This window comes from Gossypium raimondii, chromosome 12, assembly GCF_025698545.1.
Source record: "Gossypium raimondii isolate GPD5lz chromosome 12, ASM2569854v1, whole genome shotgun sequence".
NCBI classification, from domain to species: Eukaryota; Viridiplantae; Streptophyta; class Magnoliopsida; order Malvales; family Malvaceae; genus Gossypium; species Gossypium raimondii.
The window spans coordinates 15,820,396-15,881,343 of record NC_068576.1 but is presented as its reverse complement, the minus strand read 5'-3'; the positions used below and the strand labels follow the sequence as shown (position 1 = coordinate 15,881,343).

At 34.8% G+C, this 60,948-nt stretch overlaps 1 protein-coding gene and 2 long non-coding RNA genes across 3 annotated transcripts; 1 reads left to right on the top strand and 2 right to left on the bottom strand.

Annotated features, from left to right (window-relative positions):
* The first annotated feature begins 1,440 nt into the window (after window positions 1-1,440).
* LOC105763413 (uncharacterized) lies at window positions 1,441-2,428 on the top strand. The gene is made up of 2 exons (XR_001124199.2): window positions 1,441-1,858; window positions 2,111-2,428. It is a non-coding gene; the product is annotated as an uncharacterized LOC105763413 (long non-coding RNA).
* A 2,994-nt stretch (window positions 2,429-5,422) lies between these two features.
* Window positions 5,423-6,787, bottom strand: LOC105763412 (uncharacterized). The gene is made up of 3 exons (XR_001124198.2): window positions 6,498-6,787; window positions 5,923-6,104; window positions 5,423-5,792 (listed from the first exon to the last, which is right to left on the bottom strand). It is a non-coding gene; the product is annotated as an uncharacterized LOC105763412 (long non-coding RNA).
* A 1,916-nt stretch (window positions 6,788-8,703) lies between these two features.
* Window positions 8,704-10,691, bottom strand: LOC105763411 (uncharacterized protein At2g23090). Its single transcript, XM_012581648.2, has 3 exons — window positions 10,494-10,691; window positions 10,320-10,360; window positions 8,704-9,231 (listed from the first exon to the last, which is right to left on the bottom strand). Exons 1-3 carry the CDS (start codon window positions 10,567-10,569, stop codon window positions 9,112-9,114), a joined length of 237 nt encoding a protein of 78 aa, XP_012437102.1. The 5' UTR covers window positions 10,570-10,691; the 3' UTR covers window positions 8,704-9,111.
* Between the last annotated feature and the right edge of the window lie 50,257 nt (window positions 10,692-60,948).

Sequence of the window (60,948 nt, the reverse complement as noted above, 5' to 3'; positions counted from 1 at the left end):
TCGATAAAAAGACAAGAAATAATCAACACGTGGCTTGACTCTCTTATTTTGGTTCCACAACAGAGTTGCCAAGCTGTTGACACTATTTTTTTGATGAAAACAGGGTCGACTTGGGTTTTGAAAAATGAAAATGAAAATGGGAGTCGCCACCAATCTTTTTTGATGAGGTGTGATCGGGTCACCTCGTAAAAGTGGTTGTTTTTAATAAACAATTTAATTTTATTAAAACAACGAGTTTGGTCCATGAAATTCAGAAAAAAAAATAGGTTCGGGAGTCGGTTACGCACGAGGAAGGATTAACACCCTCGATACGCCCAAAATTGGTACCTAGTTGATTACTTAATGTCTTGATGTCGAAAATTAAAAAACTAGGAAGAAATTTTTTTTGAAAAATACGATCCTTGTATTTAATAAAACTTATATAAAACAAGTCACTTGTTAAGACCCTCTCATTCCAAGAAAAGAAAACATCACACCCAATGCGTTAGAGCACGATATTTTACCTCTTCAGAAACGAGTTAATCTAAAAAAATTCACGTAAAAAGATATTAAAAGAGGGTATTCAATGGTTTAAATTATGTGAAAAAGTTGCAACCCAATATGTTAGGGTACAGTTTAAACATTGGATATTGCATTTATGAAAAATACTTGTTTTGAGAAAACAACGTGTCATATCCAATGCATTAGGACACGACGTATTGAATTCCCAATAACGAGCTTTTAGTTATATTTTATAAAAAAGATTTCGATTATTTAAATTCAACGAAGGAAATTGAAACCCAATACGTTAGGGCTCGATTTTCGAAGATTCTAAATATCGAGTATTATTTTCACTTTAAATTTCTGTTTTTTTTTATGAATCCGAGTAAAAATGAATGTAAAATAATAATAATAATGATAATGCAAATAAAATAATAAGCAAATAAGAAAAGATAAATAAATAAAATAACAAATATATAAAAGAAATCAATAATGTATACACAAATAAAGGTAGATAAATAAAAACTAAAATATACACAAATAAAAAGTAGATAAATAAAAACTAAAACACTTAAATAAATAATCATAATAATAATTAGCATGATAATGGTAATAACAATATAAGAAATAATAGTAAGAATAATGGTAACATCATTGAAATCAATTAATTTAATTTAGCAAAAATATAACAAAACAAAAAAGGACTAATTTAAAACTGAAAACAGAATCTTGGGGTCTAAAACGTAAATAAATTAAAAGGAGTGGCCCAGGACTAAAATAGAACACGCTGAAGGCATGAGGAACCGATGGGGAAATACTCCCAACCCCAGTGCACATCGTTTCAGCGCGGACTGAAATGAAATGCGCGGAAAATTGCGTGGTTTAATTTAAGAAAATAAAAGGGACCACATTGCACAACTGCGTGAAAGCAGAAGGACCTGGCGCATAAATACCCCCTCACAGCAGAAACACGCGGATCCTAGGCAGTCCGGGTCGGATCGGGCCGGATGGCTCCGGAACGACGTCGTTTTGGGGCTCTCAGAACCTTCCCAAAATGGCACCGTTTTGGTATCACATAAATAAATAAATAAAACTAAAAAAACACTTTCTCTTCATTTTAAAAAAACAAACAGAGGGCTCTCCCTCCCTCTCTCTACTCTCCCCGGGAGCTACCCAGAATCTGGCGAGAAACCGCCGCCGGCACCGCCGCGGACAGTGACCGGGACACCCAAAAGTCACGTTTTTAAACCCCGATCTCGACTCCCCCAAAAAAACTGTCCTCCGGACTCAAAAGACCAAGAAAGGAAGGGTGTTTCATACTCTTCTCGGTCCGATTCCAACACCAGAGAAGATCTCCGGCGACAGGCTTTCGAAACCGGTGAGTACCTCATTCCCCTCATTTTCCGTTTTTGTATAAAAGAAGAAATCAAACACAAAATAAAAATAAAAATAAAATAAATAACAACATAAGAACAGAGAAAAAGAAAATGGAGTCAACCTTTTTTTTTGCTTTTATTTCAGTTGTTGTTAAAGAAATACAAAGATAGTGTTTTTTTGCTTTTATAACCTATCTATTTCTATTATTTCTATTATTCTTTGCTGCTATTTGCGTGTTTGCTCTGTTTTACAGGTGTCAGAGAAACTGGTGGAGCAGGTGGCCGAAACAATGGCGATGGCAGATGGTAGGTGACGGCGGCGGCGGAAGTCAGGAGGCAGGTGGTGCAGCGCAATAGGGTTAGGGGGATTAGGGTTTTCTGATAGCTTTAGGCTATTGGGCCATTGGGCTGTTCATTGTAATTGGGTTTTGGGCCAGGGTTATTTCGGGCTTTAATTTTTGTATTTGGGCCGAATTGGGTTAATTGGCACTAGGCCCGGGTAAAATTGGGTCTGCACACTTTTCATCTATAATAATAATAATAATAATATGTTAAAAACATATTTTGCTAAACTACCTCTTGTTTCAAATTTTTAATTTTAACTAATTATTATTAATATCAATATATTATAATTTTTTAATTAGGTAAACTACAAAAATAGTTCTTTATATATGGTGCAAATAACATTGAACTCTAATTTATGACGTCTTGGCCACTAACGTTATCGATTTGTAACATTATCATTTTTCTTTTTCTTTTTCTTTCTTTTCTTCTCATTGTTCTCTCGTCTCTCCCACTCTCAAGCTTATTCGAAGATTAGAATTTCTGTTATGGCATATAATTATGGGGTTAAAAAGTAGTTAAACTCTGTGTATTTATGTTTAATTTGTTGAGCTAATTATGTTGGACCAAACAACATGTTTTGGGGGAAGGGTACTTTAAAGAATACGCTGCGTTTTGGGGTGAAGGGTTTAGTTAATGAAACGGGGCATTTTGATGCTCAGCCTTGTAACTGAGCGACAGTTGTAATAATCGTTATTTTCTTTCTTTTTTGTACCCTCGTATATGCTAGAGTTTGTTATGAATATTTTCAATACCATTTTCTCTGCCTTTTTCTCTCTTCTCTCTGTTACTTCTTTTTCCTCCTCCTATTCTTCTATTCTTCTTCTTCTCTTCTTCAGCAGCTCACATTAAGGTATCAAAGCCTTTCTTTCCTCATGGCCAACGATGGAGTAATCACCAGGCTTCAAAAAGAAAAGAGTCAACTGCAACAGGAGTTCACCCAATTGAAATCAGATTTGAACACCAAGATTGATACCAAGTTTCAATCTTTTCATGATACGATGAAAGGGGAGATTCGAACTGAGATTCGCACAGGTCTTCAAACTTTATTTGAGCAGTACATAGGACAAACGACACCAACTAGTGCTGTTTGTACTAGCAAAGCAACTCCGGTGGAAGTGGGCTTGGACAAGGGAAAAGGCATCTTAGGGACTTTGGTACAAGGGTCTTCAAGGGATGTAACCAGTAACCTGTACAGATTGGAGTGCCCGCGCTTTGATGGCACAGATTTTCGTGAATGGTGGTCAAAGCTTGAATAATTATTCTCATCTGAATGTGTCCGAGACGAGGCTAAGGTGAAGTAGTCATGCTCCATCTTGAAGGCAAGGCCTTGGACTGGCACCATTTTTTTGTCTAGAGGCGTGATGGGTTGCAACAACTATCGTGGAAGGTTATGCTCGTGGATTGAGGGACCGATATAGTTTAAACACTCTTCTTGATCCTATGTCTGAGCTCGTTACTCTGAAGCAACAGAGGTCAGTGACTCAATTTCATGATACATTCGTTAGTTTGCTCAACTAAATAGATCTAACTGAAGAACATACGATTAGTGTGTCTGTTAGTAATCTCAAACCAGAAATAAGGCAATACTTGCAGTTGTTTCCACCTTCCACTCTTGTAGGTGGCTTTCGTTTAGCTCGAAGGGTGGAGAGTATTATCTCGGGGCCTATGAAAAGAACGATGTATAACGGGAAAATTAGGGGACCAATCAGACCCTTCTTGACAAATGCTAGACCTATCCAAACGGTCTCCACTTTTAACACCACAAGGGGTCCTAAAGGCCCTGTGAAGTCATTATCCCAAGCAGAAATGGATGATAGAATAAAGAAAGGGCTTTGTTTCTGGTGTGCTTCCAAATACACTCCAGGACACAAATGCCAAAAATCTCAACTGTATCAATTGGTAATTGAAGTTTCCTCTGATAGTGAGGTTGAGCCAAAGAGTCCTGAATTGATGAGTTTCAAGATTGTAAGGAGCAATTGGAGCAAAGAGAGCAGGAACCCGAGGTCACTTCACCTGTACTTTTTCTGCATGCTTTGCATGGCTCTCAAAGACACAACAAGATAAAGCTGTTAGCTCACATCGGGCAAACAAAAGTCATCATTCTTATGGATTCAGAGAGCACACATAATTTCATGGATTCTAAGTTGGTGAAGTGACTGGACTTACCTACTGAGTAAACTGTTGTATTGAGAGTCATGGTGGCTAGTGGAGTTCGGTTGTCTACCTAAGGAGTTTGTAAAAATGTCCAGTGGGGAGCTCAAGGATCGGCATTCACTACTGATTTTTACTTGCTACATCTGAAGGGGTGTGATCTAGTATTGAAAATTCAGTGGCTTTTATCTTTAGGATCCATCATATGGAATCTCTCTTCCCTCACTATGTAATTCGAACATCAGGGCAAAAACCATATCCTACAAGGAATTGTCCCTAGCAGTCTTCAACTTTTTCAGACAATCAAGCAACCAAATGTTTCAAAGTATTAAGCTATGGTCCCCAGCCTATGTTATTATCTTTTAGTCAATAGACAGTGCTCGCCTTGCCAAAGTCTCCTGACCATCTAATGTTACTTAAGTTATTAACTGCTTTTGATGATGTTTTCCTAGTACCATCAGGCTTACCACCTACTAGACTTCAGGACCATCGCATTCCCCTGTTGGATGAATCACGAGTGGTCAAAGTAAGACCATATAGGTACCTCACTATCCAGAAGAATAAGATTGAAAAACTAGTGCAGGAAATGTTGCAAGCGAGAATTATAAGGGATAGAAATAGTCCATTTGCATCACCTATTGTAATGGTAAAGAAAAAATTTGGGGGCTGACGATTGTGCGTGGACTACAGGTAACTCAACAACTTGACCATCAAAGATAAGTTTCCACATTCCTATTATTGAGGAATTGTTGGATGACTTAGCCAAGCTATCTTCTTTTCTAAGTTAAATTTGGGGTTAGGGTATCACCAAATCAGGATGTGGGAAAAAGATGTTCACAATATAGCATTTTGAATTCATGAGGGCCACTATGAATTCTTAGTTATGCCATTTGGCCTAACAAATGCCCCATCCAATTTTCAAGCGTTGATGGATATTGTTTTTAAGCCAGTTCTGAAGAAATTTGTTCTAGTTTTTTTTATGACATCCTCGTTTATTCCAAGGATTGGACCAACCACCTGAGGCACTTAGAAGTAGTTTTACAACTGCTAAAGGATAACAAGCTCTATGCTAAGAAAAATAAATGTAGTTTTGCCATTGCTTAAGTTGAGTATCTAGGCCATGCTATAACAGCAGGGACTGTCAGCATGGACTCGTCGAAGATAGAAGTTCTCTCTTGGCCTATACTTAAGAACATCAAGGAACTTAGAGGCTTCTTGGGGCTATCTGGCTACTACAGGAGGTTCATTAAAGGGTATGGAGCCATGGTTCAACCACTCACTTCACTATTAAAGAAAGACCAACAGTGGCATTGGACAGAATCTGTACAAACAACTTTCAAGCTCTTAAAGACGCTATTTGTATAGCACCAGTACTAGCTCTTCCAGATTTTCGTAAACCCTTCCGTGTGGAGACAGATGCATTTGGTAATGGCATTGGAGCTGTGCTACAATAAAAAGGGAAACCAGTGGCTTTTTTAGTTGGGCTTTAGGAGTTAAACACCAAGACTTGTCCATATATGATAAAGAAATGTTGGTTGTGTTGCTTGCTATTAAGAAGTGGCATTCGTACCTTGTTGGGAGACCCTTTATTATCAAGATAGACCACTAAAGTCTGGAATTCCTCTCTGAGCAACAGGCCATTACCCCATATCAACAGAAGTGGGTGTCCAAAATGCTGGGGTACAACTACTCCATTGTTTATCGAAAGGGATCTCAAAACATCTGGCTAATGCCTTATCTAGAAGGACTCATCTACAAGACGATCAAATTCATCAGTGTTTGGGAGAAGTGTCACTTACATGGTCAGAGCTCTAGGATAAGATTATACAGGCTGGACTGGAAGATGTGAAGATATAGAAGTTGTCTAAAGAATTGCTACAAAATCCCCAATCCCATCCCAAGTGCACATGGGATGGCAGGTTTCTTAAGAGAAAAGGGAAAGTGATGATTGGCCACAACACAGAACTCAATAAGGTAATTTTTGAATTCTTCCACAGTGAGGCCATTGGTGGCCATTCAGTAGTGCATGCTACTAGGCGTCGCATAACTAGCCTATTGTACTAAAAAGGGTTATCGAGAGATATCAAGCAGTAGGTTCAAGAATGCACCACTTGTCAACAGTACAAGAGTGACAATATTGCATACCTTGGATTATTGCAACCCTTGCCAATACCCGACCCTCCCATTCACCTCTCATATTTGCTAGGGTCTTCCACGGTAGCCAAGGTAGTCAGAACACTTCAGCATCGAGAAACCTTAAGGAAGCTCATTAGGTTCCACTTGAAACGAGCTAGAGAGCGAATGAAGCAGTTAGCAGACAAGTAAAGATCCGATCGGTCGTTTTAAGTTGGGGACCTAGTAGACCTAAAACTCCAACCTTACAGACATCATTCACTAAGGAAGATGTGGAATCAGAAACTTTCTCCTAGGTTTTATGGTCCTTATCCTATTGAAGCTAAAATAGGTCAGGTGGCCTACAGATTGAAATTACCTAAAGGAGCAAAAATCCACTCCATATTCCACGTGTCTCAACGAAAGAAACATGTTGGCTCAGTTGTATACTCACCCACATTGCCACCTGTTGGAACAGATGGCTTGATCCTGAAAAAACTAGCACGAATCCTTGACAAAAGAATGGTCAAAAAAGGGAATCATACGGTCATTAAAGTGTTAGTAGAATGGCAGACACCTTTCCTAAGGATTCCAATTGGGAAGTTTGGACAGAATTTCAAACGCAATATCCTGCCTTCGATCCTTGAGGACAAAAATCTGCTTAAGAGAGGCAGTATTGTTATGGCATATAATTATGGGGTTAAAAAGTAATTAAAATCTGTTTATTTCTGTTTAATCTGTTGAGCTAATTATGTTAGACAAAACGACACATTTTAGGGGAGGGGTACTTTAATGAATACGCTGTGTTTTGGGGTGAAGGGTTTAGTTAATGAAACGGGACATTTTGATGCTCAGCCTTGTGACCGAGCGACAGCTGTAATGACCATTATTTTCTTTCTTTTTAGCAACCTCATGTGTGCTGGAGTTTGTTATGAATATTTTCAGTACCATTTTCTCAGCTTCTTTCTCTCTTCTCTCTCTGTTACTTCTTCTTCCTCCTCCTATTCTTCTATTCTTCTTCTTCTCTTCTTCAACAGATTGCATCACTTTCTTTTTAACAAAGACTTAAATTATTTTTAGTCAACCACAAAATTCCATGAAACAGCAAACAATTAAAAGCAAAACATCAAAAAGCCATAAAGTGTTTAATCTTAGCGCTGAGATAGATGAAATAGGAGACAAAAGCAATAATAAAAGACTAAAACAGCAAGCATTTTTAGTGTTTCAAACCTCAGCACTTAAGCCTCATTCAATGCATAAGAAAAGTACACAAATGTTGGGTCAACAGCACCGTCCTTGTAGTAAGCAAACACCAAACATCCGTCATCATGTGTGCTCTCACCGATGAAAATTTGGAGGCCCTTTAGTTTCAAAAGCAAAAACTTAGTTACTCATTCAATGTTCAATGTTCTTCTTGAAGTTCGCTAGCTTCTTCGTATCCAATTTCAATATCAAATTCTTGATTAAAGGTGTCAAAAAATATCAAAGCAATAAAGGGGGTCAAATTCAGATCAGCGACTTGCTCACCGATCTCAATGATCAAGGAGGAGATATTGATGAGGAGAAAAACATGTTTAGTCAATCTAACGACCGGTAAAAGAGAGAGTTCGGTAGTACAAAAGTTGAGTTTTTTATTCAAGGATTTCAGTGGGTTTTTGAAAGAAAAAAAAACCTGGTTAAGGATTTCTGAAGTAGTTGAGGGAGCATTTCAATGTATGTTTGTCAAAGGTAACGACAATGATGACACCAGAACGAGCAGTTGATGATTGTGAATGAAGCTTGAGAGAGGGAGAGTGCTCTAGAGAAGCTAAGTTGAGAGAGTCGAGAGAAAAATGAGAAAGAATACGAAAAAAAATGAAGAAAGGAAGATTAAGATGATGTGGATGACACATCAGCGTTTAAAGGCATAATTTGTGCCACATTAGATTTTCGTAAGTCCATTAATGACAGGTAATGGCCCAGTGATCAAAACATTGTCACGTTAGCTATCAAAACATAATAAACATTAGCTATCAAAACAGAATAAAACGAAGTTCAATGACCAAAACGTTAGTTAAACCATACATAAGTGACTATTTTTAAAGTTTACCCTTTTTAATTTGAAAATTAAAAAGTGCTATTATAGGTGTATTACAACCACCTATCTTGTCGAGGATGACTATATATCAATTCCATACTAATGTACGTATCTCTACCGCAATCATTTCTAGATCCGAATAACATAGATCTGGACTTGATCTCATGCACAAAGAATCTACTGCATTACTTCCACATCATCGCAAAAACCAAAGGTTATTGGATTCCCCATATTACAAATTAATTACTACTTAAGACGGTTAATGTTCAAGAGAATGGAACCAGCAAATGACATACAAACAGAACAACGCTAAAAGAAACAAATTCACAGCAGCATTTTTCCAAGAGACAATGCTAGAATAAACAACAATGTTCACCTTACCATTGAAGCAGGAATGAACCGATCTCCAATTTGTCCATTTGTAAGGGTTTGAGGATCAATTGGTTCCTCACTCTTGGGGCAGGCACAAATAGTCCCTTAGTATCTATAAATCACGGTTGAGGCTTTACATTAACTAATATCCAAACAAATGTCTATATCTAACAGTAGAATTTTCTTGCTCCAACTACATCACTTCTTTAGATGAGGGAAACATGCATACACATCAGATTTTGGATGCTTTGCTTCTGCATGTTCCCGGCACTTCACCTCGGATGTTGTGCACATAAATGCCTGCATGCATACCCTGCACTGCATTTTAGTTGAGTAGATTGTTACAATCTCCAATAATTAAGTGCATCATACAGATGTTAAGTTCAAATGCTAAATCATAGTAATTCCTTGCACTCCATGCATATGTCAAATGGACAGATTCAAACCGACTCCCACTATAGTCTCATCTGCTGAAGGTTTAAAAATCTACAAAAAAAGATACTGAAGAACATCATCACGAACACGCCTAGTGCTTTCATCTATAACCATTTACCACAAAAGAGGTCCTAATCTCCTTGGTAACATATCAATGACACAAGATTCCTCGTAAACTTAATGTCATTGGAAATCACTGCTATCGCACCACTAGTTCTCACACTTGCAAACACTTCATAAATAAGAAACAAGTACCTCAAATTCTAAACCCAACATACTATCCATAAAATGATGGAGAGAAATAGGGAGGACAGAACAAACAACCATAACCACTCCCCCCCCTTTTTCTTTCCCAAAAAATAGTGCTTAGAGAAAAAACAAAATCAAACGCAAGGATTAATGCACTAAATATGTACATGAAAACAAATTAAAGCACTTCAATTAAGAATTGCATTTAAAATTTCACACACCAGCACAGAGACAATTTGTCATTGTAAAATACATGCATGGCAGACCATTCTACAACATGAAGACTAATTCCTTACATGAAATGAGCACTTGAAGCCACTTTCATGGAAGGAAATGTTAGTTTTAAGGGTTAAGGATGGGAAAATTTCAATCCCAATGGTTAAGCTACAATGTGAGGAAGTGATTATGAAACATAACCATTAGATTAGAAAATTATGAATTCTTATCCATTTTTATCATTTTTACAGAGCAAAGCCTTGTTGAAACTAATCAACAAACCAAATTTGAAACAATATCAGATAATTTGAAGCTGCAAAATTACAAAATATCAGAAAGAAAGGCCAATGTATCTTCATGTTTCAGTGGGGAAAAAATAGAAGATAAAGGAATGCAACCCACAAAAGAACTAGCAAACAGCAATAAAAGATGACCAAAAAAGAACAAGAAAAAGAGAAGGAAAATAATCATGTTTATTTAATAAATATATAGACACCAAAATTTACCTGAATCGACATAGCTTTCTTGTTAGATTCGAGCTGGCTTCCTGAAAAATAAAATAAATATAATCAATAGAAGAATATAATTCATATGAATTTAAAAAAAAAAAAAACAACCTACTTTTTACTATTTATTCAAGTTCCTGATACGAAAAAAAAGAAAGAAAAGCAAGGTGAAACCTTTAGCGCCGGCTTTAGCCTTCTCGAGGTTTCTTTCACGCGCCGTCTTGGACTTTTGGGCATTGCCTCCTCCCATTTCTGATCGATTTGGCGTGAATATGAACCCTAATTTTGTGAAGTAGAGAGAGGATTGATTCAAATTTAATTATTTGTTTCAGTGAAATATAAATACGAAAAAGAAAAACAGAAGAAAATTACATAAATAATAATAGGGGAATTTATATAGCAGTGGCTTTTGGCTAAATTTCATTAATACGCTGGTTTTTTTTCTTTTTAATTCTGCTAGATAACTTTGGGCTTTATTAATTTACTACACGATGATTTTATTGAAAAAGGTCGAAATCGTAATATTTATTTTACTCAAGATTGAGTTTTTATGCCAAGTGTTTTATCTGTAGTTTTGGGGTATTCACGTTTGGCATATGCCTGCTTTGACCAAGATCTTTGAAGATGATTCCGTACTATAATTCGGTGGAAGAACTTTAGCACACCCTGGGGGAAATGCACTGGGTGTCGTAGCTAATTGAGTAGCTTTAGAAGCATGTGTACAAGCTCGTAATGAGGGACGTGACCTTGCCTGCGAGGGTAATAAAATCATCCGCGAGGCTAACAAATGGAGTTCTGAACTAGCTGTTTCTTGTGAAGTATGGAAGGCGATTAAATTTGAAATTGACGTAATGAATAAATTAGATAAACTAACTTAATAAATCAAATCTGAATTCGAAGCAATGGATACTTTGTAATCCATTAATTACTGTCGAATTGTTGAATTGCAATTAAACTTGGCCCAATCTTTTACACTCTCCAAGTGTGATTGTTCCCCCCTTCTTCCTTACCATGGCAAGTATTTGTGAAATAAGAATCAACTCTGATGCGAAGAAAAAAAAAGAGGGCATTAAGAGACCTTATTGACTCAACCCTAAACACTTTAAGATCCTTTTTCAGACTTGCTCCCATTTCGAGTCAAGAGATAGATAAATAGACACATCCCATTGCACTGATCGGAGACGTTCGTAATGACTAAGTGGGTCAATTTTAAAATTAATTAGGAAATAGGTCATTTTTAGGAGAGAGAAAGTGAAAGTGCATTTCTGCACAGATGGCAAGAAAGCTCATCCAGCTAGACACGCTTTCCCTCAATGGTAAAATGCAACGAGTTTTTGATCGTTGCCACGCCAAACGGTAAAAAAAAATTTAAAATTCCCCAACGGTTTTTTTACCTATAAATACCTCCAAATTTCATTTTTTTTCATTCACATCATTCTCTCAAACTCTCTTAACTCTCCAAGCTTTTTATTTAATATTTATTTATATTTTCATTTTAAAATATTATTTTTTAATTATATTGTATTTTTTTGTTCGGATCAATTTCTCGAAAATAGATGTCTCTCTAATCCGCTTCGATGACAACCATATTTCTGCCGTCCAATTAGTAATGGTAAGACGAAATTTTAAATTTTGTTTTTTTAATTATGTTAATATTTATTTTTTGATAAGTCTAAATATTTTTTATGTTATAAACAGGCAGACGATAATGTGCTAAAGGCATTCATACATAATAGGGGGAGCTTCCGATACCTGAAATTCGTGGGTACCTGCAAGAGGTTGGATTCTTACATTCGTCTTGCATGCAAGGGGCCTACAAACTTGATCCCATACTAATCAACACGTTGGTGGAAAGATGGAGGCCCGAAACACACACTTTCCACCTTCCATGCAATAAGTGTACAATCATACTCGAGGACATAGCGTTACAGCTCAGTTTGCCGATGAATGGGCTAGTCATCATGGGATCAGCAATGGTTTGGAGGAAAGTGGACTCTACATGGGAAAGTTGGGGAAGGTCTCAAACCGTTTTAAAGATGGTCAAATATCGATCAACTGGTTGGAAACAAATTTCAATAAGCTTCCCGACAACGCAACAGAGGAGGTCATACAACAATATGCCCGAGCATTGATCATGAGGTTAATCGGGGGCATTTTAATGCCCGATAAATCTAGAAATTTGGTGCACATAAGGTGACTTCTACATCTAGCGGACTTCAGTAACTACACAAAACTAAGTTGAGGATCTATCGTGTTGTCCACATTATACCGAGAGCTTTGTCAGGCAATACAACCAGATAAGATGCCGATCAGTGGTTGCCTACTACTACTGTAGTCGTGGGCCAAGTGGCAAATATCGTTTCTACGTCCCAGAGTGGCATACCCATACACGTTCCTGTTGGTGACGAGTAGAGGTGTTCATGGGTTGGGCCTGGCCCAAGCAAAAATTTAGGCCTGCTTCCTAGGCCTGAGCCTGGTCCGGCCCGAAAAATAAGCCTAAAAATTTGCCCAAGCCCGAATCGAATAAAAATACTAAAAATATTAAAATAAATATTTCTGAACATATTGAAAATAAATTTTAAAAAATATGTATACTTAAATAACACTAAGATAAATGCAACTTAACAAGAAAATGTCTCTAAAATAATAACAAATTTAACAATAAAACAAGTGTTATAATAAATACATATTTTGTGCAATAAATGTTTTTCTTTATCATATGTTTTGACTAATATATCGCTTGTATAGGTGGAACCATGGGCTGAGTTACGTGGGATTGCTCGACGAGTTAGAAGACGTTAGGTTGTTGTTAGAGCAATGCTCGAAAACTGAGGTTAATTACTTATCTTTTTCGAACCTATATTAATTACGCAATGATTCGTTCAAAAAAATATGTATGTAACGATATTTACAATTATGTTTTCAGTTTAAATAGGTTTCGTATGTCTACCCCAAGATTATATCTTGCATCTCGCTAGAAGTGTTGGACAATCGAGAGATGTGGGATGCGAATGTGCCGTTGATTTCTACGCGACGGTGGAAATACATGAATTGGACTAGGTTCTACGACAGTTCGGGTATAGACAACGAATTCCACCGCCACCATGAGACATGAAGGAACTGCACAGGGTGGACATGTGGGGGAAAAACGACGAGGACTGGGCGGAGAAGCACATCCAAGCTTGGGATCATAGGATGAAATCCATACCCGTCCCTGAACCATTTTTATCCGCAAACACGGTGACAACTAATGATTACTTGGCATGGTTCAGAGTTGTCGGCAAGTCGTATCTGCTACCATCGATGGCAATGAGTAGGCAAATTCGGTCGAATAAACAATGTTGACCGCCACAGCAACGTAAGAGGAGATGCAGTCGCAAGATGGGTTCATCATCTACTCTGGTAGAAGATGCGCTTCCTATGGCTACGCAATATTCGGGTTAGTTCACTCTACTTATTCTCATTCAATTCAATAACCCTATTTTTTTCACAAGCACCATTGCACTACGGACCACGTCATACGTGGTCGATTCTTCTGTTCTTATAGGTACATATTTTGAGGAACCGACATCCTTTGCATACTACACCCTCATGTAGATATCGATACTGAACCCCATGACAGGACAGACACTGACACATGCATTGCCACTGATGACAATATCGATACAGATGCACATACAATATTTGATGTCGATGTCGATGCCCGGTACATTTCTGACATACCCAAGATTTGGGGCACCTTATGATTACATGCGTATAATGGCCCAAACACCACGCTCATGACTGTTTTACTGGGGTGGCTCATTGTCGTAAACACCAGACATGGGAGTGGCAGATACATGATGATAGGTGAGGAGAGGATGACGTAATAATCACCACAGAGGAAGATGATGTCGTTGTTGATCCCGAAGAAACAATTGCCCAAGAGGCCATGCTAGGTACATATTCAGGCGATGATGACAACGAGAAAGAAGTCTACAGGCCCGCACTTCTGGATACACTTTCGGATGCACCTTCGGTTGTATGTAGAAATCCTCCATGTGACCATCATCCACCGTCTCGCGACACATATTCTCCCTGATGACACGATTGAGTGTATTTTTTGTTATAAATTTTTTGATGTAAATATAGATATGTCATAAATAAAAAAACTTAGGTTATTCATTCAAACAATATATTTGTCTTTATTACTATCTATCATGAGTTATGCGTAAGTTAACAATAAATAACAAATTGAACCAATAGAAATATGCGAAGCACATTAATGAATATGAAATTTGGTAAAAATTAATGTTATTGACTCTAAGGCCCCAACATATCCTTGTACAGAGAACATGTTGGTTTCGTATACCCTGGGTTTCTATAATACTCGCATAATTTCTGTTGATCGTCTCTCTCCCAAATATCCATATTGTTCCTTATCCCAATAAAATTCGGGCTACCTTTTAGGACGCAACGCAAGTCATTGTTTGGCACCAACTCGAATAGCACGCTAGACATCGATGGCCACATACTCTCATCTAGGGTAGGTAGGAATCCAAGACTCCAAACACTGTGAATGCATTGTAGTCGGTAGACGTCGTTGATGTAAGGCGCGTACTCAGTCTTTATGTTCCAACATGCAGTAATTACATTTGCACAAGGAAACCAAAGTGCTTTAAATCTCTCACAATCACAGGTCCCTTTCATTAGGTTCACACAATAGGATGCACCTAACATTTCCTGGTCAGGCCTAGCGTGCTCCGTGACTTAAAAATCGAGGTTCCAGCACGAGTGGCACGCCAAATATATGGTGTTCTCTCTCACTATAATTCACCAAATCTCTTTTATCACGTTATCGTAGAATGTACCACTGCCCACTATCTGTCCAGCATACACTGACTCCCTCTGAGGAAACAAGGCGGTCAGTCGAAAGTATGTGTAACAGCCTAATTTTCAGTGGTGTCAAAAATAGTGATTCGAGATCACTAAATCTGACCAGTGAGTTTTAAAATTTAATAAATTAATAATTATGGGTCAAGTGTGAATTTAGAAAAAAATTTGAATTAGTGAATTTTGTGATTTAAAAAGAATTTAATAGGTAAATTGGTTTAAAACGAGGTATCGAGACCTCAAATTCATAAGCCGAGCCATAAATATTTTTATAAATATTTATGGAGTGTCATTGAGTTAGTATAAAAGTTTCGTTATAAAATTTTAACGTTTGGATGGTCAATTAATTAAAAAGCACTAAATTGAAAATAGTGCAAAATTTGTTAAATTGTGATTAAATAGCTTAATTGACTAATAAGTAGGGATTTAAAAGACAATTAGGCCCAAATTATATGGGCTGGACGGTTGGGCAAGAAAAATCAGCAAGAAGTAAGGAAAAACAAGGGCAAAATTGAAAAATTTACAAATTAAATATATAAAACAAAGACAAAAGTGAAAAATGTAGAGATTTCTTCATAATTTATCATCAAAAACGCCATAGGAGGTCTGAAACAAGTTGGTTTCTCATATTTTTATACCATGCGAGTTAAATTCTTGTTTTTTCTTTGAAATTTTTATGTTTGGTGACTTTTACAACTAGGTCCAACTATTGAATTCATTAGTTTTTGATTCCATGGGTGATTTTGTAAGTTACTATGAATAAGTTCTTGAATTTTATGATGAATTAATATATATTTGAAGTTTTAATTTCATTATATTATGATTTTATTAAGTGATTTTAGCATAAAATGATTTTTAGAACCTAATTGTGAAAGAGTTAGGAATTGGGGTTTTGTCTTGAAATTATGAATATCAAAGGCTGTATAGTAATCTAAAATTATTAGACAAAGTGTTATTTGAGGAGTTTTCAATTAAAGTGTTAATTGAGTAGGGATTTAATTATAAAAATTGTAAATTTTTGGGGTAAAAGTGTAATTTTGAAAATTGAAGGGCATAAATGGTGAAATGAATTAGTATTGAATTAGATGCTAATGAATGGAAAATTTTATATTATAGATCAGGAATCCGAAGATAAACGCGGAAAAGAGAAAGTATCAAACTAGTCTCTGAACTTTTACAACTCCTACAAATTGGCCCAGGTAAGTTCATACGGTTGAACTTTTATGATTAATTGTTAATGTGGGAATGAAATATTGTATCAATTCGTATATTGTTGTTGAATTATGATTATGGTAAAAATGAGAAAAAAAATGAGATTGTTAGTTCAAATTAAGGGATACGCAGGATTGAGTAAATACGTTCGGTAATCAGCGATGAATTGACAAATAAGTCCATGGTGAATCCATGACAAATTGTGAAAAGTAGGTATGGTGTTTCAATGAAGAAAACCATACTGAGTTGTGAAAAGTAGGTATGGTGTTTCAATGAAGAAAACCATACAGAGTTGTGAAAAGTAGGTATGGTATTTCAGTGAAGGAAACCATACTGAGTTATAGCATTGTAAAAGATTCAAGCAAATCGTGGCACCGGGCAAATGATGTACTCAAATTCGTAAGACGATCCTTAATTTGAAAAGTATTTAAAAATGAAATTGAAGCTAAATGTTGGAATATAAGTTGACATTTGATATTGAGTTCGATTGAGTAAATTCATTGTTTGAGATTGTGGTTGGCAGGAAATGTTGAATTTTTATTTGTTTATTAATATTGTTAGTGAAATTTTGGTAAGATTTTATTATGAGCCTATGAACTTAGTAAGCTTTCTGCAAGCTTACTTGTGTGTGTTTATTGTTTCTTGTAGATTGATATATATATGTTTGGAGGATCGGATCTACATCAACGATCACACTATCCAGATTTACTCCGGTAGATTTTGTTAAACAACATTTTGATTTATATGGCATGTATTGGGACTTGGTCGTTTTGTGTGTATTCTAATGATATGGCTAAGGAGTAGCAAGTAAATTTTTGATAATGAATTAACTATTGAATTGGTTATATAAGAACGTGATTTGTGTTGTGTATGCTTAAGTGATAGTTAATACAAAGAAATTATAAAAGAGTAAAATTTTGCAATGGAACAGTTTTTGAACAATGAGATTGATGTGATTTTGAAAAATCACAAAAAATAGTGGAAATTTAATTAGAGAGTGAATAGGATATAGAATTAAATCTTAATGAGTATATTTTCATATGAAAGAAATATAGTAAGCAAAAGAGTTGTATATTTTTAGATATTTGAATTTTAGTGAGAGAGGATCGAATAGCTTTTGAAATCCCTATTCTGACTTTAGAAAATCATTAAAAATTGTAAAAAATTAATTTGGAGTTATAATTTATATGTTTAGATTACTTAGTGAGTCTATTTTCAATAGAAACAAACAAGAATGTTATCCAAATTCTGTACATTGAGATAATTAATATTTAGTGAAGAGGGGTCAGAGTTGTCGAACAGTGAAATAGGGGAAAACTTAAAGAATAAACTGCACTAGTTGGCTAAACCAAAAATTCTGAAAATTTTATGGTAAGAAGATATATGATTAAATTACATTAGTGGCTTTCAAGAAAAAATTACAGATCTAAATTTTGAGTTTCTTAACTCGAGTTATAATTAAATTAGTGACTGTTGCGCAGGTGGATAGTTTTATCATGAATAGTGAAATAAATTGTTTTAATTTGATTAAGTATTCGGAAAATTTTTAATGTTCCCGGTTTAGACCCGAACCATTTTTATTGCATGATTTAGGGTCTTGAGATTCCTTTTTAGGGACATATTGAATAAACGTGAGTGAATTAATTTTAAAAGCAAATTTTTATGGTCCGAACTAGTAAGTTAAGTCAGGTAATGCCTCGTGCTCGACTCCGGCAACGGTCTCGGGTAAGGGGTGTTACAGTATGTCTCTTTGACAACCGATTTTACCGAAAAATGATGCGTCCCTTTTAGTACAGAATTGATGCACTCGACCAAGTTTGACGTCATGTGCCTGTATTGTAAACCCCAGTCGTACGACTACATCTACTATTCGAACGGTATATTTAATATATACATCGTACTGTAGGCATTAATTGTGCTCAAGTTGTTCAACAATTGATAGAATCGATGTTGGACGAGCTCATAGCCATCGATGTTGGACGAGCTCGTAGCCTATCGAAAAATAGCTACAGGTTAGTGCAATAAAATAATCCAGTATAAATATTCGATATATAGTGAATACATAGTTCGAACTACAAATCTCGCTCAGTTGTCGAAAAATATTTTTTGTGGTAGTTGGATCTCACATGTCATATATAGTACCAATCATGAGTGCAATCTCAGAGGGCTCCGTGAGGATCAATCACCGAGAGTATTTCAGGCCTTCTGTCTGATATGACACATATGCTTGGCTGGAGGCAAATGCGGTGGCGCAACCAGTTCAGAAAGAAATCCCAGTCATTTTTCGTTTCTGTGAGAGTTATTGTGAACCTCTAGGTAGAATCTTTCGATTACTGTCTTAAGCAACGACAAGCAACAAATGTTGTTGATACCTTCCATATAGTTAGGTGCCGTCAATTTGAACCATAGGCTTGCAGTGTTGAAATGCCTCTCTGCATTGTTCAAATGTCCAAAGGAACCAGTGGGATACTCTTTTCCTAGGGACCAACTGATTGCTGTACTACGTTAGGCGCGTTTCAAGATCGGTTATGAAACTTGGTACGTATAAATCTAATACCTGACACCATTTTCATAAATAGTTATATAAATCTTCTCACCCGTGATACAACTTCTCCATAGTCTTCTATTTTGCAACCCACACTTTGTAGTACGTTGAAGTGTACTGGTACTGGCTACGTATGTCTGCAATCAACATCGGTATTTGAATCTGAGGACTGACATTCACCATAAATATAAATAATGTTAGAAATCATGTCCGAGTATAGCCTTAGATGGTCCTGACTTGCACCCATCGTAATGCAAGTATAGGGACCAGAATACTTCTTTATCATCCACATCCTGGTTTTCTTCTGGTAAGACGCCATGATTTTCCACTTACACCTCTCGTCCTTCATTGCGCACTTTCTTTTGAATTTCTTGAAACGGGACTTCTTGACGTGGTAGTTCACGTCGTTCTTAAAGCTGTACCACTTTAGTGTAGTAAGAAAAGCATTTTTAACAACCTCCACCCCCTCTTGTTTCTTAACCGGTTCCCGATATGCCACAAGGTAGAAAACTTGTTAGAACTGGTAAGCCTCTTGTTGATAAAATCCGTAAATATGGGGCAAAAAAATTTAGAGCTATAGCCGAAGATGATCCTAAAAGTGCTGAATTTTGGCTACAAAACACAATCAGGGTTCTGGATGAATTATCAAATACACCAGCCGAATGCCTGAAATATGTTGTATCTCTATTAAAAGATTCGGCTTACCAATGGTGGAATACACTGATATCTGTTGTGCCAAAAGAACAGGTTACTTGAGAAATTTTTCAAACTAAGTTCAGAAAGAAATATATTAGCTAGAGGTTTCTTGATCAGAAAAGGAAAGAATTTCTAGAACTTAAATATGTTGGAGAATGTATCCCGACTAAAATTGTCATGTGTAAAAGGTTTGAAGAGGGTCTAAATGAAGACTTAAAATTGTTAGTTGGGATTCTGGAATTAAAATAATTTGTGGTACTGGTTTACCGAGCTCATAAAGCTGAAGAGCTGAGTAAAGAAAAGAGACAAGGTGAGATAGAAACCAGAACTTCTAGTAAAAGATTTACTGAAAAGTCATATCAGTCAGCCTCAAAGAAGTCAAAGAAAGATCATGATCGTTCTGTTACTTCTGCGGGGTATTCTAGGAGAAATAAAAGTACTCGATACTCCAGTCCAAAATCTCAGGATACATCTGTAGCAAGTGCAGGTAGTGTTAAAAACATTAAACCTAAATGCAAGTACTATAATAAATTTCATTTTGGAGAATGCCGCATGAAAAGTGAAGCTTGCTTTAGTTGTGGTTCCTTTGACCACTATCTCAGAGACTGCTTGAAAAAGCTTGAGAAAGATACTGTACAAACTTCAAGGCTGAGCAACCCTGCATTAAGAGGTAGACCACCTTGTAATCCCAGCAATGTGAGTAGTAGCTGGGGTACGATAAAAGATTCAACTGTCAAATCTGAAGCACGAGCACCGGCAAGGACATATGTTATTCGTGCACGAGGATGCCTTTGCACCAGACGTCATTACTGGTACTTGTTCTCTAATTAATATTGATATAATTGCTTTAATTGATCCTGGTTCGACACATTCATACATATGCACGAATTTAGTGAAAAATAAAAATTTGTCTGTCGAGTCCACTGAATTCGTAGTTAAAGTATCAAACCCCCTGGGCCAGTATGTGATGGTGGATAAAATTTGCAAGAATTGTTCGTTAATGATACGAGGTTTCTATTTTTCGGCTGACTTGATTTTATTACCATTTAATGAATTTGATGTGATTTTGGGTATGGACTAGTTTACTCAGCATGATGCCGTGGTAAATTGCAAACAGAAGCCTATTGTGTTGAAATGTTAGAATGGTGAATTGCTCTATATTGAATCTGATAGATTGGATGGTTTGTCTAATGTGATATCAGCTATGACTGCACAAAAATATGTCAGGAAAGGGTGTAATGCTTATCTTGCCTATGTATTGGATGCTAAAGTGTCTGAATCGAAGATTGAATCAGTGTCAATTGTATGTGAATATTTTGATGTATTTCCAAAAGAATTACCTGGGTTACTGCCGGTTAGAGAGGTTGAATTCTCTATAGATCTTGTACCAGGAACGACACCGATATCTATAGCACCCTACAGAATGGCTCCTATAAAGCTAAAAGAGTTGAAAGCACAGTTACAAGAACTGATTGACAGGGGATTTGCTAGACTTAGTTTCTCACCTTGGGGTGCACTAGTTCTATTTTTCAAAAAAACGATGGATCGTTAAGATTATGTATTGATTACCGGCAGCTTAATAAAGTCACAATCAAGAATAAGTATCCATTGCCTCGTATAGATGACTTGTTTGATCAGTTGAAAGGAGCCATTATGTTTTCAAAGATTGATCTCTGTTATGGTTACTATAAGTTACGAGTGAAAGACTTGGATGTGTCGAAGATAGCTTTCAGAACTAGGTACGGACATTATGAATTTCTTGTAAAGCCGTTTGGTTTAACAAATGCACCTGCGGTATTTATGGATCTGATAAACAAAATTTTTAGACCATACTTGGATAGATTTGTGGTGGTATCCATAGATGATATTTTGATATATTCACGAGATGAGAATGAACATGCCGATAATTTGAGAATTGTTCTGCAAACTCTACGTGAGAAACAACTATATGCTAATTTAGCAAGTGTGAATTCTGGCTTTGAGAAGTTGGTTTTCTAGGACATATAGTGTCGGCTGAAGGTATTAGAGTTTATCCGAATAAAATTTTAGCTGTTATTAATTGGAAACCACCTAAAATTGTGTCAGAAGTTTTTTGGGATTAGTTGGTTATTATCGGAGATTTGTACAAGGGTTTTCGATGATAGCTTCTCTGATGACAAAGCTACTACAGAAAGATGTTAAATTTGAATGGTCTGATAAATGTCAGCAGAGTTTTGACAGATTAAAATCCTTGTTGACTGAAACACCAGTTCTGGTTCAGCCTGAATCGGGTAAGGAATTTGTAATATACAGTGATGCATCATTAAATGGTTTAGGCTATGTCTCAATGTAAGAAGGTAAGGTAATATTTTATACTTCCAGACAGCTTAAGCCACATGAAAAGAATTACTCGATACATGATTTAGAATTGGCAGCACTGTATTTGCGCTAAAAATTTGGCGACACTACTTGTTTAGAGAAAAGTGTCATATATTTATTGATCATAAAAGTTTAAAGTATCTGATGTTGCAAAAATATTTGAATCTGAGATAGCACAGGTGGCTTGAATTGTTGAAAGATTATGATTTAATAATTGATTATCATCCTGGAAAAGTAAATGTGGCTGCAGATGCTCTGAGTAGAAAGTCTCTATTTATCTTGTGAGCCATGAACACCCGATTGTCATTGTCCGATGATGATTAAATTTAAGCCGAGTTAAAAGCTAGGCCGACATTTCTACAACAGATCTGTGAAGCCTAAAAATGTGATAATGAGTTACAAGCTAAACGGGTACATTGTGAGTCGACTTCTGATTCAAAACTTAAAATTGGACCTGATGATTGTTGTTGTTCCGAGGCAGAGTCTCTATACCGACAAATTCAGAACTTGTACAGAAGGTTTTACACGAAGCTCATAGTGGTACTATGTCTGTTCATCCGGGGAGTAATAAAATGTACAATGATCTAAAACAGATGTACTAGTGGTCTGGAATAAAACGCGACATTTCTGAATTTGTATCTAAATGTTTGATATGTCAGCAAGTACCAGGTACCTTCGGGATTATTACAGCCAATCACGATACCGAAATGGAAATGAGAAAAAATTACTATAGACTTTGTATTGGGATTGCCCCTATCTCCGAAAAAGAAAGATGTTATTTGGGTAATCGTTGACCGTTTAACAAAGTCTGCACATTTCATTCTGGTACGTACTGATTTCTCCCTAGATAGATTGGTTGAGTTATATGTGGCAGAGATTGTCAGGTTACATAGAGAGTGCCAGTCTCCATTATTTCTGATACAGATCCTCGGTTCACATCCTTATTCTGGAATAAGTTACAAGAAGCTCTGGGTAGGCGGTTGCATTTTAGTACCGCATTTCATCCTCAGATGGATGGACAATTTGAGTGTATAATCCAGATTTTTGAAGATATGATTTGGTGTTATGTATTAGAATTCGAAGGCAGTTGGGAGAAATATCTGCCATTAATTGAATTTGCATATAATAATAGTTTTCATTCAAGTATTAAAACGGCATCGTACGAAGCTCTGTATGGTCGTAAATGTAGAACTCCATTGTATTGGGTTGTGCTTAGTGAGAAAAATATATATGGAATTGATCTGATCCGTGAAACCGAATAAAAAGTGAAAGTGGTCCGAGACAGCTTGAAAGCAGCTTCTGATCGTCAGAAATCGTACACTAATCTTAAACGAAAAGAAATAGAATTTCAAGTTGGAGACAAAGTATTCTTGAAAGTTTCACCTTGGATGAAAATTCTTCAGTTTGGCAGTAAAGAAAAATTGAGTTAACGGTTCATCGGGTTATATGAGATCACTGAAAGAATCGGACCTGTTACGTACCGATTGACATTACCCCCAGAGCTTAACAGAATTTATAATGTTTTTCATGTGTCTATGTTACAATGGTATCGGTTAGATCCTTCACATGTTATCTCTCCAACAGAGGTTGAGATTCAGCCTAACATGACTTACAGTGAGGAACTGATAAAAATCCTGGCACGTAAGACAAAAGAATTGAGAAATAAAAAGATAGCTTTGGTAAAAGTTCTCTGGCAATGACACGAAATAGAAGAGGCTACCTGGGAACCTGAGGATACAATGAGAAAACAATATCCAAACCTCTTTACTAGTAAGATTTTCGATGACGAAAATTCTTAAGGAGGGAAGAGTTTTAACAGCCCGTTTTTAGTGAAATTGAAATAGTAGTTTCGGGACCACAAATCTGAGTTTGAAAGAAAATTTATTTTAATATAATTTTATGGTCTATAGTATAATATAAATATCGTATGGAAATTTCATAAAGAAATTTTACTGATTTTGTGTCTAATCCGATAAAAAGGATCAAATTGCATGAAATGCAAAAGTTGAGTTCTAGTAGCTAAAAGGATCAAATAGCTATGGAATTCAAAATTGGAGGTCCTTATATGGAAAATAGACCATTAAGAGGAGTTAGTAGATAAGTATGATGATTCATCCATGGAAATTTAATTAAAGATAATGATGAAATTGGAAAGTAAAAGATGAAAAGATGATAAATTAATAAAATAAGAAAAATATCATCATTTTCATCATATTTCCTAAAATAAAAATAGGGAAATCCTAGCTAAGAGAAAAGAGTTCAAGCAAACTTTGTTGGCTTAATTAGGTATGTACCATTGCCCGTTTTGAATGATTTTTATGTTTCCGAGATCGTAATAGCTTAATCTAGCTATCTCAGGGATTAATTTGTAAAGTTATCAAAGTACTAGGGTTTTTCCATGGATGAATATGCATGAATTATGAAATTTATGGTAGAAAATGAAAGGTTGTTGATAGATAAACAACTTTTGTAAAGTGAATTTTGATGAAATTATGATTTAGGGACTAAATTGTAAAGATGGAAAGGTCATGGAAAAAGTCTGAATTTTGTGAAATACATGAGCTGTAAATGTTATATGTAAAAACTGGCTAGGCTTGGTGATGCTGAACCTTGGATCTAGACACAAGAGAAACACAAATTAGAAATAAAAACGAGAATAAATAAAATTAGTTAAATAATAATAATAATAATAATAATAATAATAATAATAATAAAAGGATGGATTTGCCCTATGGAACCCTTGGTTAACTTGCAACCAAAAACGCCAATGATTGAGTGGCTCCCTACGAAACCCCTAGAAGAAGAACCTCTAGAAACACCACGGGAAGAAATTTAAATATTTGTAACTCCGAAATACCCTCGAAAGTAACAAACTCCAAACAAAATAGCAAGAAAAGAATCACTCTACTCTCAAAAATTTGCTTCACACAAATTTGGAAGAAAACAAATACTCTCTTTTTTATATCCCCCCAATGTGTAGAAAACAAGCCTATTTATAGGCAAATTACAAGAGTAATTGAATCCTAATAAAACTCTTTAAAATTATCTAAGAAAATAAATAAATAATAACCTAACCAATAAAATTACTTAACTCATAAGTGATGTGTCCCAACCAATGAGAATTAAGTAAATAATAATAATAAGGTACATAAAAGATTAATCCACCAATTTATGGGCTTTCACTATTCCAAGATTGGTCCAGTGAATTGCATTCTCGTATTTGTCAACGTCACGAACATGATGATTTAAATTTGTAGCAACAAAGTCTTGGACAAAAGCATTCATCTTTGATTTTAATTGTCGTGCCTTGCTTTGAGTGATTGGACCACAAGGACAAACAACCCCTTGAGTGTCACCTCTTTGGCTCGTATCATTCTCCCCCTCTTCAAGAAGATTCGTCCTCGAATCTGAACCTACATCAAATTCAAAAGGAGAAAGATCAGAAACATTGAAAGTAGCACTAACACTATACTCACCAGGAAGATCGATGCGATAAGCATTGTCATTTATTTTCTCGAGTACTTAGAATGGTCCATCTCCTCGTGCATCAAGTTTATTCTTTCTCTTAGAAGGAAATCGTTCCTTCCTCATATGCACCCATACCCAATCTCCAGGTTTAAACAAGACTTGCTTTCGCCCTTTATTAGCTTGATATGCATTGGACTCATTCTTTTTCTCAATGGCTTTACAAGCCTTCTCATGGATCTCTTTCACTAAATCAACTTTCCTTTCACCATCTAAATTAGCAACTCATTCAAAGGTAAAGGAAGCAAATCTAAAACAGTAAGTGGATTAAAGCCATATACAATCTCAAAAGGAGTAAAACCTGTGGAAGAATGAACAGAACGATTATAAGCAAACTCAACATAGGGTATCCATTCTTCCCAAGATTTAACATTCTTACCTATTATGGCTCTAAGCAAAGATCCCAAAACTCGATTTACCACATCTGTTTGACCATCAGTTTGAGGGTGGCATGTAGTAGAGTAAAGTAGTTTAGTACCTAACTTACCCCATAACACCTTCCAAAAGTGACTAAGAAATTTTGCATCTCTATCGGAAATGATAGTCCTTGGGATTCCATGTAATCTCACAACTTCACGGAAAAATAGATCGGCAACATGGGTTGCATCATCAGTCTTATAGCATGGAATGAAATGAGCCATTTTAGAAAATCGATCCACAACCACAAAGTTGCTATCTCGTCCATGCTTTGTCCTTGGTAAACCTATTACAAAATCCATTGAAATGTCAGTCCAAGGTGAACTAGGAACAGGAAGAGGAGTATATAGACCATGAGGCATCACAGTGGATTTAGCTTGTTTACAAGTAATGCAAGTAAAGCAAATTTTCTCAACAAGTTTTCGCATGTTAGGCCAATAAAAATACTCATGTAAAACATCATAAGTCTTAGTGACTCCAAAATGACCCATAAGACCACCACTATGAGCCTCTCAAACCAAAAATTCTCGCATTGAACACTTTGGTAAGCATAGTCTATTATTTCGAAAAAGATAGCCATCATGCTTATAAAATTTGTGAAATGCACCATGTTCACATGCATCATAAATGCTTGCAAAATCAGAATCAGTGGCATATAAATATTTGAGATACTCAAAACCTAATAACTTAGTATGCAAAGTACTAAGTAAAGTGTACCTCCTTGATAGAGCATCAGCCACAATATTATCTTTACCTTCTTATACCTTATAACGTAAGGAAAAGATTCAATGAATTCAACCCACCTCGCTTGTCGCTTGTTCAACTTACCTTGTCCCTTTAAGTGCTTAAGTGATTCATGGTCTGTGTGAATCACAAACTCCTTTGGTAAAAGGTAATGTTGCCAAACTTCTAATGCCCCTACCAAGACATACAACTCTTTATCATAGGTTGAATAGTTCAAATGTGCTCCACCAAGTTTCTCACTAAAGTAGGCTAGTGGTTTATTATCTTGCATGAGGATGGCACCTATACCTACAGTAGAAGCATCACATTCAATCTCAAAGGTCTTTTCAAAATTAGGTAAAACAAGAATAGGAGCAGTACACAATTTATCTTTAAGTTCATTAAATGCTAATTCTTGCTTATCTGTCCAATGAAAAGATACATCCTTTTTAATAAGTGCAGTCAAAGGCGAAGCAATTGTGGAAAAGTTACGAACAAACCTGCGGTAGAAACCGGCTAACCCAAGGAAAGACCTTACCTCAGAAACAGTTTTAGGGATAGGCCATTCTTTAATTGCCTTTACCTTCTCCTCATCCACATGGATTCCTGTAGAACTTATCACAAAACCCAAAAAAACAAGCTTATCCATACAAAAGGTGCATTTTTCAAGATGGTAACCACTTTTTAAGTCAATTTTAGAGAAAATGCATGCACCATTAAGCTCATCCAACATATCATCTAATCGAGGAATTGGATATTGATACTTTACCGTAATCTTGTTGACAGCACGACAATCAACACACATTCTCCAAGAACCATCTTTTTTGGGACGAGAAGTACAGGGACCGCACAAGGGCTTAGACTCTCACGAATCAACCCTTTCTCTAAGAGATCTTCAACTTGCCTTTGCAACTCCTTAGTTTCTTCAGGATTGCTTCGATAGACTGGTCTCTTTGGAATACTCGAACCAGGCACAAAGTCAATTTGATGTTCAATCCTTCGTAAAGGAGGTAATCCCTTAGGCATTTCAGAAGGAAATACATCCTCAAAATCTTGCAAAAGATCAACAAAACAACTAGGCAAATGTGTATTAGGGTTAGTCAAAACAAAGTTTTCTCTAAACCTAATAATTACAAATGTTTGTTTTGTACAAAGAGCAAATTTGATATCTCGAAACCTAGCGAATAAATTCACTCTCTCATCTCGTGACTTGTGTGTGCAATCACTTACCAATGTTGGGCCTTTAAGTTGGCTTTTAACACTAAGGGCCTCTTTACTCTCAGCATTTTTTAATGATTTTACCTCACTTCCCTTACCCATCTCACTGGCAAGTTTGAGTTGATCATTGTAGACTTCTTGAGGAGGAAGTGGAGCCAAAGTAAACTTCTTTCCGATGAACACAAAGGTATATTGGTTAAGGAAACCATCATGATTTACTCGTCGATCAAACTACCATGGCCGTCCAAGTAATATGTGCCCAGCTTGCATTGGAACAACATCACACAAAACTTTATCAGAGTATCTACCAATGGAAAATGAAACTAAGCATTGTTTAGATACTTTTACCTCCCCACTATCATTCAGCCATTGCAAGCGGTATGGCCTTGGATGCTTCACACAAGGTAGGCCAAGTTTCTCAACAAGGGAAGAACTTACCACATTGGTGCAACTTCCACTATCGATGATCAATGAACTAGGTTGTCCACCAATCAAACATCTCGTGTGGAAAATGTTATCTCTTTGTTCGCGCCCTTCCTCTTTAAACTGGACATTTAAAGCCCTTCGAGCAACAAGTGCTTTCTCACCATACTCCAAGTATTCTTCATACTCATCATGAGTATGCACATCATCAGCATCTTCCAAAGGAGGCATCTCATCTTCATTATCGGACTCAAAATCAACCTCGCCATCTTCTCGAATCACCAATGACTTTTTATTAGGGCATTCTCGAGCATAGTGACCCCTTCCTTGGCATTTGAAGCAGGTAATATCTTTTGGCTGCTTAATGGCACTAGGAGAAGTAGAAGAAGAAGATGGACCTCTATTAGTAGAAGTAGAACCTTTAAATGAATTAGGCATACCTCTATCTTTGGAGTAAGTTCTAGGCTCATTTGGCTTGAACCGTGCATCTCTCCCATTCCATAATCTATCATCTTGTTTTTGCTAATTTCCTCTCCAAGCAGGATTAGAAACTGAACTAGCACCCCTCGTTGTCCCTTTCTTTCGTAACTTCTTTTCAATGGTGAGTGCGGTTTGAAGCATCTCTTCAACATCCATGTAGTGTTGTAACTCAACTCGATTTGCAATCTCAGGCTTTAGGCCGGCAAGGAATCTAACCATAGTCACATCAGCCTCTTCAACAAGATTAGCTCTAATCTGAATAGTCTCCATCTCTTCATTGTAGTCATCCACAGATCTATCTCCTTGAACAAGATGTTGGAGTCTTTGATGGAGTTCTCGATAATAGTACGGTGGAACAAACCGTTTTCGCAAGATGCACTTCATTTCAACCTAAGTAGTAACAGGTTGCTCTCTATAAAGAATCCTGCTTTTACATAATTGATTCCACCATGTTAGTGCATAATTAATGAACTCAGCGACAGCGTATGTTACCTTTTTCTCATCAGAGTAATTGTAACAAGCAAAGACTGCTTCCATCTTTTCCTCCCAATCAAGGTAAGCATCAGGATCATTCTTCCCTGAAAAAGAAGGAAATTTTGGTTTGGGGGTGTCATTGTTTCGCTCCAATCTTTCTCTAGGTACATACTCAGACTCAAAGTCATCATAAAAAACATGGTCCTCCCTTCATTTAAAAGTTCGATCGCGCGGATTTGATCAGCTTATAAAGGCTTCGTTCAACTTCTTGTAATTATCGGCAATGTATCTCTCTTGAGTTGTAAGTTTTGCATCAAGATACTCCTTTTGCTCTTGTAACATCTGGGTCATGCGATGTTCGAATTGAGTTTGCAACTTTTTTATCTCTTTTTGTAACAACTCGATCAAAGGATCGTTCTCTCTTTTTTGCTCATCCTCTTCATTTTTACTAGTTTGGGATCTAGTGATCGGCATGGTATCTGTGAAAAAAATCACACAAATAGGAACAAGAAAGAAAAAATAATAATAACCTCACTCGTTAGCTCTCAAAAGAATAACTTTCTGAATGATTCAAAACTTGTAAATATGTTTGGAGAGGGTTACTAATCAAGATCAAATAACGGAGGTGCAAACTTCAAAGAAACAATGAAGATCCTAATTGCTTTAAGAGGCCAATAAACTTGACGAGGCAATTTGTAATGGAGGCTCCACGGATGAAAGAATTGTGCGTGCCTTTAATATCTGCTAACACAAGAAGAAACAAAGTGTTAGAAAGCGTAAGAGAAACAAAAAACGTAGACCTGCAACGATCCCTAACTCTAGAGTCAAAGAAAAGCTTTAATAAGAAGAAAACTTAAGAAAACTCTACCCAAATTAAAAAAAAAACAAAAATCGAAAATGTTTGGTGTCTTAAGATTTTCAAAAATTGAAGCTTTAATTATACTTGAGTCAAGAAAAGAAGAAGGAAAAAAAAATTCAATTTTGGGAAAAATAAAAATAAAAATAATAACAATAATAGGAAAAGAAGAAACCTACGTATGAAAGGTAGGCAACTTTTTTTTTGCGCTTTTTGCTTCTTCTTATTTTTTGCGCTTTTTACTTTTTTTCTGTTTTTTTAAAGAATAAGAGGAGAATAAACACAAACTTCAAAAAAAAAAGAATCGACGAAACCGATGAAAAGTGTTTTTGGTATTTTGACTTGTTTCGGATTTGATTTTAGCTTCAAAAATAACACCGAATGGCCTGAAACTGATACCAACTGATGCGGAACCCCGGATCTAGACACAAGAGAAACACAAAATAGAAATAAAAATGAGAATAAATAAAATTAGTTAAATAATAATAATAATAAAAGGATAGATTTGCCCTATGGAACCTTTGGTTAACTTGCAACCAAAAACGCCAATGATTGAGCGGCTCCTTACAAAACCCCTAGAAGAAGAACCTCTAGAAACACCGATGAACGGGAAGAAATTTGAATATTTGTAACTCCAAAATACCCTCGAAAGTAACAAACTCCAAACTAAATAGCAAGAGAAGAATCACTCTACTCTAAAAAATTTGCCTCACACAAATTTGGAAGAAAACAAATACTCTCTTTTTTATATCCCCCTAATGTGTAGAAAACAAGCTTATTTATAGGCAAATTACAAGAGTAATTGAATCCTAATAAAAACTCTTTAAAGAGTAATTGAATCCTAATAAAACTCTTTAAAATTATCTAAGAAAATAAATAAATAATAACCTAACCAATAAAATTACTTAACTCATAAGTGATGTGTCCCAACCAATGAGAATTAAGTAAATGATAATAATAAGATACATAAAAGATTAATCCACCAATTTATGGGCTTTCACTATTCCAAGATTGGTCCAGTGAATTGCATTCCCGTATTTGTCAACGTCACGAACATGATGACTTAAATTTGTAGCAACAAAGTCTTGGACAAAAGCATTCATCTTTGATTTTAATTGTCGTGCCTTGCTTCGAGTGATTGGACCACAAGGAAAAACAACCCCTTGAGTGTCACCTCTTGGCTCGTATCACTTGGAATAAGGATTAAATTGCATGAATTTCATTTTCTGAGCCTAGGGACAAAATCATAATTAATCAAAAGTATAGGAGTAAAATAGTAATGTTGCCTAAGATGTGAATTGAATGGAATTGAATGTGAATTGTATTAAATTGAGTTAAATTTACTTGTATAGATCCGGATAGGCCTAGTTCGAAATTAGATCAAGGAAAACAAAAAGTACCGGATTAGTAACCTACGTACACGAACATTGTCAAGGTAAGTTCATGTAACTAAATTATGTGCAACTATATGTTTGAATTGAATGTTGAATATGTGAATTGTGTAATGGCTATGTATATGAAATTTGATCACATATTCGGAAATATCAGACAAATATTAATTCTCGTTTGAATGAATGAAATTTGATTGGATACAGGGTTCCCGATTGGTTGTGATCTAGTATATGTTGCAGACACACTACAGCTTGAAAGAGCGTCCCGTTATAAGCCCTCTCAAGCTTCCCGTTATATCGTTCTTGTGAGCTTCCCTTTAATGGCTCTTCTGAGCATCCTGATCGGTTGTGATCTTGTATGTGTTGTGGACACACCGCAGCTCTTATGAGTGTCCCGATATATGGCTCTATGTGAGCTTCCTGATTAACGGCTCTCTGGAGCTTCCTGATATGGCTAACTTGAACTTCCCGGTATATGGCTATCTAGAGCTTCCCAATTAATGGCTTTTTAGAGCTACCTGTTATAGGCTTGTATGAGCTTCCTAATTATGGTTCTCATGAGCTTCTTGTTATATGGCCCGGATAAGCTTCCTGTTACATGTCTTACATGAGCTTCCCGTTATATGGCTTGAGAGAGAGCTTCCTGTTTATGTGATCATATGAGCATTCCCGAATATGAATTGACAGATTTGCAGTATTGTACACTTCGTGTGTACTACCATGTATCCATCGAGATTTCAAATAATTCAAAGAGTGAAATTTTGACATGAGAAGTATGAATTCAAAAATGAATCATTACCCGTATACACATGAAATACATGGAAATTGATATGTGATGAGCTCATACATGTTCTTGATATTCATGTGAAATAAATAACTAACATGTTTGGTGAGATTATGTGCTTAGGCTTTTGGCCAAGCTGTTTGGAATGTGTTTGTATGCTTACCTTAAATGTAAATGAATGGTAAGTTAATTTCCCGTTATACGAACTTACTAAGCATTAAATGCTTACAATGTTTTATTTCCTCTGTTTTATAGTACTTGGAAGCTTGTAAAGGTTGGAACTTGGTCGGAGCCATATTACACTATCTTTCAGACTTTTCGGTATATAAGCAAACTAATTTTGATTATAATGGCATGTATAGGCTAAATTTGGCCAATATTGGCATGTAAATGTTTGAATTGTAACTAGCCATTGGAATGGCTTGTGATGTACATGTTTTGTTATATATGTGGTCTTATCATGCTTGAAATGGTTAAATGATAGAAAGCGTATGGACCTATTAATGAATGGTTTGATATGGCATAATTAGTAAAATATGTCTATATGCATATAGGTGTATTTGGTAAGTTTGGATACTTGAACATATTTGATGATATATCATGCATAAGACCTGGTTTTGGTTTGGTTTAAATGTCTTAAATTGGTTGGTGAATGTGTTAAAGTGTTGATGTAGGTGTAAGACAAGTTGGGTGAGAAATGTGGCCTTAAAAATGACATATTTTCGTCCATACGGGCAGAGACACGGGCGTGTGTCTCAACCGTGTGTGACATATGGCCATGCGCACGGGTGTGTGGTTTGGTCGTGTGTCCCTTGCATTTTTAAAATTTTAAAACAGAATGCTTAGATATGTTCACATGGGCAGAGACAAGGGAGTGTGTCTTAGCCGTGTGTGACACACAACCTGGTACATGGGCATGTGGCTTGGCCGTGTGAACCCTGCACCTTAATTATGCAAGTCAGTATACTCATACGGCCTAGCACACGGGTGTGTGGCTTGGCCGTGTAACCCAAGTCAGTAACCACCCTAATTTGGACACGGACTTGGATACAACCACGTGTCCCTATTTTGAATGCCTACACGGCCTGAGACACGGGCATGTCTCTTGACCGTGTGAGACACACGGCCTGACCATGCGGGCATGTGTTTCCTGCACTTTGGAAAATTTGTGAGATTTTGCAAAAAAATTTCTGAGTTCCCGCTTTGGTCCCGACTTGATTCTAATACGTAATTTGGGCCTTGAAGGCTCATATAAGGGACATTATGATTGAGTTATGATTATTTTCTGATATGAATACTATATAACGTGAAATGTTTGTTATCTGATCTGTAACCTCTGGTAATTCTCCGTAACCCTGTTCTGGCGACGGTTTTGGGTTAGGGGTGTTACATGTCTGCCCATAGATGTTTCGGGAACATCGTAGTAGCCACTTTGTAGCAAGCCAGAAAACGCACTGCACAATTGTATAGTAGAACTTTCTGCTTCAGCTTCGGTACCTGTGTTCGTTGCGGCGGTAGTCAAATATGAGCCAGATCCATCAGCATCAGCAAACTCCACGTATAACTCAATAACAACATTTTCGCTTGCGATGTGCGATGATATGTGTAATGGCCTAAATTCAAGGTTATCGGAATACTGATTTTGTAACCACAAATTCGATTTCAAGAGAAATTTATTTTAATATTTTTGCATGAATATTGATATGATAGGAAAATCATATGAAAATATCGATAGAAAAATTTTACCAATTTAGTGGTTAGTTTGAAAAAGAAATTATTGAACAAATTGGGTAAAAACAAAGTATCGAGACCTCAATCTTGTAAAACCAAGTCGGAAATACTTTTATAAACATTTATGAAGTGTTAGTAATATGGTATTAAAATTTCGTTAGAAAATTTCTACGTTTGGGTAATTAATTAAGTGAAAAGGACTAAATTGAAAAGGGTGTAAAAGTTACTAGAAGAATTAAATAGCTCAATTGTTAAATGAGGAGTGACATAAATTGCAAATAAGCCCAAAAAGAGATATTTTGGGCGGCATAAGCTGAGAAAAATCAGGAGAATTGGTGAAATAAGGGCAAAATGGGAAAATAACAAAATTTACTAAAATAAAAATGGGACCAACTTGAAATATCTAGAATTCCCTTCATATTTTCTTCATTTTCATCAGCCAAAAATGTCCTAAGGGTTTATTCAAGCTGGTATTTCATAATTTTTGCACCAAGTTAGTTAATCCTTACCTTTTTCTTGTAATTTTTGTGTTTCTAAGACCTTTACAACTAGGTCCTATTACTAAATTCATTAGTTTTTGATTTCATGGATGAAATTGAAAGTCACCATGGTTGAGTGCTGTAAGTTTATGATGAAATAGCATGAAATTGAAGCTTTAATTTGTTTATGAGATTATTTTATTAGGTAATTTCAATAGAAATTTATTTGTAGGACCTAATTGTGAAAAAGTTTGGAATCAAAGTCTAGTGCTAAATTCTGATTTCCAAAGGTTATAAAGTAGTTTAAAGTAATATAATAAAGTGTTAATTGAGAAAAATTATCTCAATTGAGAGGTTAATTGAGCAAGGACGAAATTATCATTTATTGAAAGTTTAGGGGAAAAATGGTAATTAACATCATGCACTAAAACAGTTTTGGACAGTAGCAGTAGGTTAACTTTGAAACATCACCATAAATTATGAAAATTGACTTAGAGGATGAATAAAATATGAAATTAAATCTTATTGAGTCTAGTTTCTTATAGAAGAAACGATGTAAGAAATGAAGTTGTAAATCATGAGATATAATAGGTTTTGAGAGACAAGGTCAGAATGATTTAGGGTTCCCCTGTTTTGACTTTAGAAAATAATAAAAAATTGTAGAAAAATAATTAGGGGCTTAAATTTATATTATTAAAATCCTTAATTAGTCTATTTTCAAAATAAATGAACGAGAACATCATCCGAATCCTTTACGAGGAGATAATTAATTTTTAGTGAAGAAGGGACAAAACTGTCAGACAGAAAAATAAGGATGACTTTAAAGAATAAACTGTACTTATTGGCTAAACCAAAAATTTTGAAAATTTTATGATAAAAAGATATGTGAGTCTAGTTTCGGGGAAAATTAGAGGATCTTAATTTGGAGTTTCGTAGCTCAAGATATAAATAATTTAGTGACTATGACTCAAGGAGATAGCTCTGAATGAACTATAAATAATAATGGGATTGTAGAGAATGTTACATATGAACATGAAATGTATTAAATTAATGATTAAATTTATTTATTTAAATCCAGAAAATTCAAATACGAAGCTAGATCGAGGAAAATAAAAGGTTCGGGATTAGTAGATTTTTTCATACGAACAAGTATCGAGGTAAGTTCATGTAACTTGAATTATATTCTTAAATGCTTGAAATGTTTTTTATTGATGTGAATATGATTTGAATGTTAATTATATGAAAATTGATGAAACATTGATATATTTGATAAGAAGGGGAAGAAATCCCAGTTGAATGGAAGGAAAATTCGATGGATCTCTGAAAAGGAATTGACAATAAAAAGGATCTAGCCTGGACGGGTGATCCTATTTTGATATAGCACTTCCGAGGAATATGTCGAAAATAGATTTAGCCAGGATGGGTAATCCAAATTAGGGTCTGAATTTAGCCTGGACTGGTAATTCAGATCCAAGCTTATTAGAGTAATTTTCACTGCAGGGGATTTAGCCTGGATTGGTAATCCCGACAATACTCTATGAGTTTATATTATAGGGGATTTAGCCTAGACTGGTAATCCCGCTATAAGAATGAGGTCCGCGGGAGTGTGCTCTTTGAAATGGAAATGTGCGCACATGAATATGAATTGACGGACCCGGATTTGTACACTAAAGTGTACCCCTGAAAATCCATCGAAATTTCGAGAAATTCAACGGGATAAATATGAAAAAATAACAAGGAAATGGAAATCATGGTATATTTATTATTGATACATGAAAATTATTGAACTAACTTGAATGTTGAGTTTGTGCATGTTAAGGGAATAATGCATCGAATGGATGTATGAATGTTTATTGCATTGTATTGAAAATATTAGGTAAGTATAATTCTTGTTACATGAGCTTACTAAGTACAAAGCGCTTACCCTGTTTCTTTTTTCCCTGTGTTGTAGTGTTAAGAGCTCGGAGGTTGGATTCGGTCGGAGATGCATCACACTATCAACCTCAAGATCTCGGTATATAAAGAAACTTTATTTTGGAAATCAATGGCATGTATAAGCTAGTAAAGTAAATGTTAATGTGAAATGAATGTATGGTTAGCCATTGGTATGGCTAACAAATTTTGGTTTTGGTAAGTGATGAGGTTATCTTATGAATATGTTAAATCTATCTTGAAAATATGTTGAAATGGATTGGTTGTGTTGGATTGGTCTCGGTTTAAAATTGTAAGGAAGATCAGATATTTATAAAGGGGTTATATTGAGTTCAAAAAAAAACTTTGGGATTTTGCAAAAAATTTCTTATGGTTTCGATTTAATCCTGTTTTGGTCCCGATGTATGTTTTGGGCTTTGGAGGCCCATCTAAGGGACGTCATGAAATGTTTCGATAAATGAATAGTATTTAACTCGTAATAACGAAAAATTTATTCGGTAAAATTTGGTAATGTCTTATACCCTATTTCGGCAACGAATACGGGTAGGGAGTATTACAATATTATCGTCTCGAGATGCGTCTCGCTAATCACATCGAATATCTTATACTTATACGGGTCAATGAAAGTAAGAAATCCGCATTGTAACCTCGTAATTGTTCCTGGGTCGATCTATCAACCTTCGTCTTGATTTTGGTTTGTAGCTCACACATTTGAATGGTACTATTTAACGTAAATTCCACGGACTTTGCTCCTACAAATACCACATCGACCTCTGTATTACAAATTTGACCGTTGTAGTATATAACAAATTTCACTCGTCAGCTCATTTCAATATTTGTTACGAATTGGATGAACAAATGCAAAAAAATAAGTAGAGAGTTGTCCAAAAGAGTACACACAACTCTCACAACACAAGGTTCTTCTGTTTGATATTATCTTGATGTGTGTCTATGTTATGAAAATTTCACCCCTTTTATGAGAGAATTATGTACGGAGAAAGAGAATACGTGCTTTGAATTTCATTTACGAATGCACACATTCATTGTAAATTGTATGGAGCAAATAATTTTCAGAACGCGTTTAGAACTCATATAAATATTTCATCATGCTCGTGCTCCCGAGATATTTTGTGCTGCATAACGTGCTCTACACGCATCTAAAAAGATACTTTCATTATAAGAAGAAATTCCTCTAACAAATTCCCTATTCCTCGACGTGAAAAGTCTAACGCTTCGAATAATTCGAATGCTTTAACCACGTTTAGAATATGTTCATCACTCCTACATATGAAATGTACGTGTGCTGAGGCACGTTATCACATCCCCAACCCCTCAAAACTACCCAAGAAATTTTGTCATTTTTGTCGAAAGCCCTAAACACTTTTAAAATACCTTAAACCCTAAAAACTCTAAATCTTAAAAAAATAAAAAGCCCTAACCCTAGAGAGAGAGAAAGTGAAAGCGCGTCCAACTGGACAAGCTTTCCTGTCATTTGTGCAAAAAGCGCGCCCAAATTTCTTTCTCATAAAAACACCCTATTTCTCTAATTAATTTTAAAACCGGCCTAAAGGCCAAATTAAAAAAATGCATATTAATCAAATTTAGCCTTGGCTTTTGCCTTTCCATCAATTGTCATGGTTTTTGACCTCTTGACTCTACTCTCCAAAAATAGACTTATTCATTATAAAAATTTATTTTTACTTAAATTTAATTATAAAAATATTAAAATTAATGTGGAAAGATAATATTTTTTATGAAAATTTATTTGATAAATTCATCATTGAGGTCTTAGATTCATCAAGTAGGAAAAAGAACTTATATGAAAAATAAGTACCTAAATTATGCACCTTTTCTCGGTGATGACTATAGTAAATCCAGTGGAATTCAAAATCAATGATTCAAAGGGACAAAATCAACAATTTACAACCCCTGGATCATGCCACACTAGGTTTTTGAGAAATTAGCACGTAATCCTTGCACCTTTTCGATCGGTTAATACTTATTTTGGGTAAAAAAAACCTTCTACTTTTTTCTAATTATTACTTTTTACCTAAAATATTAACTAAAACGTTAAATTTTTAAACATGATAGTTTGCATGTCAATCCTCATGTACTTCATGCTAATTTTTATGAACTTTTTTTTATATTTTTTGAATTTTAATTTTTTTATTTTTAAATTATTTATTGATGTAAAATATAAAACAAATAGTATCTCTCCTCATTTCCTAACACTTGCGGAATGAACACTTTATAACAATTCCTTGATCTGAATCAAGAACATCACTATTTACTTACCAGATATGACACAATTTAATTTGACCATCATAATGTATAAAAATAGAGTCAATTTGGATCTGAAGACATCACACTATCACAGGTTATTGTGGCATGTATTTTTAGACTCAATACGCGCTACGTTCAACCCTAGAATTGACTAACCTTATAACTCTGATACCATTAAATGTAACACCCTTCACCTGGCCAGATTGAAAGACCCAAGTTACAGAATGCTATAGGAAACACCAGAATATTCACAAAAAAATTATTACATTTAATTCAATTAAAATAATTAAATTAATCCAAATTCATGCATAATAGACGTTATTAGTAAAGCAGGGACTAAATCGAGCATACAAACACACACAACACCTATATAATATCATTTAAAACATTCTAAAACATATTACATATCATCCTATGAATGCTTAACCTAACCAATATTCCTCAAGGCACCATCACAAACATGTTATTACATTATCAAACATTTCGTAATGTCAAAAAGCATATTCTACCAATATATAATGTAACACCCTAAACTCAACCTAGACGTCCAAACCAAGTCCAGATAGTTACATCAACAATACTAAAACCCCACAGTTATAACACAGTCAGAATGAACCATTTAACACATAATATCCAGCACAACGATTAAGTGAGTATACAATCTTTCCAAACAACATAATATCTTAGAATATCAAAATTCCTAATAGTAGTATTTAAAAGAAAGATAAAAGCTTGACCGAGCTTCCGCGGTGTCAACCCGTTCAAGTCTGAGAACCACCTGAAATCTAATCAATAACAAAGTGAGTTGCAAACACAGTACGTAAAAGAAGCTTGTTCAACTAAAACTCATATATCAAATAGTTTCCAAATTCAAAGATTCGATTTGATAACAGAAGCATTTCTAGTTCAGATACGAGACAGGTTAATTACAGATGCAGAAACAATTTCAATTTCATATCCAGAACAGATCAGGTTTAGATGCAGATATTCCTAACTCCCCATCCACTACACACCATCTTTGGCCATCCCAACACACTGTTAAGGGCGTTCAATGCCCTTCCAACCCTACACACCATAGAGTGTCTGTCTGACACGTTTGTAGAAACACAGCTTAGCTGCTAGATTGTAATGCGACAAAGCACCAGAATCAGAATTACGAACCTGGTGGCTTAGCCACTAATTCAGAGCAGATTACTTCCTTCTTTACAATATCCCAACCCATGCAGATGCAGAATACAGATATCCGCAATATGTATTCAGTTATTCTAAATTGTTTCACAGATAGATAACATAGTTCAATATCAGATCAAGTATCACAATATACATACAGTTATGGTATTCATAAGTCTGTCATAGAGTATTAGAGAGTTCTTGTTCAGTTAAATTCAGATCATTCATACAATAGGGAAATCAATATCAGTCTTAGGAAACATTCGCGGCCTCAAAAATGGGTTTTGGGCCCTTTTTATATACCACGCGGCCTAGATGCACACCCATGTCCTTGCCCGTGTGGCTCACACGACCTGGACATACGCTCATGTCCTCTGCTTGTGTGGTTTTAAAACACAAACAGAGAGTTACACGGCCGAGTCACACGCCCGTGTCCTTGCCCGTGTGACTCACATGGCTTGGTCTCAAGCCCGTTTGCTTGCTCGTGTGGTCCTAAGTCACAAAAACTGAGTTACACAGCCTAGACACACGCCCGTGTCCTTTTCCCATGTGAACCTTGCACTAATATGGCCACACACGGCCTGGACACATGCCTGTGTGCCTTGCCCATGTTGCTCCAAATCGATGAACAGTGAGTTACACAGCCCATCACACGGTCGTGTGGTATCGACATCCATGTTTTTTGGCGACCGAAATTTGTGAAAAATAAAGTTTTCAGCATGCACTTGAAGAGGTTTTGAAGTAGAAATAACACGGAGAAATCCCGGAACCTAATTTAACCATCCAACAACCAATCAAACAACTATAACAATGAATCAACGTATACATTAACAATCAAGCAAATGTATCAAAACTTCGACGTCAACTTTTGACGACGAACGCTTACTGACAATTCAACAGTGCTAAATCGGCACAACACGCGAAGGATCACTTCCCTCCGTACTCACGCCTAAGAAAACAAAATGACTAATTATCATAGAGTTTATGTAAAACAGTCAGAGAATTGCCAATTAACAACGCAACAGAAAATTAACATAACTTCGCAGAAGTTGAAGGATTTCGAAAGAACTTACATAGAAATCTTCCAACAACTTAAGGGTTTCACTAATTCTAATATTCACTTGTCGAACACAATTGAGAAGGAGAAATCGAAGGAGTAAAAAGAAAAAAAAACAAAAGAAAATAGGAAAGGAGAAAAGTTTAGAACGTTAAAAAAAATTAATGACGCTTTTGGCTTAACCACCAGCGTACTTTCGACAAAAAGCAAAAATTTCCTAACGCATGCAGTGGGATTCGAACTCGAGACTAGACAGAATACAGACAAATGTTTAACCAGTGAACCAACAGGCTCATTCTTAACATAGATTCGTACATGATTACACATAACTATGTACTAGATGGATAGGGGTTGTTCTAAAAGGATAAAACTTTTAATTATACAACTCGAACTCCAGACCCTAAACATAATAGCAGATCATAAAGCCACAAATACATAAATTTAATTATCGCATATTCTCACAATTAAATTCTAAAAATTTTAAGACGTTACATATAACTTGTCAAATTCCTACCTTTAAAACATACCAAACTTACCATATCTCATAACATCTTGACCTATAGATCCAACATCACAACTACCATAAGCATATAAACCATAATAATCTTTAAGTTCAATCTTATAAGACAATCATTATAAACACCTTACAAATTTCAACTTTTAAATTCAAAACATAATCCCAACATGGCCTTTTTCATTTATAAACCCTATATACATTTCAAATTATCATAAATCTCCTTTCAAACCAACTAATTTAACATTCCACAATTTAACATTAAAACATATTAAATTTATTTCAATAAACTCAACCTTATCAACCTAGTCTTTTATCCTTACCATGACATCATATTACCTATGTAATTGTACACCCAAAATGTCAATTCTAATACCAAATGTACAATTTAAACCATCTACTATATGCATAAATTTTCAACTAAGCATATTCTTTGTCATGCTCATACCAACGAGGATTTCAAGTCATATCAATATACAAGTGAACCAAAACAACTCCTAAGTACATGCCATACATAACCGAGCCTTAATATGGTCAAAAGAATATCGAACCAATACTGGGATAGTGTGAGCTTCTTGACGATCCGTATGACACATTACGCAAGTTAACCATCTACAAGAAAAAGAAAAACAAGGGAGTAAGCTTTAGAAATGCCTACTAAGTTCATAGGTATTTAAAACCAAATAACTTACCTCAGGTTATAATTATATATTACATGTTACTTAGCTTGGTAAAGTTTGTCTACTATGGCAATTCAAATATAAAAAAAAAGTGAGTTCAACATTTATCATACTATATAGTAACTCAATCATATAACAATTAAATTTAACATTTCATCATCATTCATAAAAACAAATAATCATTTAATCAATTCACTATTTTAATCATATCATACAATCTATTTACCTATAATACATCCCATTTCAAATAATTGCTAAACATTATTTTCATTTCATAATTTAAATTCTCAAACCAAATCATGTTAAACCATATAAACTTCATTCTCATTTCATATCAATTCATCTTTGAACCATATATATCAATTGCCAATTTATTGTCAATTTCTACTTCATTTATAATACAAATATCTATTCACATTCATTGATTTGTCACGTTTCTATATTGCCCCCTAGGCTTATATAAGTGATTCTCAATAGGTATATGCATAATCCGATCATTGTATCAATCAATCTAAAGATCATTTATTCCAATTACATTATACATATCTCTATTAACCTAACTCGAACTTTGATGGATACACGGATCCAACCAACACACCAATTTGGCACACAGTGCCTAATGGATAAATCCATAATAATGAATTGCGTCTAATGCTGGCTGGTAAAACTGACAAATAAATATGCCTAGCACTGGTCGGTATAATCGAAAAATAGGGTGTCCAACACTCCCCTACACATATTTGTATAACCCTAAACTCTTTCTATCTTATGGCATGCCAATTATACCTGACCTTACCCGAACAGTTAATAGGGTAACAAGTTTCTCATATTCATTTTAAACCAATTCTCAATTTTAATATCGTAATCTAAATAAACCAAATCAAGAATTCCATATATATATATCATAGCTCATCACCACATTAGTATAATTCCACATTTCAAATAATATTTAATAATTTTGAATTCATTCAATTCAGTTCTCTTCACATACAACCAATTTAAATCAAAACAATTTAGCTTATTTTATCAAATCATCACTTTATCACATAACATATCCTATTTTAGTCCAATTCAAAGTCAATTCCTTAATTTATCGAATTATATTATCTTCAATTATGTTCAATTTAATCTTGTATCTCACCTTTTTGTATTGAATTGTAAACAACTGAATTTCAGTTCAACATATTTACAACTATAATTTTAAATGCATAACAATTTAACACAAACATATCGTATGAACTTACCAAGTCTAAACAACAAAATTGCAATGTCGAGACAAATAAGAAATTTTCTCTTTGCCACGATTATCTATCGGCTCTTGATCTAAATAGTAATTTATTTCAATTATCAGCTCAAATACTTAATAATAATCCATTTAATGCATATGACTTCTTTATTGACATTTTCACAATTACCCTAAACTTTTACTTTTTATTCAATTTAGTCCCTAATATCAAAACTATCTTATCTTCACAATTAACTCATAAACCCGTATAGTTGAATTCTTAAACATCAATAATCAGCCCTCTAATACTGAAATTTTACAAGAAAATCATGCCAAATTAAACATATTTTTAATTTAGTCCTTAAGTTTAAAATCTATACGAAATCACTTTACAAAATAGTCCTATTTCAATATCAAGCTTCAAACTAAACCATTAACAACTAAAAAGATTCAAAAATATCAATGACAACTTTTTCCAAATTTTGACAGTTTTAAAAATAAAGGGACAGATTAGCTAGACCTAGATACAATAATCTCAAAAACATAAAAATTACCAAAAAAACCTTGAAATCTTACCAAATTGAAGTATCAAACGTACAAAGCTCCAAGACCATTTTTTTACTTTCGCTTTGTGAAGAAGATGAGTAAATGAAGGAAGAATGGTCGTTTTCCTTTTCTTTATATAATATATATCTTTAATTAAAAATTAATTAATCATAGTTTATTTAATTAAATATGCTTAATAAAAAAAAAGTTAGTGGTTAACAATTTGGATTCCACCACCGTTTGACATACATAAGAAGGTTCAATTGCCCAATTGGTCCTTTGTTTAATTAAAAATTCATAGTGATTGAACTTTTACCACTTTTACAATTTAGTCTTTTTTTTATTAATTAACAATCCAAACATCAAAATTAACGGATCAAAATTTAATCCACTTATGCTAAGACTCCTTAAATATTTAATAAAAATATTTACGAGTTCGGTCTATGAAAACGAGGTCTTGATACCTCATTTTCGAAAACCACTGACTTTTGATGTGTACCACTTGTACCTTAACTAACTGACTAATTTAATAAAATCAATTAAATCATATTTTACTATAACACTATTTTTAACTCATAAATATTAAATAGATAATATTATTGACTTACTCATCAGAATTGTTTTCCTGAAACCACTGTTTCTGACACTACTGAAAAACAGGCTATTACAATTACTATGAATCTCGTTTATATTAATCAATTGTTGTCTGATAAGAAGCATAAAAGAAAAACTCGTGTGGTTTAATTTTGCAAATGACTTGTATTTTTCCTACTTTAAGAAACTTGTTACTTTTGTAGAGCTGTTAAAGGTAGTTCATACACTTTATATTATTCCATTTGTTAATTATTTAGAGAAATGATATGATCAAAATTAAAAATGGAAAGGTTTTAGTGAATATGAAATTTATTATTTTTGAAGTAAATTCCATGCATGTCTACAATGGTTTATGAAATTTTTCTAGCATTAGCATTATATCAAGTTTGATATTTTAGATGTCAATTTATCCATACATTTGGTTTACAATAAACTCCATGCATGACTTGGCTATTTATTTCTAGTTAATTAATGATTCACAACTCCTATAAGAAGGATTTTAAAAGTATTATGAATTAATCTCATGCATTCTTATGGCTAAACAATATAAAGAGTTATTCGTTCCATCGATTCTCGCTTCATTCCCCAAAGTGAATGTAGCAATACATAATAATTATGAAAATGAAACCTATTGTCATTATTGGAAAATAAATAAGAAGATGGATGATTCAAATGTTGCTAAATATTCATGCTTGGAATAGAATGATCAATGATTTATATGAACTGATCATTCCTTTAAGTGGATGATACCTATAAGATCTTATTGATAAGAAATATGATATATGCTTACATTATTGTCCGAATTATTTTTGCACATTCCTTGAAGTGAATGTTTGCAATAAATATTTTACAATCACTTTTGATCATTAAAGTCAATTTGGACATTTGAAGATTTTGACATATTCCCTGAAAATGAATATTGCATACAAATGTTTGCGAATTATATTTCTTTTATTGAGTTAATGGCATTATGGACTTCACATTGATTTAGATATTTCCATAAGTAAATGTCACAATAATCCTTATATGTGGATACAAAGTAAAAGGAATGATAATAAAATTATCAATTGTCAAAATTTATATTAGCATTATTAGTACAATCGAAAAGCATGTTAAAATAAACCAAAAGTTTATTGATACAAATACATTTATCTCGGATCATTTATGATGCGAAAACTAATTAAGAATTCATATAAACATTCATTAAAGAACCAAGAGTTTTTTTAATTTACATTTATTAAAGTGACGAGATAAAACTATCTAATTCATTTATGATTATGATATGTTTCAAAGAAGTAACTAAAAAGCTTAATTTACATTTATTTAATTGAATGCAAAGGAGCTTATAAATAAAACATCTTGTAAGTGAAAGCTTAATATATAAAAATTCTTTCGTATTTTTCATCTACCTTTTACTTATTAGTATTGTTTTTTTAATTTTCTATAACTATAATATCCCATAATGCATTTTTAACTATATATAATTATTACTATGCTCATCTACACCAAAAACTTTCAAATAATTAATAAATAATAAAAATAATCATTCAAATCTATCAAAAGGTTTGGAGAAAATTATAACAATAAATTTTGATTTATCGTAATTGTTGAGGCAGTTTATCAACAACATCTACTGATGTTTAGTATTACTTAAACTCATAAACCTATTTTATATATATATATATATATATATATATATATATATATAGCAAATTTTGATAACAAAATCTTTAGTTTTGATCTTTATTGATAATCGGACGTGTGCAAAGTCATCTATGATACTCAAACTATTTATAGCAACATATCTTAAAGATCGATTTGAATTTGATCAAAGAAATCGACTTTCCTGTTTTGAAGAGATTAGATCGATTGAGTAAAATTGGAAGCATATTATAAAGATTCAGGACTTATTTTAGACTCATTAAAGATATTTCTATGTTGATTACTTTGTTTTAATGAGAAGATTGATTGTAATTGATATAGTATGTTAGCAGGTCTCAATTCCTTATAAATTGAGGAGACTTATATAGGTGATATACTGATCTAAGAGAACTTATTTTTGTTTGGTAATATATACCAGTATTTGAATTTCATATTTTATTAATTTTTATTATAGAGGTTCAACCATCATTATCATTTTATGCAAAATATATAAAAAGAACGAAGAAAGTCATTTTAAAAAAATAATATATAGATTTTGAATTGTGGTGAAAAAGTAATAGAAACTGAGATTAAAAATGGAAAAAAAGCTTGTTGGAATTTGAGTTTTGTCACCGAAAACATGGTTTTGATAAGTTTTTGATGAATTTTGAATTTTTATCATTAAAATTATTGGCTGCAGAACAAAAGAGATAAGTATGTTTATAATTTTAAAAACTTTAAAAATTATTTTTTAATTAATAATTTTACGTATTACAAAATGATTGGCTAAAAATTTTCTATTTGATAATTTAAATAACGGAATATAATTTAGATATCATTTTAAATAATAGAGTAAAATTTAAGTAGAGCAAAAAATATTAAAACTAACTTAAAAATAATATAATTTAAGTATGATTTTATAATTTAAGCTTAAAAATTAACCACTGAATTAAGTACTCGAATGTTTTTATGGATCGATAAAAAAAAAGATTTTTATAGACGGTTAATGTCATTAGACCCATCCTAAACCATAAATTGAAGTTATCGTTAGTTTCGCTAATTCCCATCGAAAAAGCTGCCCTACCGGTTGGTACACTACCTAACCGTTTTAAGAAAATAAAATAAGGGTACGATTAAGAAATATAGATGTCCTGTCTAATTTCATACGGTAAATTATATTAGTATTTATTTAATTATTAATAATTTTATTTATTTATAAAAATTATAAAATAATTATTTAATTATATAATTTTATCTTTTTTTGTCACTAACTAGCTAATATAAAAATAAAAATAAAATATCAAAAATTTAAAATAATTAGGTGATCAAGAAAGACAAAATTAAATAATTGGATGATATTTTGTAACATTTCATATTTATGTGATAAAAAATTACTAATAATGATGATAATATTATAATTTTTATAATTGAATTATTAAAAAATTACTAGTAATTTACCAATTTAAAATTAATTATAATGTATAATATAAAAATGATTATTTATTTATTTTTAAACAATCAAATAACCTTGAGCCTGATCTAAATCTAAACATAAAAGAAAATCAAACTACAACCTAATCCACAAGCACCATTCGCAGATTTTATTTTTGTTGGAAATATAATTCCCAATCACTATCCACATTATTAAAGCAATGTTGAGTAGACATGATTGCTGATGTGTGCGGTTAATTAGCTATATTGACAACCCAACTCAAAATCAACTTTCCCGTTTCTTAACTATCATCTCTCCAACCTCACAAAATTATTTAATTACTAGATTTAAAACTCACAAATCACATTTTACTTCTTGTCTCCCTAATCTATTTCATTTTTGTTTCCCTCAAACTATCGGAAGCATCCTGTTAGCTACTCTAATCTCATGTTCGAATGACTCCCCCGATACTTTGGGATGGAATGCTTCTCCCACAGGGTTTTTTTCCCTTAAACCGGCTTATAACGTTGCCTGTAACATTGTGGATTTCTCGGAGTTCACTGGTGTGCAATGGAAATGGCTATGGTAACTTCACCTTATCCTTAAGCTATTGGAAATGGTTCATTATACTCTCCCGAAAACTTCTTTCCTTAATCAGCACGATATGAATTTATCTATTAGCTGTCCCTTCTGTAACTCAGGCTCGGACGACCTTGAACACATCTTTAGGAGCTGTTTTGTCACTATAAATCTGTAACGCCAACTCTCTCCAACCAACTAGTTTACTGGCCTCTTTCTCCTCTCATTTTGCGGATTGGCTAAAAGTCAACTTAACTGCTAAATGTTTCTATAATCAACCTTAAATCCCTTGGTACTTGGTGTTCATCTATTTTATCATAAATATTTGGCTCGCAAGGAAAGCTATTGTTTTTTAGAATCCCTCTTGCCTTGGCTCCGTTGTTTACCAATCACTGGCAAATGCAGTTCAGTTTATTGCCATTTCTAGCAAGCTTAAAATCACCTCTCTCCCCACATTCAAAGCTATCTGATGAACTCCTCCAATACATGGATGGTTTAAACTTAACTACGATGGCTTATCCATCGGAAACCCTGGTTCTGCCGGGGCAGAGGACCTTATGAAGGAAGTTGAGTGGCGAGTTGCCACAGGTTTCTAGGCTTCACTACAAACCTGGTTGCTAACTTATGAGCTTGAAGAGTGTTGATTATTTTGTTGTGTGTCTTCAAGGTGAGGAGAATCGGGTATTTTTAAGATATGATTATTGTTCATTGAAGTGATGTCCTAAGTAGGCTCCATGCATGTCGACACGTATGCTGTCCTAGACTCAAAACCTGTTCGCTGGTCCACTTGTTTGACTTCACATCCTCTATCTGTGAACACCTAAAGACATGTGAACTAGGCTTGCGAGCACAGGTCACGGGTCAATGGTCTAAGTTATATTTAGGTTTCGAGTTGGTAACAGAAAATATAATAACAATATAGTCCCCCATGTTGACTCTAAGAATGGTTATAAAGTGGTGCTTCCTAGAGCTAATGTTTTGAATTTGTATGGCTTATTAAACACTCTTTGATCACTATTATATAACGTTTACTTCACCACATGTATGAAGGAATTACATCTGTTTGCATTTGACCATTCCTTACTCCTCAGTTATTTGAATCATTAAAGCCCGAAGGCAAGAAACTCTTTAAAAATGGGGTTTTAGAAGCCCAAAAAATCACAAACTAAAAATTCCTAGAAACTGCGATCGATGATAGGCATTTTTTCAAGGAAAACCCCTATAAACTTTTTCTATTTTGGGTATTCTTTCCCCCTCCGTTATGACTATGCCTAGAACTAAGGAAGGTAGTAGTGGTCGGATAATTCCTAATTATCCACAACGACAGCGTGCAACGAGAGTTCCTGCTGAGGCTAATTTCTATGTCTGCATTACAAAATGTGAGGAAATGTTTCGATCCCTCGTTATCCGAGGAATTAAAATTCCTAATTTCGCGTACAACTTTTCAATTCCTGTAGGATCGCATCGACTGAGCGATATTAGCGATGACAGTTTTCTGCTCCCCCTATAGAGGTAGGATTTCACATGCCTCTATACTGTTTCTTTTGCCACCTACTCGAGGATTACAAGATCGCCCCTGACTAGTTAATTGGATTCTTCTGATAGATTTTGATGGCCTATTTTATCGATTGTTGTCAACGCAATAAGGTGCCACTGCTCGCTGTTTTTTAACATATGTATCAACTGAAGGCCCACAATCTAGGGAGGTCATCAGGTTTATACTATTTCACTCCTCATAAAGACATAGAATCTATCATTTCCATTAGGTACTTTAACCTCCGTTTGAATCGGAGTAAGTATATTCAGGTGAAGTGTAAACTTACCGATAGCTTCGATTTTACCACTGAGTGGTTCTCATCGAGTAAGAATGTGTGTTTAACTTAGTGAGAGGTTGAGCGCAATTTGAGAGACTTCGCAATGGCAGTATTCTAAATTTGGAGAATGTCTTGACCGTGAGGAATGTATTCCAACACTGCCTGGAAAGCCTTAGCCCCAACGGATGAAAACAGGATAATACTAATGAAGTAGCTAATGCAGCTGGGGTGCAGCTTAAGAGGTTCATGTAGCCGCATGGGGCCAAAGACAACCTAGAACTTATATTGTTGGGATACAAAAAAGAACCAAGAAACTAATTCTATAGTTTCTGTAAAATGAAGCCTCGCACTTGGTTCTTACTGCCTTCGTCATGCGTGGAAAGTGGTGTGAACCCTAACTTACTTACTACTACTGTTGATCTTAGAATTATTGATGGTGCAGGCCTAGCTTACGATACTGAAGATAATTTAGAAGAGTCTACTAGTTTGTCACATGAAATTGATGAATACATAGACGTGCGAGCTTCTATGCTAGATATGCGCAAGAAGTGCAATACTAATCTCATGCTAAGTAGCGAGGAGGACAGTGCGAGATTAAAATAGCACCCGAAAAAGAGGATAGACCAGGTTGGACCTTCTACTATTGTGGTTGCCACTCTTGTTTCCCCTATTACGAGTTCACCTTCTGTTGCTCATGTGAGCTCACCTGCTGTTGTCCATATAAGTTCATTACCTGGTGTTCTTTCTAACTCACCCCTTATTGATCCTTTTTCTAATCCCCCAACCATAGAGGAGCCCTCGAATGAAGGATTTTTTGGTACTATTGTTGAACATGGTCTAGCTGTTACACCTGTAAAATTTATTGCGATAAATGGTGAGATTAGGAACTAGTCTATTGGTGCGAGCATATGAGCACGAAGGAATTCCCTTGTAGTTTCAATGAGGTCACCAACCACCTAAAGATCTCTCTGCTAGAAGCAGCTATTGAGCATATATGCTCAGTTGGTTCGTCTAGTGGTCTGAAAAATCCTTCACTGCAAGAACTAGATATGTCCTTACAAGTTCTTTTGGGTGAGGTGAGCATGGTTGGTTTAGGTCTTAGGGAAGATATCAGCGGAGCTGAAGTCAATAAGAGGGAGCTTGATGATTCTCACCAGATGCTATGGAGGCTTTAGAGAAAGCTAACGAGCTCCATTCCAAATTAAAAGAAGAAAACCAAGACTTGTGAGGGCAGAATAAGGACTTAGTTGAATGTTTAGGGATCGCTGAGGGTAATGTAGAGAAATTGTCCGGGAAGGTCACAGTTGAAATACTAGAACAAGAGATCATGGACGATGCTATGAAGAAAATGGTTGAAGAACACAAGGCCACTGTGATCAAAATGGCTGAATAGTAGAAGACTGCAATGGCAAGCTTAGAACATAGGTACACAGAAGATTTGGAAGATTTTAAAAGGAAACTCTTCAAAATTTTAACAACTTCCTTCCTGAGTTGAAGGCCAATATCTTGTTACACGCCCGAGTTGCTGGTGTCCCCTTTGATGTGCGTAAAGTTGATCTCGGTGCTTTCTGCGACGTTGTTGGTGATCAACTAGGCTTTGATGTTCGCTTCCCTTTTGTAGCTGCATGAGAAGAGATCATGTCCAAATGGAAGAATTTTAAATATTTTTAATTGGACGAAGATCCAGCTAAAACCAGAGTTGCCCCTGCCAAAGAAGATCACAATAGCAAAGCTGGCGAAAGAGGCGTAAGAGAGAACGAAACCTCAAGCAATCCCGAAAGGGCTAATGATATGCCCTAATTTGTGTACTATTGTATTTAATTTTTTAAATATGAAATGAAAATTTTGAGTTTTAAAAAAAATTTAAGTTTATTTGTTGATGTTCTGCCATTATACCCTTTTGCGAACACATTATATCTTGTTGCACAATGATATTGTTAATAACGAGGGATTTAACTCAACCAAATTTTTGAACATGCTCTCATAAACTTTCAATTGACTTAGAGTAGCCCAAGGGCTCTATTTTACATTATTCTTAACCAATCTTGACTTAATTAGTCTTAAATAGCTAGGGTTGTGAGCTTAACTCAGTTAACTCAAAAAATTTAAGTTATGAGCTTAACTCAACTAACCTTTAAGCATAAGCTGGGAACATAGGTTCGCAAGCTGTTTCAGAGTTGCAAGCTTAACTCAACTAACTAAAAAATTTAGGTTACGAGTTTAACTTAGCTGACCTTTAAACATTAGTTGGGAACATAAGTCCGCAGGCTGTTTCAGAGTTGCGAGCTTGACTCAGCTAACTCAAAAAAAGTTAGGTTGAGAGCTTAACTTAGCTAACCTTTAAAAATCAACTAGTAATGCAAGTTCACGATCTATCTTGGTGTTGCGAGCATAACTTAGCTAACCTTTAAACATCAGCTGAGAAGTAGGTCCACGAGCTGTGTTGGAGTTTATCAGCTAGGAACGTAGGTCCGCAAGCTATCTCGTAGTTGCAAGTTTAACTCAACTAACTCAGCTATCTCGTAGTTACGAGTTATGTTGGAGTTTATCAGCTGGGAGTGTAGGTCAGCGAGCTGTCTCGGAGTTGCGAGCTTAACTCAGCTAACTCGAATAAATAAAAGTTGTGAACATAACTCAGATAACCTTTAAACATCAGCTGAGAATGTAGGTCTGCGAGTTATGTTAGAGTTTATTAGCTGGGAACATAGCTCCTTGAGCTGTCTCGGTAAACAAATAACTTAAGTACATATATTTGTAAGTAACATTTTTCATTAAAGAGTAGGAGACTGTACATAGTACTTTTTCAAATAACGGGCGTTCCAAGTCTGTGGCAGGACAATTCCTTCTATTTTTTCCAACTTGTATACTCTATATCCTATTTTTTGTATGACTCTATAGGGTCTCTCCCAATTAGGGGTCATCTTGCCTTGTTGTGATGCAGGGAAACTTACCTCAGTGTTCCTCAATATCTGGTCACCTACTTGAAACTATTTATGTTTTACCTTGGAAATATAATAGCGAGCTACTTACTGAGCACATGCTATGTTTCTAACTTTTACTACTTATTTAGCTTCCACTATAAGGTCTAAATTAGCTCTTATTGCCTCTTGATTCGTAACTTCATTGAAGTGAGTTGTCCTCTGTGACTGCAGGCCTATTTCGACGGGAATAACTGCCTCTATGCCATAGACAAGTGAGAAAGCTATTTCTCCCGTTACAGTGTGGGGTGAAGTTCATAGAGCCCATAAAATCCTCGGTAGATCTTCCAACCATGCACTCTTAACATTGTCCACCTTCTTTTTTAAGGCTGTTAAAATCTTTTTATTTATTGCTTCAACCTGGCCATTTGTTTATGGCAATTTAATAGAACTTTGTGCTAAAGCAATCTGTAGGTCTTTGCAGAAATTCTTAAATTTTTCCTGAAACTATGTGTCGTTATCTGTTATGATCAATCATGGTATGTATGTTAAACCTATATACAATTGATGTCCAGAGGAAAGACTCCATTTGTTTTTCTATAATAATCGCCAAGGCTTTTATCTATTTGTGAAGTAGTTTACAACCACTACTATGAACTTTTTATAAGGGTTCTGCTAGTTGTTGCTGTATCTGAGCATGCCTTTGACAGAAGTCACAAGTATGAACCATATAGTACGCATCCTTCTGCACAATAGGCCAATATTACCCTACCTAAAGACTTTCTGAGTAAGGAGTTTGCCTTCCAAATGATAATCACATATTTCCTCATATATTTCGTGTATCACATACTTAGCTTTCTGATATGTCGTAATTCGGTGTAGCAGATTAAACTAATATTTACTCTTTAGTAGCTTGAAAGTAAACATTTTTATTAGGTTTTAATTATGTTTTTTCAAGATTTTCTAAAGTTAATAAAATGTACAAATTGAGTTTTTATTGACCTTAGAGGCTGAATGAGGCCTAAAGGGGAGCTAATAAACTGTGTAAGTGTGCAGGAGGCCATTAGAAGGCGTAATAAATAGATTTTGGTTGTTATGTCGTAACATAGAGAGTAGAATATAGAAATCATGAAACTGCCTTTATTGTCTCGACACAAACTAAATGTGTCACAACATACCCTTGAAGATATCCCAAAAGGAGTATACTGACTCTTATGTCGCGACATCTATTTTAGATGGAAACTAACATGAGCTAGAGGGCATTTTAGTCTACACAAGAAAACTTAAAGCTTGGAAACATCAGCTAACCTAGGGTTAAGGATGATGACCACCTGAAATCTATAAATAGGTTCCTTTGTCATATGTTATGGACACAAATTACCTAGTTTAAAATTCTGCTTTTAATTTCAGTTTAGTTTTTCTTTCTTTTTAGGTTTTAGATTTATTTTCAAGTTGTTCATTGTTTATCTTGAGAGCTTTGATTTGTGGAAGACAACCAAACTTGTGGATTCATATTCATCTTTAATACAAATTAGATGTTTTCTTAAAACCTATACTTTCGATTTCTTTATCATGTTTATTCTCTATATTGATTCTATACTATTCATGAAAACCATAATGAACTAATCCCTCTATGGGGGGTTAACTAGTGGAGGTATGATCTATTAACTATTTTGTAGGGTTACTCAACGAATTAGCTATTTGGGAAAGGAACAACCTAAAATCCTAAGCCTGACAACCCTAGGATGTCATCAATGTGGAAATTAACCCAAAATGGGTATGGATTGTTGACACAATATTTGAGTAGAAGATCAGAAGATCCTATTGGTATAGCGACTAGATGATTAACAAGGAATCCAAAGCGACTGTTGATGGGGATTACCGAAGCGAGCTAATCATCCATAATCAGATTTGATTTATTCTATTCTTTGATCTCGTGAATTTTATTTCTTTATGTTATTTTATTTTATTATTATAAAAATATTAAAAACTCATTTTATTTTACCTTCGTACTATAACTAAATTAAAGTACTAATTAGATCTTTTGGTGTTTAGGTTAAAATTGATCTAGCACTCGCTTCCCTTGGGTACGACCCTTGAAGTACTCACATACTCTGTTGTAATTATATTACAACTGGACCAATATACTAGCGGATGTCGCCTCATATATTCATCTCTTTTACTACAGTATTCACACTTTAGACGTTAGTACGTCCGGAAGCGGTCAAGTTGTTGGTGTCGTTGCCGGGGAGGCAACGCCACTAGTTTGATTTTAATTTTTACACTTCGAATAATGGACAGAATCATATGACAAGGGTCTACAGTAGGGACACATGACAATGAGCCTAGCCGAATGCATCAATTTTGTACTGAACGAGATGCGTCATTTACCAATAACCTCGGTTGTCAAAGAAAACCAATAACCTCGATTGTCAAAGAAGCATACTTTTCTATGGCTATCGCATTTCCAAAGTGGGTTATGACATATGCTAAGAAGATAGCGGGCAATCATGTTTGGTACAAGGATGTCAAGAAAGAAATTAGACGAAATGCTGAGAGAGCGAACACTATGTATGTAATGTGTCACTTGCGTCGAAACCTGAGATTTTGGGTCACGGAGTACACTAGGCCCGACCAAGACATGTTAGGGGCATCATACTGTGTTGACCTATAAGAAGAGACTTGCGATTGTGAGAGATTCCAAGCACTTTGATTCCCATACGCACATGTAATTGTCGTATGTGCGAATGTACGAATTGAGTACACACCTTATATTAACGATGTGTACAAACTGAAAGGCATGCATAATGTATGGATATCTGAATTCTCACCTATCCCAGATAAGAGTATGTGGCTGCCAGTGTCCAGTGTCATGTTTGAGTTGGCCCCGAATATTTACTTGCATCGTATCCCGAAACGTCGTCTAAATTTCACTCGAATACGCACCAATATGGATGTTCAGGAGAGACAATCAACAGAGGTTATGTGGGTACTGTAGAAACCTAGAGCATATGAAGGCAACATGTTTTGTATTGAGGGATACACATATTATATTAACGATGTGTACAAATTGGAAGGCATGCACAATGTATGAATATCTAAATTCCCACCTATCTCAGATGGGAGTATGTGTTTGCCAGTGTCCAGAGCTCTATTCGAGTTGGACCCGAACATGAACTTGTGTTGCGTCCCAAAAGGTCATCCGAATTTTACTCGGATAAGTACTAATATTGATATTCGGGAGAGAGGCAATAAACAGAGGTTATGCGGGTACTGTAGAAACCCAGGGCATACAAAAGCAACATGTTCCGTATTAAGGGATCATTAAGGCCTCAACGTCGCTAACATTCTTTTTTTTGGCGATATAAAATTGATTACAATGTTTTTTTGTACAAAATATGTTCATTCTTTTTTTTTGGATTTCATTTGTATTTGCCACCGTATACTGACATTCATATAGTGGAAAAATTGCTATTTTAAGCGCTACTTCAAGTACCAATTACAATTTCTCTGGCAATTGAACTTTTACCATTTTTCATATTTAGTCTCTGTACCTTAATCAATCACTAGTTCAATAAAGGTATCTATCCAAAGTTACACATTTCATATCAAATATTATATATTGAAAACAACATATAATTTACATTATAATTTAACAAAGACAAATATGAGTTGCAAGAGAAATATAAAAAAAATTCATTATTTTTTATTGATATCATTTATATTTACATCACATAAAGTAATTGAGAAATACATCATCGGTGTCGTCGGGCCGAATGTGTGCCATAGGGTGGTGGCTGATGGTTGCTCGTAGGATTTCTATGGTGTCGGCTCCTCCTCTTGATTGTGATCATTGTGCTCATCTTCTTCATCTTTACCTTGACCCTCGTACTCATCTTCATTTCCACCTTGGTCTTCATATTCATCTCCACCTTCGGCTTCATCTTTGTCTCCATTGTCTTCCTCCGTGCTTGAGTGCAGTGTCGTCCTAGCCTCCCATCGTGTGTCCACTCCACGAAAAGGTGGTTGCGTCGATGACTCACATCGATAAAACAACAATGCGGTCGGTGCTTGTGACACTATCAATGAATAATCGTACGATGTCACAAAACTCAAATACGTCGACATTGATACCAGCATTGGTGACGACAATAGTGCTGGCATTTGCGTTGGCATCAGGGCATAGCATGCTGGGAACGAAAGTGCCTCGAAATAAGTACCTACGGGAGGTGTAGATGCAGGGTGTTGCGGTGATGCATAGTGTGGTGCATAATAGGGGTGCTTGTAAATAAAACATGGGGTTAGTGAAATGAACATGAACAAATAGAGGGAACTGATTGGGATGTGGTGCAGACATCGGTGACATTTTTTGGGTTAGAGTCAGGGACAACCTGTCGCGACACCATTTTTGAACCTACATTGCTGGGGTAATCGTCGTGGCCTCTTCCGATGAAGTTGCTTACTCCTCGCTTCTACCGACAATAATATATAACTTGCCGGAGACTTAAACCAAGGCATGTACTCCAAATAGGTCGTTGTGTCCGATGAGAAGAATGGTTCGTGAATGGGTAAAAATTTCATCCTACGGTCCCAAATGTCAATGTACTCCTTGTGGTAATCTCACCAATTTTCGTCGATCTTCCCCTACAGATCAAGCTTGTGTAGTGCTTTCATGTTTTGTAGTGGCAGCAAAATTTTTTGCCTCCACCCGAACTGTCGCATCATTTGATTCGATTCGTGTATCTCCACCGTCGCGTAAATAATCAATGGTACCTTAGCGTCCCACATACTCTGAATGGCTAAAAATTTGGGCGGGACGCATTCTATGATATCTAGATTAGCATATGGCATCCATTCAAACTGTAGTGCACAATTATAAATTTTGTTATGTACAAATTTTAAATTTCAAATCATTATGTAATTATTATAGGTTTGAAAAAAATCAATAATTAACCTCGACTTTTGAATGTTGATCTAACAGTAACCAGATATCTTCGAGCTGCTTTGGTAGTCCCACATAACTCGGCCTATGGTTCTACATATTCAATCAATATGTTAATTCAAACATATAATAAATAAACAACATTTACTATATTAACTACGTATTATTATCAAATGAATTTTACCTTGTCACCGATGGGAACGTATAAGGGTTGTTCACTTGATGACGTAGAAATAGTAGCTGCCACCATGCCCATGACTACAGCAAGAACAGATAACCACCGATTGACATCTTATCCAGTTTCATCACCCGGCACTAGGGGTGAGCATTCGATCGAATCGAATCGAAAATTTTCGAGTTAATCGAGTTTTCGAATCTCATTTTATCATCCTAACTTTATTTGAAGTTTTCTCGAATCGAGTCGAGTGAGATGGAATTCGAATCGAATCGAATATATTTGTTCGAGTTAAATTTTAAAAAATAATTTTGGGTCCTTGTAACCATTGTCACCCATCGTAATAAAATTTGTCCACCTTAATCAAATTTTTATTAACTTTCATCACCTCATAATTTATTTATTAATTTTTATATCTTGGTTAGCTTATTTGTTTGCTTAGTTGTTTCAATTATCTTGATTCTTATCACTATGTATTTTGGAATTAAAAATATATTAAATATAAAAATATGATTTTTAATAAAATTTATTTTAAAAATAAAATTTGAAATTGATACCAATATAAAATTTTAACACGAATATTTTATGGCATAATTAAGAATTCAATTTTAATATAAATATTCAATATGACTAAACAATTCAATAATATAAATAATATAAAATGTGAAATTTAATTTAATAATATAAATAGTATATATAAATAAAATTATTACTATTTATGTTTAGTGATTTTTTGGATAATTTTGATTTTTATTTGAGAGTAAAGGGTGAGAAGTAAAAGTTTAGGGAAAAATAAAAGTTTTGGGGAATAAAAGTTTGAGGGAAAGTAAATAGGGGAGTAAAATTTTGGAGGAAAATATTAAAAAAAATTGGAGGGGAGGGTTTGGGGTAGATGGGAGGTGGGATGGGAAGAGAATAAAAGTTTTAGGGGAAAAGTGGGAGGAGTAAAATTTTGGGGAAAATAAAAGTTTTGAGGGTTTTGAGAGTAAAATTTTGAAAAAAATGAATGGAAGAGTAAAATTTTAGTGGAAATGGATTTTGGGTAGATTGGGGTTGGGAGGAGGGAGTAAAAGTTTTGGGGAAAAGTGGGAAGGAGTAAAAGTTTTGAGGAAAAGTAAAAAGTTTGGGAGTTTAGGTAAAAGCGTAAAATATTATAGTTTCATATTCAATTATTCAATTATTCGAGTTATTCAATTAAAACTCAACTCGATTCGAACTCGAATTGAAAAAAATTGAGTTGATTCAATAACTCGATTAACTCGAATAACTCGATTCGTTTAACTCGAAATTCGAATTTTTTTTCGATTTTTTTGAGTCGAATCGAATTTTGCTCACCCCTACCTGACACAACTCTCAATATAGCGTGGCCAACACGGCTAATCCCCAACTCAGTCATTCGCTTTCTTTGAAGTCGACTAGGTGTAGTAACCACCTTATGTATCCCAAATTTTAAGATTTCTCAGGCATTAGAATGCTCCCAATTAACCTCAAGAAGAATGCTCAGACGTATTGTTCTTTGACGATGTCAAGCGCGTCTTTAGGAAGTTATTTGAAATTATTTTCCAACCACTTCATATCTATCCAGCCACTTTGAAACTTGTTTGACAACTTCCCCAAAAATACCTCGCAAAGGTTCTTTTTACCGGGAATGACTGTTGATCCCGTAACGACTGACCCATCCACCGGTAAACCGAGTTGTAAAGCTACATCCTCGAGTGTTATTGTACACTCATCGCACGAAAGATGGAATGTATGTGTCTCGGATTTCCATCTTTCCACCAATGCGCTAACAAGTGTAGGATCCAATTTTCAACCCTCGAGCATAAGAGACGCATATAAAAATCCTGTGTCTTGTAGATAACCACGAATTTCGGTGTTTGGGCTTTTTGACAAATTATATATGAACCCTTCCAAAATAAGATCATCCACCTATTTATATCGAGAAAATAAAATATTTTAAAAAATAAAAACTCTAAATTTAATTTAATTAAAAATAATGAAATTTAAAATTTCTCCTTACTGTTATCACTTTAACCATGGAAATGTGCTTGTCGTCGAAACGAATCAGAAAGCTTGTCATTCGTGAAAATTTAATCGAAATGAATATACGAAATAATTAAATAAAATATAGTGTTTTGAAATAAATGTATTTGATAATATCGAACAAAACTTGAGAAAATTGAGAGAATTAAGAGAGTTGAAAGAATTGAGAGTTTAGAGAGAATATAAATAGTTGGATTTGAGTGAAAAGAATGAAAAGTGACTTGATATTTATAGGAAAAAAATTACCGTTGGCCCTTTACAATTTTTACTGTTTAGGAATGTTCAAAAGCCTTTAGGAAGATGACCGTTGAAGGACCTGCATAGTAGAGGTGTTCATGGGTCGAGTCGAGCCTAAGTATGATATTAACATATTTTATGTTTGCCCAAACCCGGTCCGACATAAAATATGGACCTAAAATTTTGCCCAAACCCACTCATATTTGCAAAAGATTAACCCAAGTCCATTTTATGCTCGTCCATATTATTTTTTAAATTTGTTTTAAAAAATATTTATTTTATATTATTTTAATATTTAATAAATTTATATATTTTTATATAGTCATCTTAACATTATTTTAATGTTTACATTAGAGTAGTATTATATATTTAGTATAAGTTTATTTTTTTAATGTGTTCTAAATTACATAATATATAAAAATAACATAACATAAAATATTATAAATTTAAAAATGGGCTCGAGCCTGAGCCCGACCCATACTTTAAGCGGGCCTAATTTTTTTATCCACGCTCATTTTTCGGGCCTAATTTTTTTGCCCAAACCTTCCTAAATTTCGAGTAGGCCTGAGGGGTAGCTCGACATATGAATAGGTCTACTACATAATTAGTAGAAAAACGCGCCCAACTGGACGCACTTTAACACTCTCTTTTTAGAAACGATCT

Excerpts from the sequence above, each read along its gene's own strand:
- LOC105763411 (XM_012581648.2), bottom strand. The coding sequence starts at position 10,569 with ATGGGAGGAGGCAATGCCCAAAAGTCCAAGACGGCGCGTGAAAGAAAC. Across the intron at positions 10,361-10,493 it reads GGCTAAAGCCGGCGCTAAAG|GAAGCCAGCTCGAATCTAAC; the intron begins GTTTCACCTTGC and ends TTTATTTTTCAG. Across the intron at positions 9,232-10,319 it reads AGAAAGCTATGTCGATTCAG|TGCAGGGTATGCATGCAGGC; the intron begins GTAAATTTTGGT and ends ACTAAAATGCAG.